The sequence below is a fragment of the Acanthochromis polyacanthus genome, chromosome 6, assembly GCF_021347895.1.
Source record: "Acanthochromis polyacanthus isolate Apoly-LR-REF ecotype Palm Island chromosome 6, KAUST_Apoly_ChrSc, whole genome shotgun sequence".
Lineage (NCBI taxonomy): Eukaryota > Metazoa > Chordata > Actinopteri > Pomacentridae > Acanthochromis > Acanthochromis polyacanthus.
In genome coordinates, this window is record NC_067118.1 from 4,783,515 (window position 1) to 4,844,756 (window position 61,242).

At 42.4% G+C, this 61,242-nt stretch overlaps 1 protein-coding gene across 1 annotated transcript; it reads left to right on the forward strand.

The window, feature by feature from the left end:
* Nucleotides 1-13,752: 13,752 nt before the first annotated feature.
* Nucleotides 13,753-50,061, forward strand: LOC110964430 (myosin-7B-like). The gene is made up of 45 exons (XM_022213154.2): nucleotides 13,753-13,917; nucleotides 14,160-14,263; nucleotides 14,884-15,027; nucleotides 15,095-15,251; nucleotides 17,141-17,168; nucleotides 17,953-18,046; nucleotides 18,133-18,225; nucleotides 18,300-18,363; nucleotides 18,467-18,565; nucleotides 19,534-19,637; nucleotides 19,708-19,846; nucleotides 20,385-20,503; nucleotides 20,576-20,725; nucleotides 22,272-22,442; nucleotides 22,521-22,700; nucleotides 23,264-23,396; nucleotides 23,494-23,570; nucleotides 23,945-24,032; nucleotides 24,393-24,510; nucleotides 24,592-24,715; nucleotides 24,942-25,078; nucleotides 26,359-26,529; nucleotides 26,618-26,702; nucleotides 27,967-28,209; nucleotides 28,289-28,465; nucleotides 29,502-29,647; nucleotides 29,988-30,078; nucleotides 30,156-30,313; nucleotides 31,079-31,310; nucleotides 36,109-36,235; nucleotides 36,369-36,487; nucleotides 37,926-38,122; nucleotides 38,716-38,899; nucleotides 39,361-39,526; nucleotides 40,818-40,942; nucleotides 41,026-41,141; nucleotides 41,261-41,447; nucleotides 41,637-41,846; nucleotides 43,078-43,203; nucleotides 43,295-43,385; nucleotides 45,218-45,297; nucleotides 45,452-45,556; nucleotides 45,642-45,737; nucleotides 47,046-47,189; nucleotides 47,265-50,061. Exons 1-45 carry the CDS (start codon nucleotides 13,818-13,820, stop codon nucleotides 47,274-47,276), a joined length of 5,811 nt encoding a protein of 1,936 aa, XP_022068846.2. The 5' UTR covers nucleotides 13,753-13,817; the 3' UTR covers nucleotides 47,277-50,061.
* Nucleotides 50,062-61,242: the final 11,181 nt, after the last annotated feature.

The window sequence follows — 61,242 nt, forward strand, 5'->3', positions numbered from 1 at the left end:
AGATACTGAATTGTCAGACAAACACCTACTGTAATGATATTTGTTCTCAGCTGCTAAACAATCCTTTACTTTAAATTGAAATGTTATCATAAAATGGTCAGAAAGAAGAGGGTTCTGGGGAAATACTGTTAACTCTTCAATTTCTAAGCCATAAGTCAGGACAAGGTCAAGAGTGTGATTAAAACTATGAGTTGGTTTATTTACATGTTGAGAAAACCCAATTGAGTCTAATAATGAATTAAAAGCTGTTGTAAGGCTGTCGCTGTCTACGTCAACATGAATGTTAAAGTCACCCACAATAATAACTTTGTCTGAACTGAGCACTAATTCAGATAAAAAGTCTGAGAATTGAGATAAAAACTCAGAATAAGGAGCAGGAGGACGATATATAACAACAAATAAAACTGGTTTCTGAGCTTTCAAATTTGGATGAGAGAGACTAAGAGTGAGATTTTCAAATGAGCTGTAATCAGGTTTAGGCCTCTGGTTCAATTTTAAACTAGAATGGTAGATTGCTGCTACTCCTCCTCCTCGGCCTGTGATTCGAGGAATATGACAGTTAATATGACTAGGGGAGTTGATTCGTTTAGGCTAACAAATTCTTCCTGCTGCAACCAGGTTTCAGTCAAACAGAACAAATCAATCTGGTGATCAGTTATCAACTCATTTACTAGCAGAGATTTAGACAAGAGAGATCTAATATTTAACAGACCACATTTAATTTTCCTGTCTCTTTGCTCTGTTGAAATAGAGGTATTAATTTTTATTAAATTTTTGTGGTTACTATTTCTTTTGTATATTTTTGATTTGATTAATTTATTGAATTTTGGTGGTCGGGGGACAGACACAGTCTCAATAAAATTAACTGAATTAACTGAATTACTGGAGGGTGACAGCTGTGAGGAAACTGCAGAGAGGTGTGTAAGACTACAGCTCTGCATCCTGGTCTTAACTCTGGGTTGTCATGCTTTAGGAGTACTAATAAAATCAGCCATATTCCTAGAAATGAGAGCTGCACCAGCCAAAGTGGGATGGATGCCGTCTCTCCTAATCAGACCAGGTTTTCCCCAAAAAGAGCTCCAATTATCAATAAAGCCCACGTCGTTTGATGGACACCACATAGACAACCAGCGGCGAAACGACGACATGCGGCTAAACATGTCATCGCTGGTCAGATCAGGCAAGGGTCCAGAGAAAACTACGGAGTCCGACATGGTTTTGGCGAAAGTACACACCGATGCCACGCTAATTTTGGTGACCTCCGATTGGCGTAACCGGGTGTCGTTACCGCCGACGTGAATAACAATCTTACTATATTTACGATTATCTTTAGCCAGCAGTTTCAAATTTGCTTCTATGTCGCCCGCTCTGGCCCCTGGGAGGCATTTAACTATGGTCGCTGGTGTCGCTAGCTTCACGTTTCTGACTATGGAGCTGCCAATGATCAGAGTTGGTTTCTCAGCGGGTGTGTCGCTGAGCGGGGAAAACGATTAGAAACATGAAGCGGTTTGTGGTGAGCCGGGACAGCAGGCTTGAGTTTAGGACTGTTTTTCCTACGAACTGTCACCCATCCACCCGGCTGTTCGGGCGCTGCTAAGGGACGGCTAACAGATGCTACACAAGCTAAGCTATTGCGGTCCGCACCGGCTAAGGGGGCCTGGCTAGCTGCTAGCGGGTTATTTTCCATGGTGCGGAGCCGCGATTCCAATTCGGAGAGCCTCGCCTCCAGAACTACAAAAAGGCTGCACTTATTACATATATCGTTATCACTAAAGGAGGCAGAGGAATAACTAAACATGTGGCACACTGAGCAGGAGAAAGAGAGAGAGGGAGAGGAAGAAGCAGAAGCCATGCTAACACCACAACACAGTGCTGGAACAGGAAATGACGCAATACGCTCACCGTAACGTCAGACGTCCAGGGAGATGAAGGTAGTTGGTGTGAGAGAAGAGGATGCAGCAGACAGGGTTAGATGGAGGCAATTGATTCGCTGTGGTGACCCCTGAAGGGAAAAGCTGAAAGGAAAAGAGGAAGACTATACTACAGCGTTTTTTTTGGATAAAATTCATGACGATGTTTTTTTACAAAGAAAACTGCTCTATAGCGTCTTTCGCGCCTACTTTACATCATTTCATCGTATGGCATGTTTTTACCACATGTTGAAAAAATGGCATTTTTTTCGACATAGTTTTGGACAAAATTCATGATTTCTTTTTTCAAAGAAAACTGCCCTATGGTGTTTTTCACGGCCTACTTTACTTTATTTCATCATATGGCATGTTTTTACAACATGTTGAAAAAATCACATTTTTTTTCAACATAGTATATTATGGCGTTTTTTTGGACAAAATTCATGATGGCTTTTTTTCAAACTGCTCTAAAGGGTTTTTCACAGCCTACTTTACATTATTTCATCATATGGCATGTTTTTATGACATGTTGAAAAAATGGCGTTTTTTTTGGACAAAATTCATGATGATTTTTTTTTTTCAAAGAAACCTCCTCTATCGTGTTTTTCAGGGCCTACTTTACTTTATTTCATCATATGACATGTTTTTACAAACGACGTTTTGGACGACATATTAAACTCTGACACTTTTTGCGACATTTCGGACAACATACTAAACTATGACTTTTTAAAGACGTTTTTGACGACATACTGAGCTATGTCATTTATTGCGAAGTTTTGGATGACATACTAAACAATGATGTTTATGAGATATTTTGGCCGACACACTAAACTATAATGTTTTTTGTGACGGTTTAGACGACATACTAAACTGTGACGTTTTTTGACGTTTTAGATGACATTCTAAACTATGATCTTTGTTGACATTTTGGACGACATATTAAACTATAATCTTTATTGGGGCCGCCTGTATTGCTCAACGGGTTAAGCAGGTGAACCACATCTCGGGGCTGATCTCCGACCGCTCTTTGCTGCATGTCTTGCCCCCATTTCCTGTATGTCTCTCACTTCGTCTATCCAATAAAGCCGAAAAAAGGCCATAAAATAATACTTTAAAAAGCTATGATCTTTGTTGACGTTTTGGATGACATACTAAACTATGATGTTTTAGAGATGTTTTGGACGACATGCTAAACTATGATGTTTTTAACTACATCCTGTTCTTTGACATTTTTCCTTCAGTGCAGCAAGTCGTGTTTGTTCTGCTGGTTTATAAATAAAGTTTTTTGATCTCAGCTCCGTCTGGCTGATCTCAATCTGGACATATGGCTGTGACCTATATGCTTGAATCATTGTTCCACGGTGTTCCCAGTAGAACAGGAGATCTCTGTTCTCCATGTTTTAACGTGTGGAGCTTCCAGCAGGATTTGGAAGCTTTAGCATGAAGCCTCAGCGGAATGTAGACCAGAGTCAGAGACCCACCAACCAGCTACTGCTGTTATCACACCTGTGTCGTCTCCGTGTTGCAGCCGTGACACGTCAGACCGGTTCATGTGTGTGTCAGTGACCCAGATACCTGCTGAAGGTCGTTCCTGGAAGGCCGATTTTATCTCCTGATTGGGTCAATAACCTCCAGCTGTTCTTCTCAAACTGACCAGGGAGATGAAGTATCTTTAGCTGCAGAGGCAACAGTGGAAAAAAGAAACCAATGCTACCAATAACGCAACACCTTTGGTCATTTAAATGGAATAAATCCAAAAATGTAATAAGTTGTTGCTTTAATCTCCAAGTATTAAAAAATCCTGCAGACAATAAAGTAATAATACATAAAAGGACCACATTTTCTTTAACAAATGACGGATCATTCCAGAACTGGAGGACATTTTACATCCAACAATCCATATATTTAATCCTAAAACATGCAGTAGTTGTGTAAATGTTCTTTTCTTCAACCAAATAAAAAAAGGAGAAAATAATGTTTGAAACTATTGTTTTTGTCATTGTCTGTTTTGTTTTTGTCGTTTTGTGTCTTTTGTTGTTGTCTGTCTCATTTTGTCATTTTCTTTCTATTTGTGATGTTTTACCTTGTTTTTGTGGTTTTGTTTTTAGCATTTTGTGTCTTGTTTTGTTCTTATATGTCTAATTTTTGTCACTTTTTGTCTCATTTTTGTCATTTTCTTTCTTGTTTTTTTTTTTGCGTCCATCCTCCATCAGTGTTCCTACAGAATGTGTAGATCAAAGCTATGTCCTCTCTTCTATTTTCCATCTTTTCATCCATTGTCAGCCTTGATTGAATGTCTCTCTCTACCTCATATTATCAGGATCAGACTCATTCTTTGGACTGTTTTCCATCAGTGGTCAGCAGTAACAGCTAGCTAAATATCTAGCTTCTACTGCTGAGAAAAAGATCACATTAGCATGGATTAGCAACCCTGTTACTGTGATTAGAGTAGGGTTAGCAAACAACACAGAAAACATGGAATAAAAATGATAACATTGATGTCTGAGCTGAGCCAATCAATACCTATTATTGATCAATATGGAGCAGAAAACTGCAAAAGAGAAGGTTGATTTTTGACATTTTGAAGCTCAGATGTCCAGCAGTTCTAGAAACTAGAATGATCCAGAAGTTATGACATCAATGGAGGCTACAGACGTAAATGTGTGTGTGTGTGTGTGTGTGTGTGTGTGTGTGTGTGTGTGTGTGTGTGTGTGTGTGTGTGTGTGTGTGTGTTCTTCTGACTGACAGTTGGGGATTGAAGGATTGAACTCTGGGTTTCGTGGCGTCTCTGTTGTTCAGCTAAAATTAATTTATAGCTTCGGTCCATTGTTCTGGGATCCACAGTGTGTGTGTGTGTGTGTGTGTGTGTGTGTGTGTGTGTGTGTGTGTGTGTGTGTGTGTGTGTGGTTCATATGTAACAGTATTAACAGGCATTAACTCTGAGCAGCTGCTGTGTTTTAAAGTCTCTCCTGTTATTTGTTTTATAATAAATAACTTATCAGAAATTAAATGAAGCTCAGTGAAGACGAGGAGCTGCTGATGGATAAAAACAAAATAAATAATGAAGAACCAAACATCATGCTGGTTCAGGTGCCTGCTGAACGATGAAACTCTACTAACAGATCCTTGAGGCTGAAGGATCATCAGATAATAAAACAGAAGAACTGAAATGTTTAGAGATAAAACAGGAAACTAAGCTACCTAGCTTCATCAAAGGTTATCATGCTAAGGCTATCATAGCAGCTAAGTTATCTTATTGAGGCTAGCATGAAGCTATGATGCAGCTAACACTATCTTATTCATACTAACATTATCTTGTTCATGCTAACGTTATCTTATTCATGCTAACATGATCTTGTTCATGCTAACGTTATCTTATTCATGCTAACATTATCTTGTTCATGCTAACGTTATCTTATTCATACTAACATTATCTTATTCATGCTAACATTATCTTGTTCATGCTAACCTTATCTTATTCATGCTAACATTATCTTGTTCATGCTAACGTTATCTTATTCATGCTAACATTGTCTTGTTCATGCTAACGTTATCTTATTCATGCTAACATTGTCTTGTTCATGCTAACGTTACCTTATTCATGCTAACATTATCTTGTTCATGCTAACGTTATCTTATTCATGCTAACATTATCTTGTTCATGCTAACGTTATCTTATTCATACTAACATTATCTTATTCATGCTAACATTATCTTATTCATGCTAACCTTATCTTATTCATACTAACATTATCTTGTTCATGCTAACGTTATCTTATTCATGCTAACATTATCTTGTTCATGCTAACGTTATCTTATTCATGCTAACATTGTCTTGTTCATGCTAACGTTATCTTATTCATACTAACATTATCTTATTCATGCTAACATTATCTTGTTCATGCTAACGTTATCTTTTTCATGCTAACGTTATCTTGTTCATGCTAACGTTATCTTTTCATGCTAACGTTATCTTGTTCATGCTAACGTTATCTTATTCATACTAACATTATCTTATTCATGCTAACATTGTCTTGTTCATGCTAACGTTATCTTATTCATGCTAACGTTATCTTGTTCATGCTAACGTTATCTTATTCATGCTAACATTGTCTTGTTCATGCTAACGTTACCTTATTCATGCTAACATTATCTTGTACATGCTAACATCTATTTTTTGCAACGTTATTTTGTTCATGCTTATGTCATCTTATTTTGCAAATGTGATCTTGTTCATGCTAACGCTATCTTGATTATGCTAACGGTATCTTGTTAGAAATAAAGAACAACACGTATGTTCAGATTCCTGCTGAATGATGAAACTCCTGAAAGGACCTGGATGACTGAGAACCTCCACAGAAGTCTGAGGAGACATTAGTCCAGAGTTGAATATCTGAGGAGACACAAAGATGACATGTTTTACAGTTTTTCTACAATAAATGCTGATTGAACTTCTCTCTGATTCGTATCGTTCTGCTCAGATGAGGTTCTTCTGTTTCCGCAGAGCAACAGAACTTCATAATGTTCAGATTGAGATATTCTGAAACCCTGAAATGTTGTGACTCCTTTAGTTCTCCAGCGACTTTTAAAGACAACGTGATGAACCCAGACGCTGCTGTTCAGGGTTTCTTTGTGTTTCTTTTTGTTCCTGGTTTGTGTTCCTGGTTTGTGGACCTGCAGCTCAGAGGATTATTTCAGCTTCACAGTAGCTCCTCCTGGATTAGAGGGACTCTGCTGCACATAGAAGGATAACGAAGGGATGAACGGCGAGTAAAACGAACATAAAACTAAAACTGGCTGATGGAGGAGAAGAACAGTCAGCTGATCTGTGGGTCACTGCCAAGGAAAAAAAACAAACCGACTGTCCTGGTGGATGGAAATAATAGAACCTAGAACCTGCAACAAACATCAGAAAGATGCAGCAAACCTGTGACAAAACTGCAATAACCCCACGACAAAACTGAGAAAAACCTGCAACAAACCTCGGAAAGCTGCAGCAGTGAGGTAGCAGGTCAGAGCTGCAGCAGAGGATGAGATGTTGAGTCCGGCAGTAAAAATAGTTCCATATCTGAGCTGAAAGCTTCAGTTTAATCCATCAGATCCATCATTCATTAAACTGCAGACACAGAAATAAAACCTCCTGTTTTCTCTGAATGAAACTCAATCATTCATTAATGTCAGACCCTGGACGATCACTGAGGCATGATGGGAGATTAACAGCAACATGAGCCTCCATCAGATAAAATTAATAACAGATGACTACAGCTAACATGCTAATTAGAGCCATATCTGCAAAGACACCACCTAGCATAGCATTAGCTAGCAACATAACAAAAAGCCTCATTCAGGACTGGAACATGTGACTATCACAGTTTAGGCTAATGAGAGCAGCTCAGTCCCAATCATTGCTGGATAATGCTAATTGCTAATGCTAACCAATGCTGCTACACTATTTGTTTCTTATTTAAGCCTATCTTCTTAAAGCTTTCATAATCTTGTGCAGCTAACGCTGAGCTAACATTACCTTCTAAGCTAACGCAGTGGCTGCAATATCTAGCTTAATTAAAGGTTATTAGTCTTAAGCTAGCATAGCAGCTAAATTATCTTACTTAGGCTAACATGAACTAATGATTCAGCTAACGATATCTTATTTATGCTAACATTATCTTGTATATGCTAACATTATCTTGTTCATGCTAACATTATCTTGTATATGCTAACATTATCTTTTGATAACTTTATCTTGTTCACGACAGTATTATCTTGTTTTGCTAGCGTTGTCTTGTTCATGTTAACATTCTCTTGTTCATGCTAACATTCTCTTGTTCATCCTAGCATTATCTTGTTTTGCTAACATTATCTTGTTCATGCTAAAATTATCTTGTTTTGCTAGCATTATCTTGTTTTGATAACTTTATCTTGCTCATGGTAGTGTTATCTTGTTTTGCTAATGGTACCTTGTTTATGCTAACATTGTCTTGTTTTGCTAATATTACCTTGTTTATGCTAACACTATTTGTTCATGCTAATGTTATCTTGGTCATGCTAATGTTATCGTGTTCATGCGAACATTATCTTGTTTTGCTACTACTATCTTGTTTTGCTAATATTTTCATGTTTATGCTTATGCTATTTTGTTCATGTTAACATCATCTTGTTTATGCTAGACTATCTTGTTAATGCTAATGTTATCATGTTTTGCTAACATTTCCATGTTCATGCTAATATTATCTTGATCCAAAACAAAGAGTAAAATTAACTATTTGATCAAATAAAATCTAATCTTGTGCTTTTCTTGTCTTTATCGTGCTTCTTTTCCTTTCCTTTGTTCTGTGTTGAAAGCATTTGTTGTTTGTTGGGAACAAAAGCTTCAATCTGCTGGGTTCAGGCCTCAGTCAGGAGGAATTATCAGCACTGATTCAGTTTCCATAGATAGAAGCTCAGAGGGAGGAAACAGAGCTTTAGTTCTGACCACAGCAGGCCTTTTATGACCCTCCATCCTCACCAGCCTGACCAATCAGCTGCAGCCAAACAGGTCACATGGTTGGAGGACTTTCATTGGGAGGTTATAAAGTGGAGTGATGCTCTGAGCATCCCTCAAAAACCTGCAAAGTTAAATCCTCCAGGAGCTTCAGAGCAGAGCGACCTGACACAGTGAGTACAGACCAGGGGCCTCATTTATAAAGCTTGCGTACGCACAAAACAGGGATAGAAAGTTGTGTACGCCACTTTCTACGCAAAGGTTGTGATTTATAAAAACAAACTTGGTGTGAGAATGTGCGCACCGGTGCTCCAACTTTGATGCTTGCTTAAGCACATTTTGGAGACAGAGGGAACGGCAGTGATGGAGGGTGAAGTGGTGAATTGAAACCAGATTGATCTCAAACCTTTATTGTTATCACATATTAGACTTGTAGAGCCGGATAATCATAAACCCTCATTGTTGTAGATGTTCATATAGTGCGTCATTCGGCCGACGACTGTATTTGCAGAACTATGTTCATATATCAAACTTCCATCTTCAAATGATACAGAGCGGTGAGTGGCACTGATTGATTACTAATTTGGAAAAGGCCTGTGACAATCAGTCCAATCGCTGATCAAGTGGATAAATAGCGGGTCACAGCCGTGCGTAATGTGGCACAATGGATGCGCTGGCATTGCTGGAAGATCACGTTAAGAATGGAGAGAGATTTTAGGGATAACGGGGATTTGTCCATGACGATGACTGGCTAATAAGCCGATTCAGATTCCCTAGAGCAGTGCTCTTGGATCTTTGTGCTGAACTGGGCCGTCTTAGACCGACCCCCCCGCCCAAACCACGCCATCCCGGTACAGACACAGGAGCTGACGACTCGGGGGTTTCTGGCTCCTTCCAGCGTTAAGTGGTCGACAGGTCTGTGTTTTATATGAAGAATATATGAGGTTACATTTGTTGTCTAAATCCTATCTGGGTCTGATATACAGTTAAATGATGTCCTTTAGGTCTGGGATATCACAACCATCCCTCAGCGCAATAATGCCAGCTGTTTGGATGACATTATAAACATGACCAGTCAGTACATCAGGTTTCCTTACACTGTGGGTGAACAGGACAACATTAAACAGCTGTAAACTGTAAGGGCTCCGAGTGAAGATGAATTTGTCTATGTGAACCGAAAAAATGTACATTCCATCAGTAGACAAATTATTTGTACCTCGGACATGATCATAACAAATTTAGTGTCAGGGTGGCCTGGGTCAACACATGATTCATTCATCCTGACGCACAGCAGTGAACAGACTGCAGGGGGCGCTGTGTGAAATGTCGTGGATCAGCAGCTTATTTATATACAGATACATTCATGAGTTACTTTGCATTGACCATTCATGGTAAAATGTGGGTGTGTTGTGGGCGGAATGTGAGGTGGATCCACCTGTGCAATCTTCCAGCTGGTGTCTGATTTATAAAGCAATTGCGTGCAGCTGTGCACACACACAGTTTTGTAAATCAGGGGCGAACGGCATACGCCCATTTAAGATTTTCGGCATACGCAAACTTTTAGTATGGATCCTACACAATGTTTTATAAATGAAGCCTCAGAACAATACATTACCCATCAGCCCCAGAGCTCCAGCTGTAGAAGATGTTTCACCATCATCTGTAGATGTTCCTCCATCAGCCGTAGATGTTCCTCCATCAGCCGTAGATGTTTCTCCATCAGCCGTAGATGTTCCTCCATCAGCCGTAGATGTTCCTCCATCAGCCGTAGATGTTCCTCCATCAGCCGTAGATGTTCCTCCATCAGCCGTAGATGTTCCACCATCAGCCGTAGATGTTCCTCCATCAGCCGTAGATGTTCCACCATCAGCCGTAGATGTTTCTCCATCAGCCGTAGATGTTCCACCATCAGCCGTAGATGTTCCACCATCAGCCGTAGATGTTTCTCCATCAGCCGTAGATGTTCCACCATCAGCCGTAGATGTTCCACCATCAGCCGTAGATGTTCCACCATCAGCCGTAGATGTTCCTCCATCAGCCGTAGATGTTCCTCCATCAGCCGTAGATGTTCCACCATCAGCCGTAGATGTTCCTCCATCAGCCGTAGATGTTCCTCCATCAGCCGTAGATGTTCCACCATCAGCCGTAGATGTTCCTCCATCAGCCGTAGATGTTCCTCCATCAGCCGTAGATGTTCCACCATCAGCCGTAGATGTTTCTCCATCAGCCGTAGATGTTCCACCATCAGCCGTAGATGTTCCTCCATCAGCCGTAGATGTTTCTCCATCAGCCGTAGATGTTCCACCATCAGCCGTAGATGTTCCACCATCAGCCGTAGATGTTCCACCATCAGCCGTAGATGTTCCTCCATCAGCCGTAGATGTTCCTCCATCAGCCGTAGATGTTCCACCATCAGCCGTAGATGTTTCTCCATCAGCCGTAGATGTTCCACCATCAGCCGTAGATGTTCCTCCATCAGCCGTAGATGTTCCACCATCAGCCGTAGATGTTCCACCATCAGCCGTAGATGTTTCTCCATCAGCCGTAGATGTTCCACCATCAGCCGTAGATGTTCCACCATCAGCCGTAGATGTTCCTCCATCAGCCGTAGATGTTCCACCATCAGCCGTAGATGTTCCTCCATCAGCCGTAGATGTTCCTCCATCAGCCGTAGATGTTCCACCATCAGCCGTAGATGTTCCTCCATCAGCCGTAGATGTTCCTCCATCAGCCGTAGATGTTCCACCATCAGCCGTAGATGTTCCACCATCAGCCGTAGATGTTCCACCATCAGCCGTAGATGTTCCACCATCAGCCGTAGATGTTTCACCATCATCTGTAGGTAGATGTTCCACCACCAGCCGTAGATGTTCCACCATCCTGAATGGATCTTCACCAACCTGCTCCTCTGTTCTCTGTTTCTGCTGCCTTCACTGATTCATCCAGTACCTTTGGTTTTTCTGTTCAGTCTCTCATCATTTCTTCTTGTTGTTTTGGGTCATATTTGCGGGTTTTTTTTTACCGTTATGTGTCTTGTTTGTGTCATTTTGTATTTTATTTGTGTTATTTTTGTCATTTTTCCGTCACGTTGTCCCATGTTTTTCCATGTTGTGTCATTTTTTGGTCTGGTTTTTGTCATCTTTTGTGTGTTTTAGGTCATTCTGTATCTATTCTTTGTTGTTGTTTTTTGTCATGTTTTGTGTCTCGTTTGCAATTTTGGCCTGATTTTTGTTATTTTGTGTAAAATTCTTATTTTTTTTACAGTGTTCTGTCTCATTCCATGTCTAGTTGTCTTGTTTTCCGTCTTGCTTCTGTCACATTGTTTTGTTTTGTGCAATTTTATGTTGTTTTGTTGGTTTAATTATTGTAATGTGTCTTATTAGGGTCGGTTTGTGTTGTGTTTTTGTTGTTTTATGTCTTGCTCTGTTGTTTTGTGTCATTTTTGTCATTTTTTTGTCTTGATTTTGTCATTTTCTGTCTTGTTTTAAGCTTTTTATGTCTTGTTTTTGTCATTTTGTGTCTTTGTTTTTGTCATTTTCATCATCCAAGAGTGTTCCTACAGAATGTTGGATCAAAGCTATGTCCTCTCTTCTATTTTCCATCTTTTCATTCCATTGTCAGCCTTGACTGAATGTCTCTCTCTACCTCATATTATCAGGATCAGACTCATTCTTTGGACTGTTTTCCATCAGTGGTCAGCAGTAACAGCTAGCTAAATATCTAGCTAAGCTAACATTAGCATGGATTAGCATCCCTGTTACTGGGATCAGAGTAGGTTGTGGGTTTGTTGAGTTGAACCACTTCCACGGTTAAAGGTTCGGTCTGTCTCTGATCACAGCTGTGTGGTTATATTTAGCTGCTGAAAGCTAGAGATCAGTGGAGCTGATGTTGCAGCTGTTGGTTCTCTGAAAGCCGGATAAGAACCGAGCTGCTGGAACATCTCAGCCATGTTCAGCTGCTGAGCTCACCCAGCAGTTTGGTCTGTTTGGCTTTACCTCACTCTAAATAAAGATTTATGGAGCTGTAAAGACGTGAACGATGGTAGAACCATGAAGTCCATGAACCTGCTGAGGTTCTAGGTTCTCCTCAGCAGAAAGAACTGAATGTGTTGTTGAACACTGACTGCACCCAGAATTTTACTTTTATTAACTGGAACTGAAGACAAAGATGTCACAGAGGAACCACTTTTAGTTCCATAAAGAACCTTTAACCAAAAAGTTCTATCAAACATCTCAAAAATGCCTCTAAGAACCATCAAGACGTGGTTCCATCAGGCACTAAACAGCTTTAGAGAACAGTAGTTATTTACGGAGACGTTTCTTCAAAAAATTTCAAAAGAACCTCCAAAGATGCCTAAAAGAACCTTCAAGAAACAGTTCCTTTAATGACAAACGGTGCTCAAAAGAACAATGGGAACAGCAGGTTCTTCAGGGAATCATTCTCCATATGAGTTTGTGGATCCACTGACAAGTTTTAGGGCAAAGAAAAGTCAAATGTAAGAACTTTCAGCATCTCTCGGTTCCTTCCAATAGAACACATTTAATATTCTGGTTCTGGTCAGACAGAACGTCACATTCTAAGATGGCAGTCAGTAGAACATTTCTCTGTTCTGTGGTGTTTTATCGACCAGATGTTTGATCCAGGAAAAAGTAAAGTTCAGCTGCAGCTCTGACGAACCAAAAACCCCAGTAAACCTGAAGAACCTTTAAAGAACCTGATACAGCAGGTGAAGAACCCTCCCCTAAACACAGCGGTTCTTTAGTTGGTGACAAATTCTCCCCAGATGTGGATTCATCCTCCAGTGGAACTCAACAAACCTGAAGGTTTCCTGAAGGTCTGCTGATCTGGATCCAACCTGCAGCTTTACTGAGAACATTGAGTTCTTCTGCAGAGATGCTGTTCAACAAATGAAGGGAAAGAGTAGAACCTAGTTAGAACCTCTGAAGGAACATATTCAGATCAGAACATTTCAGCCCTGCCTGCTACAGCTGTGATGTTCAGTTCTCGTTTTTGAAGACAGAAAATAGAGTTAAAACAATCAGAGATCCTGAGTTTTGAAGACGAGCTCACTGACGGGACATTATCTGAGGTTCACATCCAAACCCTCCAGCAGGTAGAACATTCACGTTAGCTTCAAGAAAAGACCAACAGGACGGTGTTTATCAGAACCACAAACAAAGAATCAAACTGTCAGAGTCAAGGTTTGGTGGCTCCATCAGACAAAACTGTCCCAGAGACACACTGGACCACACAAACGAGACACAACAAGAAAAGTGACAGAATAGAGACAAAAAAACAACAAAAAAGAGACACTAAAGAGACACGTCTCCATCCAGTCAGAGAAGGTTCTCCGTAGAACAGTTAGAACACATCTCCATCCAGTCAGAGAAGTTAAATTCTGAACCTTTAAGTCTCTGGTTCTTCAGATGTCTCGGTTTCTGGACATGAAGGAGTTTGGAGAAGCTGCTCGCTACCTTCGGCTCACCAACCTGGAGCATCTGGCCGCCAAAGCCCAGGCCTTCGATGGTACGTATACTCTGTAGAAGTACTGAGTACTACATAAATACTGCATGATGTGGTACTCTATAGAAGTACTAAGTACTACATAAATACTGCATGATGTGGTACTCTGTAGAAGTACTGAGTACTACATAAATACTGCATGATGTGGTACTCTGTAGAAGTACTGAGTACTACATAAATACTGCATGATGTGGTACTCTGTAGAAGTACTGAGTACTACATAAATACTGCATGATGTCGTTCAGGTACCAAGAGGATCTGGATGCCGGACGACGTTGAGGCGTACACCGAGGTGGAGGTTAGAGAGCTGAACGGAGACAAGACCACTGTGGAGACCAAGGATGGACGGGTTAGTTAACTGGTTAGAGGACAGACGGTTAGTTAAGTAGTTAGAGGATTATTTAGTTAACTAGTTAGAGGTTCAGTTAGTCATTGAACTCATGTTTGCTGACTGAATCGTTTACTTTTGTGTTTGTCCTGTCAGAACACAGTCATGTTCAGGTCAACAGGAAGTCCGGTCGTTGCTATGGGAACCTCCATAGACTGTAGTTTACCTGGAACCAGAACTCTGATGGAGCTGCAGAGGAAGTTTTAGTCACTTCAAAAAGACAATAAAAGATCAGAAATCAGATTTTAAACCCGTTTGCGAGAGGAGCTTTCATTTACTGACTCATTATCTTCACTGGACATTGACTGATGACCTGATGATTGGTTTTCTTACGTCTTTTATAGTCATTTTGTGTCAAATGTTGACTTTTTTGGTCGTATTTTGTCCGTTTTTGTGTGTTCTTTTGGTCGTTTTTAGTCACATGTTGGTCTTTTTGGTTATATTTTGTCTGTTTTTGTGCCTTCTTGTGGTGGTGTTGGTCACATTTTGGTCTTTTTTAGTCACATTTTGGTCTTTGTGATCATATTTTGTCTGTTTTTTGCGTTCTTGTGGTGGTGTTGATCACATTTTGGTTGCTTCAGTTCCTGATAGTGAAAGAAGACGACCTGCAGCCCATGAACCCTCCAAAGTTCGACATGATGGAGGACATGGCGATGCTGACTCACCTGAACGAAGCGTCGGTGCTCTTCAACCTGAGGAGGAGATACAGCATGTGGATGATCTATGTGGGTATCTCCTGGTACTGTTCTTCTCTGCTGATTGGATGCTCTCTAACGGACTCTTCCTCTCCAGACCTACTCCGGTTTGTTCTGCGTGACGGTGAATCCCTACAAATGGCTGCCGGTCTACTCTGCTGAGGTGGTGGCGGCCTACAAGGGGAGGCGTCGCACCGATACGCCGCCTCACATCTACGCCGTGGCCGACAACGCCTACACCGACCTGCTGCAGAGTGAGTCCACCTCAACCTGAGAACATTCTGAAACAGGAAGTGACTGCAGCCAATCAGCATCCAGCAGATAGAAAACATCATTCCACTGGAGGACGACATTCATCAACAGAAAATAAGAAACAGAATCCATTATTACCACAACTCTGAACCTGTTGTTCTTCTTTAACATCCAGAACCAGAACATGTAGTTCTAAAGTCCCAACAGTTAGAACTCAGATGAGTTTCCAGAACAAACTTCAGCTGGTTTATTGCAGTGGTGTAGTCCAGGGTATACGGCGGTATACGGCGTATACCCACTTATTTTTCAGTTAGCATTGCGTATACCCACTTCTAATGCTCCCTGGTGCACATCATTCAGTAATATCTGTGTGCCAGGCAGCCCTCTTTTCCTTAAGGATGATGAAGCCATGAACAACCCTCCTCTGCCTGTAATTGGCTGGTACATGCTACCTTCACTGATTCGATTGGTTAACTTTAGGGATGAGCCAATCAGAGGCAGAGTAGGGCGGGTCATACAGAGGAAAATTTTGCTAACACCTCAGTGGCACTCCAGTTGATTGACAGGTCTGCTTGAAAGATGCGCGGAAATACGAGAAAGTCAGAATAAACACATTTCAAGTGAGTGGTAGTATCGAGCAAACCTACTTTCATGGACGATATAATTCTCAGGTAAGTTTTAAGGTGGTTTCCAAATGAATCATTGTTTTAAACTACTGGCAACATGACTGCACATTTCAAGGAGAGGATATTTTGTCACCAGTGGTTAAAGCTGCAGTCAATTCCAGCCATTTTCAGTACAAAAAAAATCGCTAATATTCTATTTGTAAATAAAAATATGACGAGAAATACAGGGAATATTGGACGCGCATCGCGAGGTGCATTTCCTTGAAAACGACGTATTCGTGGATCATATACCGACTTCAAGACATGTTTTGGACAAAATAGTTTACTGGCTTGTGTCGTCTGGATGTCCAAGGTTGGATTATGGCCGTTTTTTGTGGAATATTTTCATCTGTGTGTAATAATGAACCCGGAAATGTGAGTCGCGCTGTGTGCGTTGAAGCCGTGTATAGAGAACGGATGGATGGATATTCGTTTTTTGTCGGACAAGTGTGTTTATATTATCCGCTGTGGTAATCACATCTGAAAGTGGTTTATACCGGCGGATTCATGAGAATCTAAGCTTTCCATCGGCGTATAGTGTTTGTATAATCGCGTTTGCAGTTTCAGACATTTAGCAAATTGCTTATGTAGATCTCAAAGTGTACCGCGGGCGGGACACTGAAGCGTAACTGAAGCGCAACGGGTTAAACTGAGTGTCGGGCCGAGTCTGACTAACGTTTTGAAAGGCCGACGTTATTCTAACGTAAGTCTGAAGCTAGCTACATTGGGATAATGTGGGAAAACCTCTAGGCTGGTAGTTGATTTTAAAGTAAGTAAAAACACAAGAATGGGGACAGGTAGTTTAAGATTCGACCTAAAACAATATTGAGGTTTTATTCATGATGAAATATGAACAAGGATGCACTGTCAACTTCATATTTGAAGTATTTAATTTAAATAAATGTTCAAAAGTAACTGAAACACCGTGTTTGCCTCATGATAAATACGTGTTACATTAATCCAGTTTGCTTGTGTGACCAGTAATAACTACAAACTGCTCCTAATCAAGTCATGATAATTTTATAATAGTGGGCAAGTAGAAATGACTGAATAAATTGAATAGAGTAGTTTTCTATGTCACTGTTTCTAAAACAGGGCGTTTTTCTGGACTATTTTTTTTTTAAAAAGGTGAAAATTAAGAGTATACCCACTTCTCCAGGGACCACTACACCACTGGTTTATTGGATTTATGGTTGACTGAATCTTGGTTTCATTTCCGTCCACAGATCGAGAGAACCAGTCGATGCTCATCACGTGAGTAAAACCAGCTTTAATAACTCAGATCCTTACCAGCTAATTAGCTAATTAAACCATTCTGAACCACACAAACATGAATCTGAGAAGGAAAAACATCTCAGCTCACTTTTCGCCAAACATCTGATTCTGTTTCTTTGTTTAGATGCAGAAACTGTTCAAAAGCATTTAAACTGTGAAAAACAAACTATGTGCACATTTCTGTGCACAGTTTTAATGAACTGAAGTTAAACAGAATTTAGAACCAAACCAGCAGAGAGTTTTGGTGTTCTTTAAAAATATAACTTTGCAGCCAAACATTTCAGATGAATTTCTGGTTCCAGCTCATAAAACTGTGAATCCCAGAGCAGTTTATAGGAAGAACTCTGAAACTGTCAGTAAATCAGTAAAACATAATAAAACAAGAACAAAAAGGTGGATAATATCAATAACAAAAATCTGATTCATTTCTGATTTTTTTCTCATTTATTTCAGATTTTTTTTAATTTATGGTTTATTTCTGATTTATTTCTGATTCTTTTTATTCATTTCTGGTTTATTTCTGATTTATTTGTGTTTTATTTCTGTTTTTTAATTTATGGTTTATTTCTGATTTATTTATGTCTTTCTGATTTATTTCTGGTTTATTTTTTTTTAATTTAGGGTTCATTTCTGATGTTTTCAATTTATGGTTTCTTTCTGATTTATTTCTAGTGTTTTTGTGATTCATTTCTAATTTAATTCTGATTTAGTAGTGTTTTATTTCTGATTTATTTGTGATTTATTTCTGTATTTTTTCTCTTAGCGGTGAATCTGGAGCAGGGAAAACGGTCAACACTAAGCGAGTGATCCAGTATTTCGCCATCGTCGCAGCTCTGGGAGACACCGTGAAGAAAGGAGTAAATGTGATCTTCATCTCCATGAAGCTGGTGGACCGTGGACCAGATCCTTCAGGTCTCATCAGTGTTTGTTCCTCTTCCTTCAGGGTTCTCTGGAGGATCAGATCATTGAGGCTAATCCAGCCATGGAGGCTTTTGGAAATGCTAAAACCATCCGCAACGACAACTCGTCTCGCTTTGTGAGTCCAGATAAAGTTCATGAAGCGGTAGAGGTGGAAGCTTCCAGTTCTTAAAGAGAATGTTTGTGTTTCAGGGAAAGTTCATCAGGATCCACTTCGGTCCGACGGGGAAACTGGCGTCGGCCGACATCGAAATCTGTGAGTCTGAAGACGTTCAATAATTATTAAATAATCAATCAATGTGTTATTGACGACGTCGAGGTCAGAGGTCAGACGTTACAGTTTGCTTTTATTTTATCAGATCTTCTAGAAAAGTCCAGAGTTGTTTTCCAGCAGCCTGGAGAGAGAAGTTACCACATCTACTACCAGATCCTGTCCAATCACAAGCCAGAGCTGCAAGGTAACCACGCCCACCTCTAGAATCTGTTCAATCACAAGCCAGAGCTGCAAGGTAACCACGCCCACCTCTAGAATCTGTTCAATCACAAGCCAGAGCTGCAAGGTAACCACGCCCACCTCTAGAATCTGTTCAATCACAAGCCATTGTGAGCTACCTGTTGGATAGTCTTAGTATTAGATGTTGAACTTTGTGTACTTTTTGCAACAGCCAATCAGATTCATCAGTCCAACAGAAGACGAGTTTCAGAATAAAAACGACCAAAATACAAAATCTAAAAAATATGTTCTGGTTTGCTGGTTTTGACCTGAAATAAATAAAAATAAAACCAGTTTATTGAAGTCCAGAGAACAAATCCAGAAGATTGTTTACGAAGAAGACAGTCTGCAGCTGGGGGGCGCTATTTCTCTGGATTACAACATGAACCACAGACATCAGACCACCAGGGGCACTGCAGGGGCCACATAGACATTAAATACTGCATTTATTCATCCATCCTCTATACACCACTTTATCCTCACTAGGGTCATGGGGGGTGCTGGAGTCTATCCCAGCTGACTCAGGTGAAGGCAGGGGACACCCTGGACAGGTCACCAGTCTGTCACAGGGCTACGTATACAGACACACAATCACACTCACATTCACACCTACGGACAATTTAGAGTAACCAATTAACCTCAGCATATTTTTGGACTGTGGGAGGAAGCCGGAGTACCCGGAGAAAACCCACGCATGCACAGGGAGAACATGCAAACTCCATGCAGAAAGATCCCAGGCCGGGATTTGAACCGGGGATCTTCTTGCTGCAAAGCCAAAGTGCTAACCACTGCAGCACTGAGCAGCCCCGCATTTATTCATGTGATTATTAATGTCCTGATGTCATCTTTATTTATTCAGAGCTCCTGATTGGCTGTTGTCAAGATCAATCCCCTGATCAATAGTATTGATTATTGATTGATTATCTCCTCCAGACATGCTGCTGGTCACCACCAATCCCTTCGACTACCACTTCTGCTCTCAGGGCGTCACCACGGTGGAGGGGATCAGCGACGGAGACGAACTCAAGCTCACCGATGTAATTAAACCTTTGATCATTAAACAGAGTCTGTTAGCATGTTGGCGTGTAACACGTGTGTTCTGTGCAGCACGCCATGGACACGCTGGGCTTCACGCCTGAGGAGAAGTACGGCTGCTACAAGATCATTGGAGCCATAATGCACTTTGGAAACATGAAGTTCAAGAAGAAGCAGCGAGAAGAGCAGGCCGAGGCCGACGGCACCGAGAGTACGAACACTTTACACTCACTTTTAACGTTGCTGTAAAGTTACTTTAACGTTACTTAAATGTTATCTTAGCAGTTTCTACAGTTTTAACATTATTTTAACACTGTTTTGTTTTCTGTAGATAATTTCCTGTTGAAACGACTGAACAGGAAGAACTTTAGAAAAGTTGTCCTGGACTTGGTTTTATGAAGATTCTGACTTGGTTCTGGTCCTATATGTGACTAGTTCTGGACTAGTTTTTGACGTGTTAAAGGTTTCTAGTACCAGTTCTTAATGCATAGTTTCACATTTGTCCAAACTACCAAGTTTAGTTCTACTTTCGTGACCTGGAAGGAACCTTTTTGTGAGGAACGAACGGTTTCCATTAGTTTTGGATCTTCAGCATCCTTAGTCCCTCCACAGAGGAGGCTAGTTGTTGTTCCAGTAAAATACTGTAGAATCGTAAGAAGGTGAATGTCTAACGTTTAGTATCAGGTTGTCCTTGTCCTCCTCATCTATTAAACTAAGTTCATAGACCTGAGCTGCTGCTGTGTGTCCAGGTGTGGATAAGGCAGCGTACCTGATGGGCATCAGCTCTGCCGACCTGCTCAAAGGCCTCCTGAACCCCCGAGTCAAAGTGGGAAACGAGTTCATAGTTAAAGGACAGACTGTAGAACAGGTAATCCATCGATCAATCAGTCAACGCTACATCACGCTGACAGGGTTCCGTCACAGATCCTCCTGTCTTCAGGTGAACTACGCTGTTGCCGCTCTGGCCAAAGCTACTTATGACCGGATGTTCAAGTGGCTGGTCGGTCGCATCAACCTGTCGTTGTACACAGCGCTGCCTCGCCAATACTTCATCGGAGTCCTCGACATCGCCGGCTTCGAGATCTTTGAGGTAAAAAGGAGACGAATGCATCAACCCTCAAACTCATCCAGAACTAAGACAGATACCAAACATGTACTCAGAAGACAATATTCAACATGAGAGAAGCACCTCCCAGTAACTGCATCGATTCTAAGATGACCTTCAATGAACAACTAAAAACGAATGCTTTAGAACGCTGCTCAGACCCTGAAATAGAACCCACTAACGAGACTCCAGCTGGGATAAAACATAAATGAGTTGGGCTCAGATGGAGTCCAGATGTTTGAACCTGACCAGGACTACCACAGTGGATGCATGGTCCTGACAGTGAAGCATGGAGGAGGTGGTATGATGATATGGGGCTGTGAGGTGAAACAGTTTAGAACTACCTGTTAGCTTCTCTGACCTGCCCATCAATTTATTTGTGGTTAACACAGGCATGTCCAACATGAGGCCTGTGGGCCAAAAGCGGTCCTCCAGAGGGTCCAATCGGCCCTCAAAGTGTAAAAATTCCAAAGACATCAACTGCATTTTGTAAATTAATAAAACTATAAATTTAAAATAATTTCTAGACCATGGCAAGTTGTTTTAGTCATAAAGCAAAATACTAGATTGTCCATTGTTCTTTTGTGTCTCATTTTGTAATATTTTGTCTTGTTTTTTTTTGTTTGTTTTTTGTCTTTTTTTTATCTGTCATCTAATTTTTTGTCATGTTGTTTCTCGTTTTTGTTGTTGTGTTTACTTTTCATCTCACTTGTGGTTTTTGTCTTATTTTCATCATTTTGTGTTTTGCTCTATTTGTTGTTTTGTTTGTCGTTTTTGTCATTTTGTGTTTTTGTCTCATTTTTGTCGTTTGTTGGTTTTTTGTTGCTTTGTAACTTTTTTTATATTTTGTGTTTTTGTTGTTTTGTGTCAGATTTTTGTAGTTTGTCTCATGTTTTTGTCATTTTGTGTTTTGCTTTATTTATAGTTTCGTGTGCCATTTTGTGTTGTTTTTTGTCTCGTTTTTGATATTTGTTCATTTTTAAGTTCCATTGTAACTTGTTTGTCTCATTTTTTGTATCTTTTTTGTTTTATTTTGTGTCTTTCGTCTTATTTTTTGACATTTTGTCTCATTTTTTCAATATTTTGTCTTGTTTTTGTTGAGTTTTTTTCGCCTTTTTTTATCTGGCTTTTGTTGTGTTGGTCATATAGTAAAAACTGGTCCCATCCTGGAGATCAGACTGGGCTGAATGTGGAACCTGAACTAGAATGGGTTATCAGTTAGTCTTTACAACATTTTCAAGAAGAAACTCTTGCTGCGGTTAGCTTTTAGCTTTTAGCTTATATGAAATTCCCAGGAACCATTGTGGTATTTAGATCATATCTGTTTTTAATTATCTTTGTAGGAATCAATACGAACTTTTCTTTTCTAAAACAGTCTTTTATTTGTTATCATGTAGAACTTAATTTTTGCTGGATTTTCCTAAAGGCATTTGAAAGAAAACATCCTGGTTTGTTGGACGGTTGCTTCGACTTCAGATCATTTCTTGCTTCTGATGCTCAGCTACAAAAACACGTTTGTTTCTTTCTGCAGTTTAACAACTTTGAACAGCTCTGCATCAACTACACCAATGAGAAGCTGCAGCAGTACTTTAACCACCACATGTTCATCCTGGAGCAGGAGGAGTACAAGACCGAGGGCATCGAGTGGACCTTCATAGACTTTGGTCTGGACCTGCAGGCCTGCATAGACCTCATCGAGAAGGTGAGACAGATGGTTAAGAAACATCTGAATGTTCATTCCTGCAAACATACAGCAGATTAACAAGAGCTTCTGGTCCAGCCGATGGGGATTCTGTCCATCATGGAGGAGGAGTGCATGTTCCCGAAGGCCACGGACCTCAGCTTCAAAACCAAACTTTACGACAACCATCTGGGAAAGTCGCCCAACTTCCAGCGACCGCGACCGGACAAGAAACGCAAATACGAGACTCACTTCGAGGTGGTTCACTACGCCGGAGTGGTGAGTTCCTGAACGTTGCTGCTCATGTTGGAGTCACTTTAAAACTGGAATTAGTTGGATGAAGTCCTTGTTCCTGGTCAGGAGAGCTAGCTAACAGGTCAGGAGAGCTAGCTAACAGGTCAGCTGATGTCAGGAGAGCTAGCTAACAGGTCAGGAGAGCTCGCTAACAGGTCAGCTGGTGTCAGGAGAGCTAGCTAACAGGTCAGGAGAGCTAGCTAACAGGTCAGCTGGTATCAGGAGAGTTTGCTAACAGGTCAGCTGATGTCAAGAGAGTCAGCTAACAGGTCAGGAGAGCTAGCTAACAGGTCAGCTGGTGTCAGGAGAGCTAGCTAACAGGTCATGGGAGCTAGCTAACAGGTCAGCTGGTGTCAGGAGAGCTAGCTAACAGGCCATGGGAGCTAGCTAACAGGTCAGTATAGCTAGCTAAAAGGTCAGCTGATGTCATGCTCCTGCTGATGTTTCCACCATTGACCTCGGTTTAGATGAAGGCGTCGAATGGGAGCTAGAAGGCAGAACTTTTCGTTTCTAAGCTCCTGCTGACGGTTCCTTGGTTTCTGCTGCAGGTTCCGTACAACATCACCGGCTGGCTGGACAAGAACAGAGATCCTCTGAATGAGATGGTGGTGGTTCTGTTCCAGAAGTCCTCCAACAAGCTGATGGCCGGACTGTTTGAGAACTACATCAGCTCAGAGATGGGTACCTGAAGAACCAGTGTTGACTTAACAGCTTACAAAGACCGGAACAGGTTGAAATGAAAGTGCTGATGGTTTGTTCCATCTGTTTGCTGTTTCAGCCAGCGATCCGAAGGCCGAAACTAAACACAGGAAGCGGAAAGGAGCTTCTTTCCAAACAGTTTCACAGCTGCACAAGGTCTGGAAACCAACAAACTCATAATTCTATCAGTTTTAATCCATCCAGTTATTAATCTGAACACTAAACCAAAATGACCAAGATTTTGATATTTTGAACAAATTTTAGTTCTGTTTAGAGAAATCGTCAATCATTCTTTACATTTGAATCATTTTTGAACATCTTTAAGTATTTTAGAACAGATTTTAGTCGATGCTTTGGTTGTTTTTTGAGTCATTGTGGACTCAACTGTACATCTGTCGGTAGGTCTACTCTAGAACTTTCTACAGGGGACGTTGTCCTCTGTGGACTTCAAGGACTTGAAACTCAGTATGAAGGTAGAACTGTAATCATTAAGAAAGTTCCTGAAGCTTTCAACTTGTTTGTAATTCCAGGAGAACCTGAACAAACTGATGGCCAACCTCCGCAGCACTCAGCCTCACTTTGTTCGCTGCATCATCCCCAACGAAGGCAAGACTCCAGGTAAGAAGAAGAACCACCGAAGTTCCTGTGGAGGTTCTCAGTCATCCTTTACATTAGATCATGGTAATCCTGAGCAGAAGCAGCTGGATGTCTTTTTGGTTCTTAGAGATGTTTCATCCAAGACATTTCCATGGTTCTAACTGGTTCCAGGTATTTATTCTCACCTTCAACTCAGGCGAGTTTTTCCAGGTCTGTTTAGAGGAAGTAGTTAGTTCATCTCCACCAGATAAACTGTCTCCTCTATGAGGTTCTACATACATGGCTCTTGTGGTCAGAACAAAGAGAGAACAACCTTTAGAAGGACTGCAGCTGTAAACTCTTCTTGAAGCTGTTGCTGCTTCTCCTTGTCATTTATTCCAGGTGTGATGGATCCCTTCCTGGTTCTCCACCAGCTGAGGTGTAACGGAGTCCTGGAGGGGATTAGGATCTGCAGGAAGGGTTTTCCAAACCGGATCCTCTATGCGGAGTTCAAACAGCGGTGAGTTCTGAACCAGACCAGAACCATCTTCATTCAGGTTTGTGGGCCTGCTGGTCTTCAGTAACATGATGTTTTCCTCAGTTATCGCATCCTGAATCCGTCTGCGATCCCAGAGGACTCGTTCATGGACAGCAGGAAGGCCGTGGAGAAGCTACTGGGTTCTCTGGACATCGATCACACTCAGTACAAGTTCGGACACACCAAGGTGCAGCAGCTTCTTCACGCTGCTTTAGCTAATAATAGTGCCCATTGCTGCTAAACTCATCTAGGTCCTGTGATCATAGGAGCTTCAGGAGAAACCAGACGGACTTCTCTGGAAGACGTTTCAAGCCTGGCTGGTTTCTACTGAAGCTCCTACAACTAAAAGGCGGTGTAGGAAGAACGTTCTCACATCAGCTCTCAGGACTAAACCTCTTCATCCTCCTCCTCAGGTGTTCTTCAAGGCTGGTCTGCTGGGCCAGCTGGAGGACTTGAGGGACAACCGCCTGTCCCAGATCCTCACCACGGTCCAGGCCATGTGCAGAGGGAAGCTGATGAGGATGGAGAGAGAGAAGATCATGTTGCAAAGGTCAGGACGACAAAAACACTTCATCAGATGAACCAGATAGAGAAGCTTCAGAAGCTCCTCCCTGATATTGTCCTGGTTCCTTGGAGCCTGAATGTGAGGAACATGGAGACGTAGATAAACACCTCTCCTCTGAAACCAGGAAGATAATCCTGATAACCTTTACTGGTGGTTTCCACCATGTTGCTAATGATTGTTTTCATTTATTGGCCTCTGACAGAGGCAACAGTGAGGGATGCAAATATTCAGTAAGTTTCCTAACTGATGATTGGCAGAATAACCAATCAATAATCACTTTAGTAAGTCATGCCGTTAACACAACCAGACTGTTCTGTGTCTCTGTGTGAACTTTCACAAGTAGTCATGAACCCCCACGTGAGTCTTTGTCATGGTGCCCCGTTGCTGCTAATCTCATCCAGGTCCTGCTGATCGTAGGATATGTGTATGAATTCTTTAAAATCACTTAAAAATTGTTCTCAAACTCATCTAAAATGATGAAACAAACATCAAACTTAACAGAAATGCCACACATCAGCTCTGGTTGGAGGTCATGAACCTCCTCAGAAGTCTTTATCATGGTGCCTGCTGCTGCTAAACTCCCACAAGGTTCTCTGCTTTAATATGAACTGTAGACTGAGGGACGCCTCCTCTGGTCTCTACAGGATTAATCAGGAAGAGGCTCCACCTGGTTGAAAATATTGTCAAAATGATCCAAAACCTGTCCAAGCTTAATTAAAATCTGTCCAAAATAACTCAGAACTCATCTAAAACGACCAAGAGCTTGTTCAAAATTACTCGAAATGAGGCCAAAATGACTGAAAATTTGTCCAAGACTGTTTAGAATTAGTTTAAAATTACTTAAAACTTGTCCATAATTACTTGAAAATTGTCCTAAATGCCTCAAAAATATGTCCAAAATGTGTAGAAACCTGCTAGCTCAACTCCCACAATGCTCTCTGCTTCAACATGAACTGTAGTGTGAGTGGCGCCTCCTCTGGTCTCTACAGTAAGTCCATAGAGGAGAACGTCCCCTGGAGAAAGTTCTAGAGTAGACCAACTGTCCACTTGTGGGTATGTCTACTTTAGAACTTTCTACAGGGGGGACGTTCAAGAGTATACCTACCTCTTGACAGAAGTTCTAGAGTAGATCTACCTCATCTACTCTAGAACTTTCTCCAGCAGACATTCTCCTTACTTACTTTCAGTCTTTTACTCAAAACGATTGACTTTAGTTTCGTCTAAACAGAGTAAAGGAGTGAAGTTCGTGTGTTTCTTGGTTTCAGGGACGCTGTGATGGTGATCCAGTTCAACCTCCGGGCGTTCTTCTCGGTGAGGACCTGGTCGTGGATGAGACTGTTCTACAGGCTCCGCCCCCTGCTGAGGAGCGCCCAGGTGGAGAAGGAACTGGCTGCTCTGCATGAGGACTTCAACAAACTGAAAGAGGCCTTCGAGAGGTTGGTCCACCAGTCTGCTGGGATGAAACTGAAACTATCTCCACTCAGATTTTTAAAGCCGTGCTCTGGTTCATTTTCCCTCCGTCAGGTCGGAGGTGAAGCGTCGGGAGGCCGAGGAGCGGCAGGTGGTCCTGGTTCAGGAGAAGAATGATCTGGCTCTGCAGCTCCAAGCTGTAAGTCACAGTTTCTTCGAGTTTTATGTTGAAGTGTTGCATCAGAAAATGTTGATGGAAATCTGAAAAGTATCATAAATATAAGTCCGTATTCTCACTGGATTTGTTTTTAAAAACTCGTTCCAGCTCTTCGTAGGAGACGGAATCAGATTTTCTGAATAAGTGGAAACCATTTAACTCACCACTGATCTTCTGTTTCTGGATTTAAGACAGTTTAAACCATGATTTTTTATTTATTTGATCAGGGACCATGCAATAATCATAGAACACATAGAACTGATGCATTACACACATAGTGTGTAGCATTGAGCTAATTTTCAACTCCTGTCATTGGTTGGGCTTTTAAGTAAAAGTAGTCAAAGGACCAACAACACAAATAAAAACAGCACAGACAACATTAACATCAGCCGACACCAAACAATCATTAACATTTTCCCAAACTGAACTCCAGGAGGGTGGACCTGGAATCTTTCTGCATGGAGTTTGCATGTTCTCCCTGTGCATGCGTGGGTTTTCTCCGGGTACTCCGGCTTCCTCCCACAGTCCAAAAACATGCTGAGGTTAATTGGTTACTCTAAATTGTCCGTAGGTGTGAATGTGAGTGTGATTGTGTGTCTGTATATGTAGCCCTGTGACAGACTGGTGACCTGTCCAGGGTGTCCCCTGCCTTCACCCGAGTCAGCTGGGATAGACTCCAGCACCCCCCATGACCCTAGTGAGGATAAAGTGGTGTATAGAGGATGGATGGATGGATGAACTCCAGGAGATGTCTGTCTTTTTCTCTTGTAAAAACTTTGTCTTTTCTTCAGGTTTTTTTTTTAGCTGTTTTCAAACAACTGGTTTCTGGCCTCTTCTACTCTGTTTACTAAAGCTAACGTAGCATATAAAGCTATCATGGCATATAAAGCTATCATGGCATATAAAGCTAACGTAGCATATAAAGCTAACATAGCATATAAAGCTATCATAGCATATAAAGCAAACATGGCATATAAAGCTATCTTAGCATATAAATCTAACGTAGCATATAAAGCTAAAATAGCATATAAAGCTAATTCCACTATTATCGGCCCTATTTGTTCATTTTAAAGCAGCTCATGGAAACAAGTCTATTTTGTATTTTTATTAAGTTTCTGCAACATTTAAAAAGTTTTCATCAAGTTTGTTTCACATTTATGTGGAAATATTGATGACATTTTTAACTCTGCCTCCATGAGTTTATATCGTTAAATGATTTTACATCTTCTTCATTCTGCTGTTGCAGGAGCAGGACAACCTGACAGACGTAGAAGATCGATGCAATCAGCTGATCCAGTCCAAGATCTCTCTGGAGTCGAAGCTGAAGGAGACGCAGGAGCGTCTGGAGGACGAGGAGGAGGTGAGCGCCACGCTGACCTCCAAGAAACGGCAGCTGGAGGACGAAGTTTCCTCTCTGAAGAAAGACATGGACGACCTTGAGATAACTCTGGCCAAAGTGGAGAAGGACCGACATGGAGTTGAAAACAAGGTTGGTTCAAACCAGCTGAACGTCGCCGAGAAGCTCCTCCTCCATGCTCAGAATAACACGCTTCCTTTCTTCTGTCCAGGTGAAAAACCTGTCGCAGGAGATGTGTGTTCTGGACGAATCCATCGCGGCTCTGAGCAGAGAGAAAGCTGCTCTGATGGAAGCCCACCAGCAGGTTCTGAACGACCTTCAGGCCCAGGAGGACAAGGTCAACATGTTGAACAAGGCCAAGACTCGACTGGAGCAGCAGGTCGACAGCGTAAGCAAAGATCCACCTCAGAGGTCTCCAGTAACGCCGTGAATACAAACTAGAGAACATCAGAACCAAACCCAACTTGTAGCATGTTATCGAGGCAAGGTTCCAGCACAGGAACCAAACACTCAGATGTTTTAAAAGGTTTTCCACTGCAGGAACTTCTGGGTTGTCGATGAACCTTCAAACTTTAAAGGTCGTTTATGGGGAAACAAAGTTTTACTCAGTGTTCATGAAGACCTGTTCGATCCAGAGTACTCCTGAATTTAGGAAAGGGAGATCAGGTCTTCATTCTTAAATCAAAACTCTGATTCCAACTGATCTGAGGTGAAACGTCTCTGGAGGTTCTCACTCATCCAGGTCATAACATCGTAGGAACTTCAGTAGAAACCAACTGGACTTCTCTGGTAGGTTCTTGGAAGACGTCGTCAAGAACCAGAGAAGTCCAGTTAAACTTCTTGTCCTCTTATTGGTCCTTGAAGACGTTTCATTTCTCATCTTGGCTGAGAGGTGGAACATCTTCAAGACAGTCCATCAATGGGACTTTTCTGGTAGGTTCTTGAAGACATTCAGTGGGAGGTTGAATGTCTTCAAGGACCTACCAGAGAAGTCCAGTTCATGGAATGTCTTGAAGACGTAGCATGAGAGGTGGAACATCTTCAAGAACCTACAAGAGGTTCAACTGGACTTCTCTGGTTCTTGACGACGTTCTACCTCTCATGCTACGTCTTCAAGACATTCCATGAACTGGACTTTTCTGGTAGGTTCTTGAAGACATTCAGTGAGAGGTTGAATGTCTTCAAGGACCTACCAGAGAAGTCCAGTTCATGGAATGTCTTGAAGACGTAGCATGAGAGGTAGAACGTCGTCAAGAACCAGAGAAGTCCAGTTGAACCTCTTGTAGGTTCTTGAAGATGTTCCACCTCTCATGTAAGATGGGAGATGGAATGTCTTCAAGAACCTACCAAAGAAGTCCAGTTGATTTCTACTGAAGCTCCTACAATCTGAGGTGAAGATAATCTGGATTCTGTCCTCCATCCAGGTGGAAACGTCCTTGGAGCAGGAGAAGAAGCTTCGAACTGATCTGGAACGGACCAAGCGGAAGCTGGAAGGCGATCTGAAGCTGTCTATGGACTCAGTGAGGGACCTGGAGAACCAGAAGGAGGAGCTGGAGGAGCGACTGAAGAAGTAGGAACATCAGTTTCTACTACCCTCGTCAGACATTTTAACTCACTGTGGTTTATTCATCAAAGTCCTGCAGCTCTGAGGAACCAAAACAACATGAAGGAGAGAACTTGGAATGTCTTCTGGCTGTAGGACTCAGAATGATGGAAACCAGAAGAAATATCACAATTTCAGGCTCAGATTTGTACTTTTTCTAGCAAAGCAGATGAGTAGTTGGTGGATTGTTGGACAGCTGAAGATCAGTCTGTTGTTAGAGTTTCTGGATGTCTTCTTGGAGATGTTAGAAAAGACAAAATGCTGGTTTTGGGTTCAGATGTTCTTCTCTCTCCACTCCTTTCTAAAGGAAAGACTTCGAGTTCGGTCAGCTTCAGTCCAAGATGGAGGATGAGCACAGTCTGGTGGCTCAGCTTCAGAAGAAGATCAAGGAGCTTCAGGTGGGTCCACAGCAGATCTCCAGACCTTCATCTCCATCTCTGCTGCTGCTACAGTGTTGGCTGTGGTTCCTCCTCAGACTCGTATCGAGGAGCTGGAGGAGGCTCTGGAGGCTGAACGAGCCTGGAAGTCTAAAGCCGAGCGCCAGAGGAACGACATCGCCAGAGAGCTGGAGGAGCTGGGAGAGAAGCTGGAGGAGGCTGGAGGAGCTTCAGCTGCTCAGATCGCTCTGAACAGGTCCACAGATGTTTCTACTGTTTTATAGGAATCAGTAAGGTCAGCAGCAGACGGAGTGTTCAAGTCCATCACCTAAAGGAGAACTTCACAGTAGTGTCTTCATCAGTTAGTGAAGGTTTTAGTTCAGGTTGTTGCTTCCAGCTGTTCAGGCGTTTTTCCTCCGGGTTCATTAAAGACTTGATTGCTTTCAGTACATTTTTGTTTTACATCTGATTTTATGACATTTTTGTTTTTTGTGACTTTGTGTTGATTTTCTCTTTTGAGTATTTCTTTTGTGACTTTTCCTCTCTGCAATTTTTTTGTGACTTTTTGGCTCCTTTTTCTTTTTGTAGATTCTTTGTTCATATTTTGGATGTTATGTCTCTTTTTTGTAGTTGTTTTTAGTCATTTTTGTCTCTTTTTGTAGTTTTTGTAATTTTTTTACTCTTTTTAGTATTTTTGGGGACTTTTTGACTGTGTTGTGTCTGCTTTGTAGTTTGTCACTTTTTGGCTGATTTGTCTCTTGTTTGTCCCTTTTCAATTGCTTTTTGTGACGTTTTTGGCTCTTTTGTCCCTTTTTTTGTAGTTTCTTTGACTTTTTGGCCGTTTTTTCTCTTTTTATTGGGGGGGGTTAGTTTGATGTAGACGGAGTCAGAAGTTAGATTAATCAATGAATCCAGGTTTTGTTTCAGTTTGTTTCTTCCACCTGTTGAGGACTCTTTCCTCTGGGTTTATTAGCTACCTAACCTAACCCTAACCCTGACCCTAACCCTTCCTGTGGAACAGGAAGCGAGAGGCGGACTTCCTGAAGATGCGGCGGGAGCTGGAGGAGGTGGGGCTTCACCACGAGGCGACGGCCGCCACTCTGAGGAAGAAGCACTCGGACACGGTGGCGGAGCTCAGTGAGCAGATCGATGCTCTGCAGAGGACCAAGCAGAAGCTGGAGAAGGAAAAAGCCGAGTTCAGGCAGGAGGCTGACGACCTGGCCACCAAAGTGGAGCAGCTGACCAGAGCGAAGGTAAGAACAGGAGGGAGAACGTCGCCTTAAAGGTACAGTAACTACAGTTGTTCAATGTCAGTAAACGTTCCTCAGGTGTACTGAGGTCAGTAGGCAGTCATGGATAAAGTTGTCTGGAGAATTTAGAGCTTCTCACTGTGTTTGGACTGAAAAAGAAGATTAAAACAATCCAACACTTAATGATCATGAAGTTCTACTTGTCCACCTACTTTGCTCGGCACCTTCAATGGAGTCGGAACACAGCGAAGAAGCTCTTCCCTAGATGGGCTTTTACAGTACAAAATTACATTACATTACATTACAATCTGACATAACACAAACACTGTACAACAGTACTAAAAATGGGTACAGACTTGATCCCTTTTTAAAACAGACTTCAGTTCATTTTTAAAAGCTCCTAGATCTAGGTCCCTTTTTAGCTCAGGTGGTAACGAGTTCCACAGTGTGGCAGTCTTTATTAAAAAGGCAGACTTCCCCAGTGCTGTTTTCCTATAAAGCACTTTTATGTTCCCAGTGGCGGCTCCTCGTGTAACGGAGCCCAGTGCTCTGAGTGGGACTGTAAGCTGTCCAAGGGCCTCAGGGGTTTGATTATGCAAACATTTATACAATAATTTTAGGTTACAAAACTTAATAAAATTTTAAAAGTTTAGAAAATTTAACTTCTGCAATACTTCACAATGGTGAGTTCTTATTGGTTTTTTAGCAAGTGTTTTTAAAGCTCTAGTAAATCATTCTCAGCGGATTCATTGCTGTATTAGTTGCCTGTGACCATGAGGTTATGCAATAACTAAGGTGGGAAAAGACTATTGCGTGATTAAATACATTTGCTGCTTGAAATGGTAAACAGTCCCTTATGAGTCGAAAAGTATACAGGTTTGCCTTAGCTATTTTTGTAATCTTTTTAATGTGACTTTCAAATGTTAAATGAGAGTCCAAAATCAGGCCCAAATACTTGACCTCCTTAACTTGTTCAATGTTTTGACCATGAATTGTCAGATGCAGTTCCTCAGATGGAAAACACCTGGAGGAAAAACAAACTGATACTATTTTACTCACATTTAAAGTGAGACCTGAATTTTGGAGCCACGCTGACACAGCGTCCAGATGGTGCTGCAGCTGAGCAGTAATGGCTTCGATGTTTTTTCCACTCACATAAACAACCGCATCGTCTGCGTACAATTGGAAACCAGCACCAGGACAAATATTTGGCAAGTCATTTTTATACAGTGTAAAGAGGAGTGGGCCAAGTATTGATCCCTGCGGGACTCCTGTTTTTAGTGTTAAAAAGGATGACTTTTCATTGTTTATTATTACACATTGTTGTCTTTGTTCCAAGTATGTTTTGAACCACTGTAATGTTAACTTGTCAATGTTTAGCCTTGATAATTTCTGTAGAAGAACATTGTGATTTAACAAATCAAAAGCCTTTTCTAAGTCCAAAAAGACTGCTACAACTGCTTGACTTTTGTCAATTGCTAATTAAAGTTGTTCGATAAAATAGCAATTGGCAGTTTCAGTTGAGTATCAAGGATGAAATCCAAATTGCAGAGGATGCAGTATATTGTTGAGCTGCAAAAACGACATTAGCTGATTTGCTACAATCTTTTCCAACACCTTGGAAAAGATCGGCAAAATGCTAATTGGTCTATAATTATGGGCTTCATCTACTTTTTCAGATTTAAATATGGGTATAACCCTTGATCACTTCCATTCATTTGGAAATTCTCCCTTTTTAAAGGAAAAATTAACCAGACGCGTCAGGGGTTTTACCAGTGCTTCTTTATTTCTCTTAAGAAGTGGAACATCAATATTAAAAAGATCTTTAGCGTAGCTGTTATTTATTTTCCCTATGACTTCTAGCACCTCTTGCTCGGTCAATTGTTTAAGAGAAAATGTGCTACCAATTATATTTTTATGCTGCTGACACTCTACTCTGGTCTGCAAATCATAGCCAATGGCCAACTCCTCAACGGATGAGACAAAATAATTATTGAGTTCCTGAGCAATCTGTTTACTATCATTTAGAAAATCATTACCAATTTTAAGTTTGCACAAGTTTACTTGTTTTCCTTTAGGTCTCACCATATTATTAATCGTTTTCCACATCATAGATGGATTTCCACGAGCCTGCGTAATTGTTGATATAAAAAAATCACTTTTGGCCACTCTCAGGTCTCTAAGGACGCGATTTCTAAGACTTTTATATATTACCATGTCGGTGTTAAGTTTACTTTTGATTGCCCGTTTTGGAGCTTGGTCTCGCTGTTTCATTAGTTTTTTGATGGGATCACTAATCCAGGGTAAAGATCTCTGTTTGCCATTTTTTTCCCCTTTTTTTAAGAACTTATCTACAATTTTTCCAACTTTGTCCATGAATTGCTTACAGCTACTGTCTACACCATCCCACACTATCTTTTCCCAGTTTATTTGTTGCAACTCCTTGTCGAGCTTAGGAATGTCATCTTTAGAAATTCTTAATATAGTAGATTTTGGCCTATAGACTCTTTTAAGACGATTTTTGGATAGTTTTCTCACTATCAAAGTCATATTGTGATATGACAATCCTGTTAGGAAATTATATGACTTTTGAATACGCTCCTCTTTGTTTGTGAAAATCAGATGAATTTGCGTCTCACTTTTCTTTGTAATTCTTGTAGCTCCTTTTACCATCTGTTAGAGGTCATATTTGGTCATCAACATTTTTATTTTTTTCCTTTTGCTTTTGTTAAACCAGTCGATGTTAAAATCTCCCATTATGATAATTTCAGATTTGAGGGACGTTACTTTCAACAGTTTTTCTAAATCCTCGCAAAATTTGTCATCAGTATTGGAAGGTGGATTATAAAACAACAGAATTATAAAGTGCATTCTAGGGGACAGAATAATATCAACATAAATATTCTATTTGAACATCACAGTCAAATGTTAGTTCTATACATTTAAAGGAATCGCGCCCATACAAAACCACCCCGCCATAACCTAATTTACCTATTTTTCTATCTTTGCTAAAACAGTTGTAACCACAAACATCTAGCAAACTAGTATTGATTTTATCATGAAGCCAGGTTTCTGTAAGACCTAAAAATTGCAAGTTTGACAGTGTCAGAAGTGTCCTTATCTCATCATGTTTCCGCAATAAACTACAAATATTTAAATGTCCCCCAAAAATCCCTTTTGGTTTTTGATCCCGATCCCATATAATTTTTGCATGACTGACGGTAGATACAATATGTAACAGTGCATATGGATGTGTATTACTCACGGTTTGTTTTTTCTGTGTAGTTCCGTGTCCAGGTCCCATACAATCAGTTATATTAGATGTGTCTCTTATTTTTAATATTTTAGTCCGCGCAATAGTTGATTCGCCTTTACTCCCATGTGATCTTGAGGAAGGTGCCTGTTCCTTTCGGGTAAGAGCTCCACGTTTTGGGGGCTCTTTACGTTGTACCTCCGTTCGAGCCGTGTCTAATCCGGATGGCTCAATGCTCGGCCATTGTGCAGCGAGTGCGTGTTCCACCTCCTCCAATAGAATCACCTCCGTGGTCGGGTTGCTCGATAAAACGCCGGGCTCGGCGACCTCCTCCAGTAGTAAACCGTCCGTATCACCTGGCGCCGTGTCCTCGCCCGTCATCTCACCACTCTCCCGCCTCTGCTCTGCTGATAGTAGCACCGAGGGCGGCCATGTAATCAAGGAAATACTCGACTCCATCCGCGCTGTTCGGGGAGTTGTATCATTCCCCTGCGCCTCCGCTGGAATGACAGGCTCCAATCCTACTACTCCTACATCCTCACTTCTACGTGGAACAGGCCCGGGGTTTAGATGTACGTCCCCCGCCAGAAGTAGAAGCATAAAATAAAGTCTGATTCTTGACAAAATGTCTGAGTCCTTTGCTGTGAGGCTTTCTAACTTATATAGTTTTTCCAGTTTGGACCAAACCATTGTGAAGGATTGCAGATAATATACATTGTCCATGTCCAGTCTTAAAAATCCTGCGTGGGATCTTATTCAGGGCATACCCAGGCAAATGTCTTTGCATTATATCAACATAAATCAATGGCAGGATCAGGAGTCCAATGCAGAACACACAGAGAGCCAGTAGTCGTAAGGACACTACGTAATCCTTTGATGTGTCCCGCATTTGTTTGTTTTGAAGGCACGGACTCCTGGATCTACGTTTAGGTGGCTGTTTGATGTTCCAAATGTCGCATTTTTTGGTAGCATCAAAGATGTAACAATAGTGGAACAGTGTATATAGCGTGGAGCCCAACAAACCAGGCAGATATACGTTTTTTGTCCCGTCAGTTTCAGCTACTTTTTTCTGCGATGCAGCCGCCTCCGCCATCTTGATGGCAAATTAGCCTTGGCTATAAATGTTTTTTTTTGGTGTGCTACTTGCTTATTGTACACACTTGTCCCTATCAAATAAACTAATAAATAAATAGTTCTCTAGATAACCTGTGATAGATATGGCACAGGCCAACTGGAGAATTTAGAACTTCTTTCTGTGTTGGAGCTCCACTGAGAAAAAAGAACAAATCAATCCAACACTTAATGATGATGAAGTTCTACATTTCCACCTACTCCACCTGTCATGTCTATTGCACAGGTTATCTGGGGAATTTAGAACTTCCTGCTTTGTTTGAGCTCCACTGATTGTGTCTACCAACTTTGCTTGCCACCTTCAACAGAGTCCCAAAAATCACAGGTTATCTAGAGAATTTAGAGCTTCTCACTGTGTTTGGGGCTCCATTAGATCAGTCAAACGTTTAATTCTGATGAATGATTTGTGTGTTCCAGGCAGCCGTGGAGAAGATGTGCAGGGTTTATGAAGACCAGCTGAATGAAAGCAGAACCAGAGGAGATGATCTACAGAGACAACTGACTGAAGTCTCTGCTCAGAAAGCTCAAGCGCTCACAGAGACCGGTAAACCGAATACTTCACATCTGGGTTCAGGGTTGTATTTCTTCACCTCTGCTTTAGACCTAAAAAGAAAAGAATGAATCATAAAAGGTGGATCTGCAATCTCTAAGACTTACCTGGACGTTCCTCTTTTAAGCTGAGAACAGCCGCCGTCTGGAGGAACGGGACGCTATGATTGGTCAGCTGCAGCGGTCCAAGGCGGGAGTTTGCCAGAACTCTGAGGACCTGAAGAGGCAGCTGGAGGAGGAGAGCAAAGTAAAGAAAACTCTGATCCGTCATTTCAGTCTAGAACCACCTGACCGCTAGCTTAACCAGCTGATGTTTCTGAATGTTCATTGTAACATAGACCATCTGTAAAAGATGGATGCAGAAACCAAGACGTCTCCCGTTGGTTTGTGGAGTGAAAGTTTTGAAGCCTCAACTTTAGAATTTGTGAGCTTTCCAACATGTGGCCCACGGGCCGCATGTTGGACAGCCCTGCTCTATACAGTGAGTTTTTAACTGTTGATGGCAAAAATGAACTGGTTGATGAGGACTTCAAGGGGGCAGAGAAATGGATCTAAGACCTTCATCCAGAACAACCAACCCTGCAGCAGCACCCTGGTTCTCTAAAACCAGCCTGAAGAAGGTTCTACAGGGTTCTGGCAGTTGGAACATGCGTAAAGGTTCAGATCATCCTACACTAATTTCCTGTATTTTTTATTTTCCACCAGGAGTCGCCCCCTGCTGGCTGGTAGAGAGAATGTAGGCTTTAGACTTCACTTTTCAGACCTTGAAGCTGTGACCATCTTTTATAAACAATCTTTTAGAGGACACTGTGGGTTCTCCTCGAAGTGTTTAGATGCAGTCTGTCTCCTCACCACTAGGTGCCACTGTAGGCATGTGAACTGGAACATACATCAATCTTCCTAACACGGTGTGATGACCATGGCTGTGTCCGAAATGGCATACTAACGTACTACATACTACATTCTCAATGAGTATATACTGTATACTACGTACTATAAGTATGATTAGAATGCCGACCGTTCACACTGTAGTATACTACTACGTTTCCCATAATGCATTTCAAACCTCTGACGACAAAAACCGGAAGTACGGCTATCAAATATCTCGGCTGAATGCCGGCTTCAGGTCAATTTTACGCTAACAACCAGTCGCATAATTAATGTGGTAATTTCAAGCCGGCACTCCTCATGCAGTTATTAGCCAGATTATGCGAATCGTTTCAGTTGTAGCTGCAGGCTACTGGAGGTAGCTGCTACTTGTTCTGTATGCAAAGCGAGCTGCTACAACTAGCTGCTAGCATTCAGTAGCACGTTGTGAGGCGTCTGACAAATTTATAACGTTGGTCAGAAAACGCCTATTTCTCAAATCTGTGGGGTGATTAGGATGACTACTTAACCACATAAAATAAAATAAAAATCGCCCCAGTCTGGCCACAGATCCTGCGGAGGCTTCCATTTCGGTGGACAGCTCGCAAAGCATTATGGGGCGGTTGAGTATGACTAGTGTGGTCACCGCGCATACTTAAAAATTTTCCGGAAATAGTATACATCCAGGTATTTGTCGCGACCTCAGTCTTTTCATACTATCTAATGTGAACGCACTACATACTTATTTTGACGTCACACTTAGTATGAGTAGTACGTTAGTATGCCATTTCAGACGCAGCCCATGTTTCCTGCTCCAGGCTCGTGTTGCGTTGGCTCACGCTGTTCAGGCGTCGCGTCATGACTGCAGTTTGCTCAGAGAGCAGCTGGAAGAGGAACAGGAGGTGAAGGCTGAACTGCAGAGGGCGCTGTCCACCGCCAACAGCCAGTTGGTCCAGTGGAGGACCAAGTACGAGACCGACGCCGTGCTGAGGATAGAGGAGCTGGAGGAGGCAAAGTAAGAACAGCAGCTGCTGGAGAGTCCTACAGCAACCAGAAAGAGCAGGAGATAACTTCATCCACTGATTAGATATTAGCATGCTAACTTTAGCATTTAGCTACAAAAAAGTTTCATCTACCTAGTGTAAAGCTACATTAACATGGAACTTCAAGCAAATTTACTTCCAATTTGCTTTGAGTTCCACATTAAAACAAAGCTGGTATCACTTCATCCACCAATTAGAAATTAGCATACTAACTTTAGCTTTAAGATTTAGCTACAAAAACGTTTCATCTGCCATGTGTAGAGCTATGCTAACGTGGAACTTCAAGCAAATTTGCTTCAAGTTTGCTTGAAGTTACACGTTAAGGCAAAGCTTGTATTGCTTTGTCTACTGTTTAGATATTACCATGCTAACTTTAGCTTTAGCATTTAGTTACAAAAAAAATTCATCTGCTGTTTGCAAATATTCAGTAATCTATCAGTCATATAAACCAGAACATCAATGAAATGTACTGATGGGTTCCGGATCTCCAGAGATTTAATCTAAAGCCGTTGTTCGGAACAAATTGAAGAGTCTTTCTGTGATTCGTGTGTTTTGTTGTTTGCAGGAAGAAGCTGGTCATTAAACTGCACAACGCTGAAGAAGCCATGGAGGCATCTCAGGCTAAAAACTCCTCTCTGGAGAAGACCAAGCAGCGTCTGCAGACTGAGATCGATGATCTGGTGGTGGAGCTGGAGAGGTCCAACGCTGCTGTTCTGGTTCTGGACAAGAGGCAGCGCAACTTTGACACGGTTGGTCAGGAAAACCAGCCGAGCACAGAGATAGATGAGATAGATGAGATGAATGAGATAGATGAGATACATGAGACGAATGAGATAAATGAGATAGACGAGATAGATGAGATGAATGAAATGAATGAGATAGGTGAGACACATGAGATAGATGAGATGAATGGAATGAATGAGATAGATGAGATGACTGAGATAAATGAAATGGATGAGATGAATGAGATAAATGAAATGGATGAGATGAATGAGACAGATGAGATGAATGCGATACATGAGATGAATAAGATAGATGAGATGAATGAAATGGATGAGATGAATGAGATAGGTGAGATAGATGGGATGAATGCGATAAACGAAATACATGAGATGAATGAGATAAGTGAGATGAATGGGACAGATGAACCTGTAGATGAAATAAGCTGAGATATGAGGCTGTTAGTTGGCTGTTTGCTGGTATGATGCAGTTGCTGAGCGACTGGAAGTTGAAGTTTGAGGACAGCCAGACGGAGCTGGAGGTGTCGCAGAAAGAGTCTCGCAGTCTGAGCACGGAGCTCTTTAAGCTGAAGAACTGCTACGAAGAAGCTCTGGACCATCTGGAGACGGTCAAACGAGAGAACAGGAACCTCCAAGGTACCATTCTACTCCATCAGCAGCCACACAGGGACTACTAGCATTATCAGGACGTCAAGGTCCAGTTTAGAAGGACTTTAAGAGGAGAATCTAAACCAGGGGTGTCCAACATGCGACCCATGGGCTAAATCTGGTCCTCCAGAGGGTCCAATCCGGCCCTCAAAGTGTAAAAATTCCAGAGAAGACATTAACTGCAGATTCTAAATTAGTAAAACTATAAATTTAAAATCATTTCTAGACCATGACAAGTTGTTTGGATAATAAAGTAAAATATTAGATTGTTCATTGTTCGTTTGTCATTTTGTGTCTGTTTTGTAATATTTTGTCTTCTTTTTTGTTTTTTGTCGTTTATTTTGGGTTTTTGTCGTTTTCTGTCTCCTTTTTGACTCACTTGTGTTTCTTGTCTCATTTTTGTCATTTTTTGTCCCATTTCTTCGTTTGTCGATTTTTTTGTTGCTTTGTACCTTTTGTGTCTCTCTTTGTTTGTTTCGTGTTGTTTGTCTCATTTATTGTCACTTAGTGCCTCGTTTTTGTAATAATTTGTCTGGTTTTTGTTGTTTTTGTCTTTTCTTTGTTTTTTTTGTGGTTGTGATCCTCCAGTAAATCCTCCATGGTTCAGGTCCAGGTGACTAAATGTTGTGTTCCTTTGTAGACACTCTGTGATCTGGAAGTTGTAATGAGGAAATGATAAACTGAGGATGAATGTTGATGAAATAGAATTTATTTTTCTTCATAAATTTCAGGTTGTTTATGATGTTTTGTAAAAAGATAATTCCTTAAATGTGAACATTTTTGCTCTCAAACAAAGGAACCATTAGGGGTTGTGGTTATTGATAGGTTATTATGCTGTGATTTTACTGGTTTTAGTGGTCCAGTCCACTGGAGATTAAACTGAATGAGGAATCTGTACTAGGATCAGTTTGACTCCTGGTCTAAAGAATCTCCTGATAGAGATGAACATTTTTAAGACTGTTGACATCTAAGACAGCTTTTCACTGCAGGAACTCCTGAATCGGTCCTTCCAGTCATTCTGTTTTCACTGTGGATCCAGAACTTCAGTATTAACTCAGAGTGACAACAACCAACAGTATTTATTGGGCCTATCTCTGCTTCTAGAATGATGGAGGTTCATGACTCTGAGTTAACATCACAGTGGAAGCTGCTGAACTGAACCAGGAGGACTAAAGGTTGATTCATGGGTTTATTCCTGTAGAAGTTCATCTGATGGTTCGTCACTGAGCAGGTACAGGTGTTCACATGACAAAGCATTCTGAATATGGTTGTTTTCCAGAGGAGATCCTGGACCTGACAGACCAGATCAGTCAGGGAGGGAAGACCATCCACGAACTGGAGAGGATGAAGAAGATCCTGGACGTGGAGAAAAGCGACATCAAATCTGCTCTGGAGGAAGCAGAGGTAACTACCTACTTGCTGCAGTTCACACCTGTCAGCTCTCCACCAGTTCACCTGTTGACTCACCTGCTGACTCCTCCCATCAGGGAACCTTGGAGCACGAGGAGAGCAAGACGTTGAGGTTCCAGATGGAGCTGCAGCAGATCAGGGCCGAGATCGAACGCAAGATCTCAGAGAAAGATGAAGAAATCGACAACCTCAGGTAGTAAACAGAAACTCAGAGGTTTAGACATGGACAGCACCAGTCAATCAGCTGCTAGACTCAGGTAAACACCTCACACCTGCTGTAATGTGAGCAGTAATTCCAGTTCTGTCCACCAGGCGGGGCCACCAGCGCTCCCTGGAGGCCATGCAGGCCAGTCTGGAGGCGGAGGTTCGTAGTCGCAGCGAGGCGGTTCGTCTGAGGAAGAAGATGGAGTCGGACCTGAACGAGATGGAGGTCCAGCTGGTTCACGCCAACCGTCAGGCAGCCGAGAGCCAGAGGGTCATCAGACACCTGCAGACACAGGTAAGCTCACCTGGCCTGGTCTTACCGGTCAGAAAATTGAGGAAGTTCAATTAAACCACCACAGAAGAAGAAAACACCTGAAACACTATAAAACCTCATGAACCGTTCCTGTCAGGTCCTTCTGTTAGCTTGACGATGGTCACAGGTTTTCTGCCCCCTGGTGGTAACAACAAGATGTTTGTATCGCAGGTTAAAGAGCAGCAGGTGGACCTGGAGGACAAAGTCCAGCTGACCAATCAGCTGCAAGAACAGATCGTCCTGCTGGAACGACGCTGTTTGCTGATGACGGCGGAGGAGGAGGAGCTTCGCAGTGTCCTGGAACAAACCGACCGCGTCCGCAAGGTGGCCGAACACGAGCTGGTGGAGGTGGCTGAGAGAGTCAACCTGCTGACCTCACAGGTACGGAAATAAATACTGATGTAAGCATCACAGATCAATATATTAAATACTTAGTATAGGGGTCCTTGACTTATGTTGGAGTTCCGTTCCTACGGCACGATTTTTGCTGTAAGTCAGAATTCCATCAGAAGAGTCTGACTTACGCTGGGAGTCATAATGAAGGGCAATAAGTTCGTGAATGCAGCACAATCCAAGGTGGAGTACAACCGGACAATGGAAACAAAGCCATCTGATAGCGCCGCATGACGACTTATTCATCCGCTCCACTCATCAACAAGTTCCATGTAACCAGTTCTGACATAACAATGAAACGCCGTAGGTCAAGGACGTCGTAAACCGAGGACCTCCTGCATTGCCAGTTGCTGACACCATTTCACTGATAATACACATTTTAAGCATCGTAGATCAGCTGTAGTTCCTGGTTGTTCCAGCAGGTGGAGCCTCTTCCTGTTTAATCTTGTAGAGACCAGAGGAGGTTAAAGCAAAGAGCATTGTGGGAGTTTAGCGGCAACGGGCACCATGACAAAGACTAATGAGGAGGTTAATGACCTCCAATCAGAACTGATGTGAGAAATTTCTTCCTGCACAACCTTTCAGTTGTAGGAGCTTCAGTAGAAACCAGCCGGACTTCCCTGAAAGACGTTTCTTGAAACATCTTCCAGAGAATTCCTACTACAAATCCACCACTGAGGACTTATCGGGAGTTATACGTCGGAAATGACACAAGGACAGTTAACTAAATTGTGGGGGTGTTTCTGAGTCCCATCAATTCATCCTCATCAGAGTAATCCTTTTGTCTGTGGAGATCCTCAGGCATCCAGGTCATGATGATCATCGGAGCTTCAGTAGAAATCAACTGGATGAGAGGTAGAATATCTTCAAGAACCTACCAGAGAAGTCCAGCTGAACCTCTTGTAGGTCCTTGAAGACATTAATGAAATCCAGTCCAGTTAACGAAATCAACTGGACTTCTCTGGTAGGTTCTTGAAGATGTTCCACCAAGATGAGAGGTGGAACGTTATCAAGGACCTACCAGGGAGGTCCAGTTGAACCTCTTATAGGTCCTTCAAGATGTTGAATCCAGTTCAGTTGACGAAATCAACTGGACTTCTCTGGTAGGTTCTTAACGTCTAGTTGGTTTTCTGGACTTCTGGTTGGTTCTTGAAGACGTTCCACCTCTCGTGCTTTCCTTGTCAATTATCGATTAATCGGCTGCTTGCTGTCTTTCCAGAATGCAGGTCTGGTGAACCATAAGAGGAAGCTGGAGGCAGATGTTTCTCTGCTGACCGGGGAGGTGGATGAAGCTCTGCAGGAGAGTCGCAGCGCCGAGGAGAAAGCCAAGAAGGCCATCACCGACGTCAGTCCTGAACCTGATCCAAACCAACAGACGAATACCTGAGGGCTGAGGGTTCAGGTGTCCTCTCACCTGTTCGTTTGTGTCTCACCAGGCGGCTGTGATGGCTGAGGAGCTGAAGAAGGAGCAGGACAGCAGCAACATGCTAGAGAGGATGAAGAAGAACATGGAGTCTACAGTGAAAGGTACAAAGCTAAAGACAGACTGGTGAGGAGTTCCAGAGGATGGAATGATCTCACCTCCATTTATACACACGTGGACAAAATTGTTGGTACCCCTCAGTTAAAGAAGGAAAAACCCACAATTCTCACTGAAATCACTTGAAACTCACAAAAGTAACAATAAATAAAAATTTATTGAAAATTAAATAATCAAAAACAGCCATTACTTTTGAATTGTTGATTAACATAATTATTTAAAAAAACAAACTAATGAAACAGGCCTGGACAAAAATGATGGTACCTCTATAAAAGATTGAAAACTATTTGACCAGAGTGACATGATTAACTCAGGTGTGTCATTTAATTGACATCACAGGTGTTTCCAAACTCATAATCAGTCAGTCTGCCTATTTAAAGGGAGACAAGTAGTCACCCTGCTGTTTGGTGAAAAGGTGTGTACCACACTGAACATGGACAACAGAAAGCGAAGGAGAGAATTGTCCCAGGACATCCGAAAAAAAATTATAGACAAACATCTTAAAGGTAAAGGCTATAAGAGCATCTCTAAACAGCTTGAAGTTCCTGTGACAACAGTGGCTCATATTATTCAGAAGTTCAAGACCCACGGGACAGTAGCCAACCTCCCTGGACGTGGCCGCAAGAGGAAAATTGATGACAAATTGAAGAGACGGATCGTTGGAATTGTATCCAAAGAGCTCAGAGCAACCTCCAAAGAAATTAAAGGTGAACTCCAAGGCCAAGGTACATCAGTGTCAGATCGCACCATTCGTCGTTGTTTGAGCCAAAGTGGACTTCATGGGAGACGACCAAGGAGGACACCACTGCTGAAAAAAACTCATAAAAAAGCGAGACTGGAATTTGCAAAAATGCATGTTGACAAGCCACAAAGCTTCTGGGAGAATGTCCTTTGGACAGATGAGACCAAACTGGAGCTTTTTGGTAAGGCACATCAACTCTATGTTCATAGACTCAAAAACCAAGCATACGAAGAAAAGAACACTGTCCCTACGGTGAAACATGGAGGAGGCTCAGTAATGTTTTGGGGCTGCTTTGCTGCATCTGGCACAGGGTGTCTTGAAAGTGTGCAAGGTACGATGAAATCTGAAGACTATCAAGGCATTCTGGAGAGAAATGTGCTGCCTAGTGTCAGAAAGCTTGGTCTCAGTCGCAGGTCATGGGTCTTCCAACAGGACAACCATCCAAAACACACAGCCAAAAACACCCAAGAATGGCTGAGAGAAAAGCGTTGGACTATTCTAAAGTGGCCTTCTATGAGCCCAGATCTGAATCCCATTGAACATATGTGGAAGGAGCTGAAACATGCCATTTGGAGAAGACACCCATCAAACCTGAGACAACTGGAGCTGTTTGCTCATGAGGAGTGGGCCAAAATACCTGTTGACAGCTGCAGAACGCTCATTGACAAATACAGAAATCGTTTAATTGCAGTGATTGCCTCAAAAGGTTGTGCAACAAAATATTAAGTTATGGGTACCATCATTTTGTCCAGCCCTATTTCATTAGTTTGTTTTTTTAAATAATTATGTTAATCAACAATTCAAAAGTGATGGCTGATTTTGATTATTTAATTTTCTATAAATTTTTATTTATTGTTACTTTTGTGAGTTTCAAGTGATTTCAGTGAGAATTGTGGGTTTTTCCTTCTTTAACTGAGGGGTACCAACAATTTTGTCCACGTGTGTAGCTACAGTCATCCATCCTCAGGTACTTTCACAAACATCTGAGTGGAGTTCAGGAGCTGTAGATGTAAACTGTAGATGTCTTCACACTGAGCTGCTTTAGCTCGATGCTAACAGTTGGTTTGTTTCTGACAGAACTTCAGGTGAAGCTGGATGAGACAGAGCAGATGACTCTGAAGGGTGGAAAGAAACAGCTTCATAAACTGGAGACAAGAGTGAGTAGAACATCTGCAGAGCTTTGGTGTGACGTGTCCCCTGATCCTCTGATGTCTACCAGCAGGTTCTAGATGTTTTTGCTCGCTGTTGGGTCACTGCTCTGGTGCTTCAGAGAACATCCAGAAATAAAGGTGATGGTGGTGATGTGTTCAGGTGAGGGAGCTGCAGATGGAGCTGATGATGGAGCAGAAGAAGAGTGAAGAATACCAGAAAGGAGTCCGACGCTACGAGAGGAGAGTCAAAGAGCTGATGTACCAGGTCTGATCCAGCTGCTGCTGCTGCTGCTGCTGCTGATGTTCTGCAGGTTCTGTGGTTCCTCATTGGTTGTGTCTGTGTTCTGCAGTCGGAGGAGGACAGGAAGACTCTGCTGAGGATGCAGGAGCTCATCGAGAAGCTGCAGACCAAAGTCAAGAGCTACAAGAGACAAGCTGAGACCGCTGTGAGTCTGTAGAACATCTCAGACATCAGATATTCTCCACTCAGCTCACATTAAACTCCATCTAGAGAAGGTTTGATAAAAACATTGAACCTAGGGATTTTGTGTTGTGTAAAAGTTCTCGTAGGTTTGTTTCTCCAGGTAACAGCAGGAACCTCCAGGTTCTCACCACTTAAATTGAAGACAGCACCTTCTAAACTAAAGTTATGATAAACTGCAGATGCAGCCAGAAATCCACTGGTGGAGAAAGAAGAAGAACTAGCAGTTAAAGAACCAGATGTTTTTCTGTAGAGGTGGTGGAAACCAAAACCGGAGCTAAAACAAAGTGAATGTTGGACTGCAGAGGAATGTTCCTGCATCTTCTGGATGATGCTAACATGTTAGCCATAAGTACTTAGAAGCTAATGGGACATCAGAGCTGACTTACAGAAAAGTTTCAGATGCTGTTAAGATGCTGTGGTGTTTGTTCTGTCAAAGTTCCCTCATTTAAAAGCTCAGAATCCTTGATGTTTATAATGATCATTGGATCAGGATTTTTAGTTTTGCACACCTGAACATAAATACCTGACTGCCTTCTGGTCAGAACACCAGTTTCACCTGCAGGAGGAACCTGGTGGAGAGAATACTTTACATCACCCCAACCTTCTCCTGAGAAACTTCCCACGTCATAATGCTGCATCCACCATGCTTCACATCATGATGCTGCCTCCACCATGCTTCACAGTGGGGATGGTGTCTTTGTGATGATGTTCAGTGTTTGGTGTCCATCAAACATATCATCTTGTCTGATGGACATAAAGCTCCATCCTGGTCTCCTCAGACCAAAGAACCTTCTTCCAGGTGTCTTCAGAGTCTCCACGTCTTCTGGTGAACTCTAGTGCACATTTAATTGGAGCTTTTTCCATCAGAGTCTTTCTCTTTGTCTCCATGAAGCTTTGACTGGTGAAGAACAGACAACAGTTGTTGGATGAACAGTCTGAAGCTGGAACTCCTTCAGAGGAGTCATAGAGTCTTGGTGGCCTCCCTCTCTAGTCTCTGAGGACGTCCTGCTCTAGTCAGATTTATTCATGTTCCATCTTCCTTCCATTTCTTAATGATGGATTTAACTGACTCCAAGAGATCTTCAGGAACTTTAAATGTTCTTGTGTTGTCCTGACTGATGCTTTTCAACAACCTTTTCTGAGTTTCTTGGAGGTTCTTTAGTCTTCATGGTGCTGTTCTATCCAGGAGTCTTTATCCTCCAATCATCTCACTCTGTCTACCTGGAGATAAAAGGATGGATCAGATGTTGTTCCTCTGTTTGTCCACCAGGAGGAGCAGGTGAGCTGCAGCGCCATTCGTTTCCGGAAGGTCCAACACGAGCTGGATGATGCGGAGGAGAGAGCCGACATCGCCGAGACGACAGTCAACAAGCTCCGGATTCGAACCCGTGAACAAAGCATGAAGGTCGCCACGGTGAGTGGAAGGACAGTTTATCGATGTTCAGCCGGTGAATCCGAACATTTTAACGTGATGTTTGTGTCTCCACAGATCACAGAATGAAGCTCTGCTGCATCTTCAGACGCCTCCAGTGTTTGCTGTGTGTGACTGCTGTGGTTTTAGTGTTTCTGCTGTAGAGTTCAGGATCGTAGACGCTTCAACCTGCATTTATCTCTGCGTTTCTTGACTATGAAGCTTGGTGAAAAGGTTTGTAGAGGAAGTGTGGTAGGATGGAGAGCATAGCAGAGCTGATCTGGACGCAGCAGTCTGGTAGTTGGGTTAGTCATCTTAGCAGTGGAAGACGTGAACTGTAACAGAATTTCTGGATCATCAAATTGAACTCAAGACTTTTAATAACTTTTGGGATCCTTTTTGCTCTGACTCTATTCTCCATCAGATTTGATAAACAAAACATACTGTACAGACAAGTAGATGATACATTAACTTCACGTGGACCTTCATGGATCTTCTTGTTGTTGTCTGCGATGGAGGAAACTAATTTCAGACCTGCAGAAACCCTGAAAACTAAACCGTGTGCAACTAACTTTGGCAGTTATTTGTTTGACAGGAGCTAATGTAAGCAAACAAGAGCTAAGAGGAGTTAACGGAAGACAACAAGAGCTAACGAAAATTAACAGGAGCTAATGGAAGCTAACATGAGCTTAAAAAGCTAATGGCAGCTAACAGGAGCTAAAAAAAGCTAACGAAAGCTAACAGAAGCTAAAAGGAGCTAACGTAAGCTAACAAGACCTAAAACAGGGGTCGGCAACCTTTAACACTCAAAGAGCCATTTCGACCCGTTTCCCACAGAAAAGAAAACACCGGGAGCCACAAAATCCTTTTGGCATTTAAAATGAAGACGACGCTGCATATATCACTTTTTTACCTCTATACCTTTGTTAATCAGTCGTGATGAATTAATTACAAAGCCTCTAATTAGATAGATTCATTTTTTTAATTGTGTCCTTCCACTAATATTTATCTTACCTGGTTAATGTCATTTTTGCTCCTGGACCTCATATGTTACGTAATGTTAGCTGGAAATCAATATTTTGCGAATGCCTATTTAACTTGTAAAATGTATTTATCTATTTATCTTAAGCTAGTAACTTTTCTCCAGTAAGTCGCTGCCCTATTTTCCAAGACGACACTCCTCTGACTCTCTGACCTGCTGCCGTGTTCTTGTGAGTAACGTGTATTACCCTATCATGAGTACTTTTGACTCAAAGACAGACGTGTCTTTCTTGGAGTGGAGCTTTAATATACAGGCTTGCCATTCTTGAGTACAAAACGATGTGAAACTACAGGCGTTGCTTCTCCAGGAGTAAAACAAAAAAAAAGGCATGAAACGTGTGGGAATCGGAAGCTCCGTGTTGTCTTTCTGCTTCAACTCTGCGCTCTCATGCGGTGGAGTGACACGTCAAAATAAGAGCGGTAATTTCACAATAAAATTGTCTATATTAAAATGCATTGAAACGCGCCTGAAAGGCAGAACAATTTATTTTCCAAAGTTACAGGGAGCCACAACAGAGGGCTGAAAGAGCAGCATGCGGCTCCGGAGCCGCGGGTTGCCAACCCCTGACCTAAAAGGACTGTGATGGAGGAAACTAAATTCAGTGTTTTTCAGACTTTCAAAAACCTTCAGAAAACCTGAAATCTGAACTGTGTGTGACAAACTTTGAGAGCTTTGGTAGGTGTTAGCTTGAAATCCTTAAAGACGACAGTGATAAAGTGAAAGTATGAAACCTAGTTCTCAAAGTTATATGGTTATAGCAACCCGGTCTCACGGGGATTCGTGAAACTGTCACATAAGTTTTAGTTTCGGTTTCGTGCGCATCAACACGATTTCGTCATGTTTTTCGTGCCGCTCACCACGAAATGTTTTTCGCTGTGGTAATCACATCTGAAAGTGGTTTATACCGGCGGATTCATGACGATCTAAGCTGTCCATCGGCGTATACTGCTTGTGTGATCGCGTTTGCGGCCGCCGGCCGCCGGACATTCTTGAAATTCCTATGCAAATTGGTAAGTGTACCACCGGCTTATGGTTAGGTTATGGTTAGGTTATGGTTAGGGTTATGGTTAGGGACGATGTCATGCAAAATATAGCGTTGGATTCGCCACGGTTTTACATTAAAAATATAATATACACATTCTTTTGAAATACGTTCTGAGTGGCACGAAAAGTCCGCCGTTTAAAATACATTGGTGCGCATTTCGTGGTGAGCGGCACGAAAAACATGACGAAATCGTGTTGGTGCGCACGAAACCGAAACTAAAACTTACGTGACAGTTTCACGAATCCCCGTGAGATCGGGCTGGTTATAGTTATACAGTTATATGGTGTTAAATATGAAACATCTACTGTTCTGCTTGTTGTTGCCTTAAGGGTATTTTTTAGGTGAGAAACAGAAGAACCGTCAGAACGTTCAACATAAATTCACCGTGACTACGTTTACATTATATTTATTTACTTTGAATCTGATAGTTTTGTGTGTCGTGTTGAAGGTAGCAGTTGGTACCTTCAGGCTCTCATGCGAAACACAGAAGTAGCTGAAGACGCAGATGTTCTCCTCTGGAGGTGGAGGAGGCCAAGGATGGAGCTAAAACAGATTAAAGTTGGACAGAAACATGAAACTGCTGCTTCTCTTTAATGTGGAAATAACATGTTAGCTTTAGCTGCTCTATGAGCTAACACAACATCAGAGTTAATCAAACTCTAAACATCAGAACATGGACCTGCATTCTGACTGTAAATTACTGACGTGTGGATTTTACTGTCACTGTTTGACTGTTTTGACTGGAATCTTCTGTGTTTTAGAAAATAAATAAAAATCTGTTCGACTCAGTTTTCTGGCTTCTTTGAGTTCTCCTTTGAAACCAGCTCCACCTGCAATACAGTGACACAGTTTCAGCTAACGGAAGCTAACAAGAGCTAAGAGCAGCTACTTGTCGCAAACAAGAGCTAAGAGGAACTAACGGAAGCTAACAAGAGCTGAGAGCAGGTAATTGGAGCTAACATAGCTAAGAGGGGCTAACAGAAGATAACAAGAGCTAAGAAGAACTAATGGAAGCTATCATGTGCTAAGAGGAGGTACTGGAAGCTAACAGGAGCGAAAAAGAGCTAACAATCTAACATAAGCTACGCGGAGCTAACAAGAGCTAAGAGGACCGAACGTGATCTAACATGAGCTAACATGAAAATGTCTTTTTTGTTCTTTTTGTATATTCTTAAGGTTGTTTTTTCATCTCTTTCTGGTGTTTTTGTAGTCTTCAGTTTTGATCACAAACACACTTTTGAGCAGAAGAAAATAAATAATAAAATAGAAGGAGCTAACAGAAGCTAATGGGAGCTAAAAGGAACTAATGCAAGCTAACGGGTGATTGAAGGTGCTAATGGGAGCAAACAATAGCTAAAAAAGAGCTAGCAGAACCTAATAGGAACTAAAAGCAACTAACATAAGCTAAAGGAAGCTAAAAGGAGCGAACAGAAGCAAACAAGAGCTAAAAGAAGCTAACAGATGCTAATGGGTGCTTAAAGGAGCTAACAACAGCTAAAGGGAGCTAACAGGAGCTAACAGAATGTGTGTTTGTTCTTCTGTCTCCTTCCTGGTGTTTTTTAGTGTCTTTGTGGAGTTTTTAGTCTCTTTGTGGTGTTTCTTAGTCTCGTTGTGGTGTTTTTAGTCGCTTTGTGGTGTTTTTGTCAGTCTTTAATCAAACACATGTTGAGCAGCAGACGGTTGTTTTGGCGTTCAACACTTTATTCACAAACTAAACCAACACGGTGTCCACAGGTGACTGTACAGGTGTGTTAGATCAGTATTATCACATCCTTAACCTTCCAAAGTGCTCTGCAGTTTGTCCTTCAGTGTGTGTGTGTGTGTGTGTGTGTGTGTGTGTGTGTGTGTGTGTGTGTCCAGTCTCGTGCACGTCTTTAGAAAACACACCTACACATTTACAAATACATTCAAACACAACCAGGAGGTTCTTCCTAGAACGTTGTTAGACAGCAAATAGCACCGCAGAGCAAAGACGGGTTAAAGAAAGGAACTCTACAACTGGAGCCGGATCCACACAGGAAGGAAGCAGGGACTGGTTCCACTGGTCCGACTGGTCCTACTGGTTCCACTGGTCCTACTGGTCCTACTGGTTCCACTGGTTCTACTGGTCCTGTGGTGTCTTAAAGGGAGAGTACGGGATCAAAGACCAATTAAAGCTGCAAGCAGCGATGGACGGGTCCTCGCATCCACGCTGGTCGGCGAATCCATGCACGTTCACCAGGTGGCACTGTGACTGAGAGTGTGTGTCGGCCTCTGAATCACATCTGGACCAGAGTTTAATCACACGTAAAATTTCAGCCAGATTGGAGCATGTTCAGACTAGTTATACAGCATTTCCTGCCCATCCACCACCAGGTGGCGCTGTAACTCAGAGTGTATTTCAAACAGTGGATGTGATGAGGGCTGGACTCTGATCACTCATGAAAAGTTTCAGGCTGATTTGATCATGTAGAGGCCAGTTATACAGCATTTATTGTCCCTCCAACAGGTGGCGCTGCAACTGAGAGTGTCTGTTGGCCTGTAGATGTGATCAGGATTGGATTGTGATCACACATGGAAAGTTTGAGGCAGATTGGAGCATGCAGAGGAGAGTTATACAGCAGTTGATGTTTCATGGCGAAGCATCAAAACTCTAATGGTCGCCATGGCCACGCCATTTGGCTTCTGGTTAAACTTTTGATAACTTTTCCAAACCAAGTCCTGCTGTGTGGACTGACAAAATTTCAGGTCTCCTGGAATTATCCCCTAGGAGGTATTAACTCTCAAAAATGAGAAAAATCATCAAAAATCTCACAATTAATCCAAGATGGCCGACTTTCTGTTGGGTTTAGGACATGGCTCCAAGAGGCTTTTTTGTGCGTCCTGATGTGCTCTATAAGCCTCCCAAATTTCATGGATGTAGGTGAAACGTGCTGGAGGGGCTGTTTGTTAAAAATACTGTAGGGGGCGCTATAGCATGTGCAGTGCCGAGATGCATACAGTGTTGTTCCTTGGGTCAATGGTGATGTGTGTGGTAATTTTTGTGAGCATTGGAGTATTCCTAACCTGTCAGAAAGGGCTTTGTTTTTCATGGCGATATTTGGTTGCTACGGCAACAGCGTTGCATGAAATGTCACACCCTTCACAGTGTGTGATTGTCAAGAGGTGAAGACTCGACTGACCAATTTCCAGCATGATATCACCAAGTTTGGGGCCATTGTACCTGAAAATATAAGGCCTTAAACTTACTATTACCAACAGGTGGCGCTATGACTTTTTCAAAATTTATGAGTGTGGATGTGTTCAGACTGGACCTGGTATCCAGCATGTGAAGTCTGAGGCAGATAGGATGTTGTTCAGCTGAGATATGAATCGTTAAATTTTCATGGCGAAACATCGAAATTGGTTTGGCCGCCACAGACACGCCCTTTGATGACAAGTCACCATTTTCACTGGGATGCATCATCAATGTGTTTAGGCTGTTGTCACTGCATTTGAAGTGAATATGATCAACTGGGTAACAATAGGGCATGAAAGTGTAAAAGATGTCTATTTCCTGAAACCACAAGGTGGCGCTATGACTGTCAATGAATATCCCTATGTGGATGACATCAGGACAGGACTGTCATCATACATGTAAAGTTTCAGGCAGATTGGAGCATGTTGAGAAGAATTAGACACCACTTCCTGTTTCATGGCGAAGGATCAGTTGTTTGAAGCTCCGCCATGGCCACACCTTTTGGCTTCTGGTTGAGTTTTTGATAACTTTTCATCAGAAAGGTCTGGTGCATGTACTGGCCAAATTTCAGTTCTCTCAGACTTATCCACTAGGAGCTATAAATTTTGACAAATGTACAGCAAATTCAAGATGGCCGACTTCCTGTTGGGTTTAGGGTGTGGCTGTGATTGACTTTTTGGTGTGTCCTGATGTGGTGCATATGCCCACCAAATATTGTAGCTGTAAATAAAACATTGTGGAAGTTGGCCTAATGACCACTGTTTCAATTTTGCAGGTGGCGCTATAGAGCCATTTTTTCACACATATGCGCAACTCCCATAAAATATCAAATTTTTCGCCAGTCCTGATGTGCACGCCAAATTTCACGCGTTTTGGTTCATGATAAGGCCGCCAAAAAGGCAAGTCATTTCCCGAGGAGCGATTAAGTTTGAAAAATTTACAGCAAATTGAAGGTGGCCGACTTCCTGTTGGGTTTAGGGCGTGGCTGTAATTGACTTTTTGGTGTGTCCAGATGTTCTGCATATGCCCACCAAATATTGTAGCTGTACATGAAACATTGTGGCAGTTGGCCTAATGACTACTTTTTCAAGTTTGCAGGTGGCGCTATAGAGCCATTTTGCCACGCACATGCGCAACTCCCATAAAATATCAAATTTTTCGCCAGTCCTGATGTGCATGCCAAATTTCACGCGTTTTGGAGTATGATAAAGCCGCCAAAAAGCCAATTTACTTTACGGGAGAAAAAAAAAAAAAAAAAAAAAAAAAAAAATAATAATAATAATAATAAACCCTAGGGTTTCAATAGGGTCCTTGGCACCGCTGGTGCCTTGGACAGTCGGTGCCCTGGCACCGCCTGTCCTTCGCACCCTCGGTGCTCGGACCCTAATAATCTCTCACCAGCTGATGGACACCAGAAGTCTTCATTAAATGACGTCAGGTTTTACTGTAGGTTAGGGGTTAGGGTAGTTTTTATTTTAATCAGAATAGAGAAGCAGCAACCAGCAGCCATTTTAAAATAATAATAATCATTTCAAGTTGTTTTGTGTCTTTGTTGTGATGTTCTATTTGTTATTTTACGTCTTTGTTGTATTATTGTGTGTCTCTGTGGTTGTTTTTTCTCTTTGTGGTCGTTTTGTGGTTGTTTTGTGTGTTTCTGTCACTGTTTTGTGTCTTTTCGGTAGTTTTGTGTCTCTTTGTGGTTGTTTTGTCTCTTGTGGTTGTTTTGTGTGTTTTTGTGCTTGTTGTCCCCCGTTGCGCGAACGCGCGAAGAGGCGGACATAGTATTCGCCTCCATCCGTACGTACGTACGTCCCGCATCCTTGTCTGCGCGATATCTCATGAAGGAATTGTCAGATCTTCGTCAAACTTGATGTCAACATGTATTAGGATGATCCCCCGACACCAGTCAATTTGGGTGACCTTCGCATAATTTTCAAGGTCACACCAAGCATTTGTTGACTGTGACTTTCAAATCCATGTGTTCGGCGGGGGACATAGACACATTAGTGTCAAACAACGTGTATGTTTTTGTATGCTTTTGTGGTTGTATTATCTCTTTGTGGTAGCGTTGTGTCTTTTCGGTAGTTTTGTGTCTCTTTGTGGTTGTATTATCTTTTTAAACTTTTCGTGTCTTTGTGTTCACTTTTCACTCAGTTTCTTATGTTTTATTTCCTGTTTTTGTCTTTTCTGACTGAACTCTGAGACTTTCAAACTAAAACCCGTCTACAGCTTCCTGTGTTCTGATCAGTGATTAGGATGCAGTAACGCAGAGGAGAACCGAACACCCAGTGATTCATAGAAATCAGGAAGTAGCAGCCTAAAGGCATTCTGGAAGATGTAGGACACAGACAGAGCAGCTGTCATCATGGCAGCGCTTCGTCTGAAGGTAGAACTGAGGCCGTGATGATGTGTTTCCTGAATGAGTTCACTTCCTGTGTGGATCGGCCGCTTTCTAAAGTTATATTTTACATTTTACACCTTTAGAAACTGAAAAGCTGAGAGAAGAGAACAAAGTAAGAAGGTGATTGGACGGTGATGAGATCAATAATAAAAACATCTGATGATGTCGTCATCTAGTCCTCTTTTTATTGGCTCACAAGACGTCTGAAGAGTCTTTCTGTTTCCTGGTTGTTCTCTCTCTTCGCCGCGCTGCATTGTGGGAACTGTAGTCTCTGCGTTAGTACGACTATAGCTCCGTCGCTACCGCGACCGACACTCAAGTTAGTGGGGGGCAGAACCATGACATCACAGCGACATCAGCGGTGATGTCAGAGCATCCGGAATCTCAGTTTAGTACGAACATGAACTTTAATGTCTGTTAGAAAGAAACAGGTGAAGAAGAAACCTGAGGAGGAGGAGGAGGAGGAGGAGGAAGGTCTGATCAGCTGTCAGTTTGATTTTCATCTAAAAACAACCGACATGTTGTTATGAGACTGAATGTGTTTTATCAGAAATAACACAAAAATATTAAGGTAAAAAATCTGAAATGTTTTTCTTGTAACAGCAGAAAAGTTGTTAGCTTTAAAATCCTGTTTTTATTATTAGATTTATTTTTGTTTCTAAAAGGAATAACATTGTGAAGGTGAAGACTTTATAGTTCATAAGATAACGTTGACAGGTTTAATTCTGTCAGTTTATTCTGAAATATTTATTGATCATTAAAAGTTCCTGTAAAAAAGAAAAGTTTCTGCTGTAATTATTGCAGTTTTCCAATAAATAATGTGATGAGAAGAATAACGACAGAAGGATTAAACGAGGGACGGAAACCGATTAAACATCAGATCAGTGAAGTTTCTTTAGAACTTGGTTTGTTATCTGTCTGAAACTAAAGTCTGGACAAATATGGTCATGTTTCCTGTCTACCTCCCTGACTCCTCCTCCTCCTCCCCGTGGCCCCGCCCCCGGAGCCCCGCCCCTCCCCGGCGGTGGGAGGAGCCTGTGGTCGTGTGTTTGATTCCAGCATCTCCCTGAGCAGCGGGGTGGGAGGGGCCTGGTGATGTCACAGAGGTTGCAGAAGCTGATTGGCTGACTGGCGAGGCGGAGGCGTGGAGGTCGGTCGGCAACGTCGCTTCGACAACCACCCCCTCCCCCTCCTTCAGGCTGCTGTGGGCGGGGCCAGGAGCCTGCTTCAACCAATCAGGAGGCTTAGCCCTTCCAGCCGTCCCAGATCGGACCACTGCAGGAAGAGACACACAACAGGTGAGACAGACACACAACAGGTGAGACAGACACACAGCAGGTGAGACAGACACACAACAGGAGAGACAGACACACAACAAGAGAGACAGACACACAACAGGTGAGACAGACACACAACAGGAGAGACAGACACACAACAGGAGAGACAGACACACAACAGGTGAGACAGACACACAGCAGGTGAGACAGACACACAGCAGGTGAGACAGACACACAACAGGAGAGACAGACACACAGCAGGAGAGACAGACACACAACAGGAGAGACAGACACACAACAGGAGAGACAGACACACAGCAGGAGAGACAGACACACAGCAGGAGAGACAGACACACAACAGGAGAGACAGACACACAGCAGGAGAGACAGACACACAACAGGTGAGACAGACACACAACAGGAGAGACAGACACACAGCAGGTGAGACAGACACACAGCAGGTGAGACAGACACACAACAGGAGAGACAGACACACAGCAGGAGAGACAGACACACAACAGGTGAGACAGACACACAACAGGAGAGACAGACACACAGCAGGAGAGACAGACACACAACAGGTGAGACAGACACACAACAGGAGAGACAGACACACAACAGGAGAGACAGACACACAGCAGGAGAGACAGACACACAGCAGGAGAGACAGACACACAACAGGAGAGACAGACACACAACAGGTGAGACAGACACACAACAGGAGAGACAGACACACAGCAGGTGAGACAGACACACAACAGGAGAGACAGACACACAACAGGTGAGACAGACACACAACAGGAGAGACAGACACACAACAGGAGAGACAGACACACAGCAGGTGAGACAGACACACAACAGGAGAGACAGACACACAACAGGAGAGACAGACACACAACAGGTGAGACAGACACACAGCAGGTGAGACAGACACACAGCAGGTGAGACAGACAAACAACAGGAGAGACAGACACACAACAGGTGAGACAGACACACAACAGGTGAGACAGACACACAACAGGTGAGACAGACACACAGCAGGTGAGACAGACACACAACAGTTGTGTGTTTGTGTTCAGTGCTAAAAGTGAGATGAGACTCATGTAGCAGAAACAAACAAACACAAAATATGCAAAAAACACAATTTATAAGGCAGCAATGGACTCTTTGTGTATCTTTGCGGTCATTTTGTGTCTCTTTGTGTGAGGTTTGAGTCTCTTTACAGGAGTGTTGTGTCTTTTTACAGCAGTGTTGTGTCTCTTTGTGGTTGTTTTGTGTCTATCTGAAACTGAAGACAAGAGAACAGGAAGCTTCATAATTTCTGATGAAGAAGGACTAATGAATCTACTCCATGTTGGACAGACAGGTGAGGCGTTAGACAGGTGAGGCGTTAGACAGGTGAGGCGTTAGACAGGTGAGGCGTTAGACAGGTGAGGCTTTAGACAGGTGAGGCGTTAGACAGGTGAGGCGTTAGACAGGTGAGGCGTTCAGGCAGTAGCAGCAGGAGGAGGAGGAAGACTCACAGGGTTCGAGACGAAGGTTTCTTGACTCTCGGCCACTTCCTTCTCTCAAACAGCCTGATGCAACAAACACACACCATGTTACACACACACACACACACACACAGAGACTTAAGCCCCACCCCTAGCAGCGCCGTCATGCAGCATCACAGCAGGAAACGGTTCATTCATACCTGTAGTCATCAAAGCTGCCGTGAGCCCGCCCACCTGCTGGAGACACAATCTGATTGGTTAGTCGGCAAAGGTCAGCAGTGATGTCACTGATTATGTCACTAATCATGTTACTGATACATTTATTCTACAGCAGGAAGTGGCCATGTTGGTTCACCTGTAAACAAACGGCTGAATGTCTGCTGTAAACAAACAAACAAACAAATAAAAAGTTGTTTGGAGGATTTTTGATCTTCAGTGATGTCCAGAAGTTAAAATACACAACAGACAGACTGCTGTGTTGTGTAGTACTATTGTGTAGTTGTGTAGTAGTATTGGGTAGTTGTGCTGTGTAGTAGTGCTGTGTAATTGTGTAGTAGTGTTGTGTAGTTGTGTAGTAGTGTTGTGTAGTTGTCGTACCGGGCTCTACTGAGCGTGTGCGGGGGTTACACTGCTTGTGTCCTCTACAGCCTCGGAGCTCCATCAGCTGGACATGGAGCTGGTTCAGAACCGTCCGGTCCAGAGAGCTGACGCCGTTGATCAGCTGCAACAAACACTCTGAGTTAAAGCTGCATGGTGTGTGTGTGTGTGTGTGTGTGTGTGTGTGTGTGTGTGTGTGTGTGTGTGTGTGTGTGTGTGTGTGTGTGTGTGGGTGTGTGTGTGGGTGTGTGGGTGTGTACCTGGTACGGGTCTGTGTTCAGGTCGAAGTACTCGAGGAACCCGGTTGCAAATTCACAGAACAGGAAGTTGTGCGTCTCGTTGATGGTCCTCAGACACCAGTAGGTGTTGTTGTTGGCGCTGGTACAGGCACAGAATGGACCCACTGCAACACAACAGACAAACACAGACACACAACATCTAACAAAACTGTCTACTAACTATCATAAATAGTGGCAGTTGTGTTGTGTTTCAGATTGGTGCCAAGTCGCCGTTACTTAAAGTCATAAAATTGAAGTTTTTATCCAGAACCAGTTCATCAGTCTGAGTCTCCAGAGAGTCCTAGAACCAGAATTATTGGTCAGATGGAACAAGAACTGAAGGTGAGGCCTTCAACCCCAAGAACACCAAACCTACCATTAAGCATGGAAGTGGCAGTATCATGCTCTGGGGCTCCCTAAAAGAACTGGTTTCAGACTGGATGTTGGACTGGTTCTGGACTTTCTTGGGACTGGTTGATGTTTGGTTCCAGTCTTGGTTCTCCTGGTTTTGGATGTGATTTAAAGTTGGTTTAGATTTTTTTACTCTGAATCTGGTCCTGGATGAGGACTGGTTTCAGATGGTCTAGGACTTTTTTAGAAGTAGTTTAAGTTTGGTTTTAGTCCAGATTTTGTGCTGGTATTAGACGTTTTTAGGACTGGTTCCAGACTGTTTTCTGACTGGTTTTGGTTTGATTTTGGTCCTGGTTTTAGACCTTTTAAGGACTGGTTAAGGACTGGTTTCAGATGGTCTTGGGCAGGTCTTCTTTAACCCCACGAACACCAAACCTACCATCAAGCATGGTGGTGGCAGTATCATGCAACTGGAGCTTTCCACAAAATAAATGGAATAATGAAGAAGGAGGATCACCTCCACGTTCTTCAGGAGAACCTAAAACCATCCACAGAAGGTTGATTTTGGACACAGTTGGATGTTTCAACCAGACAATGAGCCCAAACACACATCAGACGTGGTAAAGAAATGGTTCCATCAGGCTGGAATGAAGGTTCTAGAATGAAGGTTCTAGACTGGTCTCCCCAAAGTCCTGACTTAGACCCATCAAGAACCTGAAGAACCAAGTCAGAAAGACTTGGAAATGTCGTCTTTCTGCCTCAGACTTGAGCCCGTTACATTGATAGTATAATGATACCGCCACCTCCATGCCTGACAGTAGGTATAGAGTCCAGAGGAACATCATCTGAGTCAAAGTGTTTCCAGCAGAACTCAGATCAGAAATGAACCCAGCAGGTGGAACTATTCAGACTACATGTGTGTCCAGGTTCCAGGTGTGTTGGTGTCATACGTGTCCAGTAGGGAGGCGTGTGCCAGTGCTGGTTGTCATGCGTGAAGCAGGTGAGTCCCGGCATCGAACACGTGTCATTGTTTCGGATCCTCTTGATCATCTTCCTCATCTTCTTCCTCCTCTTCTGCTCCTTCAGAAGCCACGCCTTCTTGTCTCGTACCCCACCCTTCCTGCTGACACACAGGTGAACTGTCAGCGTGATGTAAGAGTGATGTCACCAGCTCTGAGTCCGCTGGTTGGTCGGATGCTCACCTGAAGGGATGAAGGCCTCCTCCTCCTCCTCCTCTCAACCTCAGCTTGTTCTTCAGCTTCGATTTGTACCTGAACAACACAAAGATCCCGTCAGGTGAGGACATTCTGTTACCTGAGCCGTGTTCTCACCTGGTGGACTTACAGGTATTTATTACAGTCACACTCCAGGGGGCGGGCCTTCTTCAGGTGACCTCGGACCTCCCGCAGGTTCTTGATCTTCGTCTGCAGAGTCTCGATCTGGTAAAAAGAGAAAACCTCATGATGTTTAATGCTTAATATTAGCTGATAGAACACTCCCAATGTTCTCCTTAACAGTCAGATATCTTCAAATGTTCTAATAATGTTCTGGGAAAGTTCTAGAGAAGTTTTCAGAGGAACAGTTGAGTTCCCACAACGTTCTTCTGAAAAGTCAGAAAACCACAAATGTTCTAAAAATGTTCTAGTAAGGTTCTGACAAAGTTTTCAGTGGAACATTTGAGTTCCCACAATGTTCTTCTTAAAAGTAAAAAACTACAAATGTTCTGGGAAGCTTCTAGGAAAGTCTTCAGTGGAACACTTGGGTTCCCACAATGTTCTTCTTAAAAATCAGAAAACTAAAGATGTTCTAAAAACATTTTTGGTGTTGGTGTTGTTGGACTGTTCATCAACTAACGTTCTTCAGTCCATACTGTGTTGAGAACATTCTTCCGTTGTTGTCATGGAAAGTGATACGTGTTCCTGACAACATTCTCCAACATTCTCTAAATGTTCCTTCTCAGTTCACTCAGGAACCTTCCTGGAGGTGACGACGTGCTGTGAGAACGTGTTCTAACCTCGTGGTCGATGTGCAGCTTGTGGTCCTTCCAGGCCTGCAGAGACTGGTAGACTCCAGTGTCACACTTCACCGTGGCGTTGGACAAGATGGAACATCTGCAGGAGAACCACAAAGAGCAGAACATGCTGTTAGAACACACAGTAACACTCAGTTCTTGTCCACATTCACTGGAACACAGACTCATTTACGTAGAAGCTGTGATCCAGCAGAGAACGTTTCCCCAGCATCACGACACGTTCTAACCAGTGGTGTAGTCTACGTGATACGCAGCTATACGCCGCATACTCACTAGAAAAGGTCCTGAATTTCCATATAACCACTTAAAAATGTGCAAACACA

Excerpts from the sequence above, each read along its gene's own strand:
- LOC110964430 (XM_022213154.2), top strand. The coding sequence starts at position 13,818 with ATGTCTCGGTTTCTGGACATGAAGGAGTTTGGAGAAGCTGCTCGCTAC. Across the intron at positions 23,397-23,493 it reads CTACATCAGCTCAGAGATGG|CCAGCGATCCGAAGGCCGAA; the intron begins GTACCTGAAGAA and ends TTGCTGTTTCAG. Across the intron at positions 25,079-26,358 it reads GAGAAGATCATGTTGCAAAG|GGACGCTGTGATGGTGATCC; the intron begins GTCAGGACGACA and ends TCTTGGTTTCAG.